The sequence below is a fragment of the Pan paniscus genome, chromosome 6, assembly GCF_029289425.2.
Source record: "Pan paniscus chromosome 6, NHGRI_mPanPan1-v2.0_pri, whole genome shotgun sequence".
In the NCBI taxonomy this organism is placed as follows: Eukaryota; Metazoa; Chordata; class Mammalia; order Primates; family Hominidae; genus Pan; species Pan paniscus.
Window position 1 is genome coordinate 93,335,771 of NC_073255.2, and position 71,032 is coordinate 93,406,802.

At 40.8% G+C, this 71,032-nt stretch overlaps 1 protein-coding gene and 1 pseudogene across 1 annotated transcript in view; one reads left to right on the forward strand and one right to left on the reverse strand.

The window, feature by feature from the left end:
* POMZP3 (POM121 and ZP3 fusion) overlaps window positions 1-1,803 on the forward strand; it is a 21,016-nt gene extending 19,213 nt beyond the window's left edge. Inside the window, 3 exon segments of the mRNA XM_034965394.3 lie at window positions 1-71; window positions 205-341; window positions 1,574-1,803. The exon segment at window positions 1-71 is cut by the window's left edge and continues 21 nt beyond it. Coding sequence (XP_034821285.2) covers window positions 1-71; window positions 205-341; window positions 1,574-1,788 — 423 coding nt within the window. The 3' untranslated portion in view covers window positions 1,789-1,803.
* A 30,015-nt stretch (window positions 1,804-31,818) lies between these two features.
* LOC134730701 (tigger transposable element-derived protein 1-like) lies at window positions 31,819-55,751 on the reverse strand (annotated as a pseudogene).
* Window positions 55,752-71,032: the final 15,281 nt, after the last annotated feature.

Here is a 71,032-nt window from a genome sequence, read left to right on the forward strand (position 1 = left end):
AAGGTCACCCTAGCTGAGCAGGACCCAGATGAACTCAACAAAGCCTGTTCCTTCAGCAAGCCTTCCAACAGGTGAGGAGGACAGGTGCTCCGTGACTGGAGTAGAAACTGAATCGGCGACCCCTTGTCTATTTCCCCCAATATATTATCAGCAAACTGCTTCCTGCAGGCAACAAAAATCTAAGCTGCTTCTCTTTCATCTCAGCTGGTTCCCAGTGGAAGGCCCGGCTGACATCTGTCAATGCTGTAACAAAGGTGACTGTGGCACTCCAAGCCATTCCAGGAGGCAGCCTCATGTCGTGAGCCAGTGGTCCAGGTCTGCTTCCCGTAACCGCAGGCATGGTATGTCACAGAATGGCCAAGAGGCTGTTCATTGTCCCTTACTCAGTTGAGGGTACCTGCTGTCATTTCAGGGTGATGGTATTTTCCCTTGTCCTCCATTAAAACTGTTTGTACCTAGGCCTGCAGCTACCTTTCCCTAACACAAATCTTGGGGTTAAGCAGGAGGGGCTCTCAGCCTTCCACCTCGGTGGCAGCCAGGGTAGATCTGCTGTCATCCTAGGCTTCTACTGAGACATAATTAGGCATGTAGGGGAAATATAGCAGTTGTTAAGATAATCTGGCTTGGCATAGTGGCTCAGGCCTGTAATCCCAACACTTCGGGAGGCCAAAGCGGGCAGGTCACCTGAGGTCAGGAGTTCGAGACCAGCCTGACCAACATGGAGAAACCCCATCTCTACTAAAAATAAAAAATTAGCTGGGCGTGGTGGTACATGCCTGTAATCCCAGCTACTTGGGAGGCTGAGGCAGGAGAATCACTTGAATCTGGGAGGCAGAGGTTGCAGTGAGCCGAGATTGCACCATTGTACTCCAGCCTGGGCAACAAGAGTAAAACTGTCTCTCAAAAAAAAAATAATAATAATCTGGCCAGAGCAGTGGGTTGTGCCTATAATCCTAGCACTTGGGGAGGCTGAGGCCAGGGAAATCGCTTGAGCCCATGAGTTCTCAACCAGCCTGGGCAACATAGCAAGACCCTGTCTCTACAAAAAAGACGATGTACTAGGGAATCCCTCTTGGGTGACCTGCTTTCTCCGTATGAGAAAGCTGTCTTTTTCTTTTTTCTTCCCCCTCCCCTGCACCAAGATGGTGTCTAGCTCTGTCCTCCAGGCTGGAGAGCAATGGCACGATCTCTGCTCACTGAAACCTCTGCCTCCCAGGTTCAAGCTATTCTCCTGCCTCAGCCTCCCAAGTAGCTGAGACTACAGGCATGTGCCACCATGCCCAGTTAACTTTTTTATTTTCAGTAGAGACGGGTCTTGCCGTGTTGGCCAGGCTGGTCTCAAACACCTGACCTCAGGTGATCTGCCTGCCTCAGCCTCCCAAAGTGCTGGGATTACAGGCATTAGCCATCACACCTGGCCGAGAAAGCTGTGTTTTTTTGTCTAGAAACTGTTTATTAGCCCACACAAAAAAGACAACATATTAGTTTAGCCCACTGAGGCAGAATAAAACCTCCAACCCAGTTCCCGGTTAGGGACTAAGATGACCCTTGGTTGTGTGTTCTCCTTTCACAGTGACAGAAGAAGCAGATGTCACTGTGGGGCCACTGATCTTCCTGGACAGGAGTGGTGACCATGAAGTAGAGCACTGGGCTTTGCCTTCTGACACCTCAGTGGTGCTGCTGGGCGTAGGCCTGGCTGTGGTGGTGTCCCTGACTCTGACTGCTGTTATCCTGGTTCTCACCAGGAGGTGTCGCACTGCCTCCCACCCTGTGTCTGCTTCCGAATAAAAGAAGAAAGCAATATCTGGTCGTGGTGTGGTGGTCAGATGGAAGGTCAGAATTAGTACTGACTGTGTCAGGTGGGGACGACTGTATACCACCCGCCCCGTGCACTCACATAGCATAGTCCAGCAAGCACTACTGTGTCTCTACTGTAAACAGGGCAGGGTTCATGTCCTTAGACAACTATAATCTATCACCTCCATGGGAACCAACATGGAAACTCTTAGATGAAGGTCAGTCTGGCTGGACCCACCTTACTTCTAGGCTAGCAAAGAATCTTATATCTCTGGCCCCCATGGATTTGACTCTAGACATGGGAGTGGGGAGGAGAGAGCTTCCAGGCCCACTTCTCCAAGGCAAGCAGGCAGGCAGCTCTGTCCAGATGCTAGAGGCCAGAAGGCCAGTCATGATTGGGCCCTCCCAGCAGGGCAGTGATCAGAGCACTGCTTCTGCCTGGTCTTAGCTGTCACCTTGGGCTTGAAGCTATTCTTGGGACATGTTGGTATGAACTTGTCAAAGCTGCAGCAAGGGGTGACTGGCACTCCAAGCCATTCCAGGAGGCAGCCTAGTGTCATAAGCCGGTGGTCCTGAGGTGGCTCTGAGGTGGGTACTTTTGCTTTGGGGGTAGGAAGCCTCAGGAGAGCTGAGAACCTGCTTTGGTTTTGGGTTTGTTTTGATTTGTCCCTTTTGAGAGAAAGGTCTGGCTGTGTTGCCCAGGCTGGAGTGCAGTAGTATAGTCACAGCTCACTGCAACCTGGAACTCCTGGTCTCCAGCCATCCTCCTGCCTGAGCTTCCTGAGTTGCTGGGACTACAGGCATGAGCCCCACTGTGCCCAATTTATTCTATTTTTGGTAGGAACTGGGTCTTGCTATGTTCCCCAAGCTGGCCTCGAACCCCTGGCCTCACGTGATCTCTCTCCTTGGCCTCCAAAAGCACTGGGATTATAGACATGAGGCCTCACTGTCACTGGGGGGAGCTGCTTCTCAACCTCCCCCTACCTTTATCGCACTCCCTAAATAGGCTGCTTCCCTCCCCCAGGTTTCAGCCATAGTTCCTAGGAGTGAGTAAGGGAATGGTGCCCCAAGGAGGGTACCCAGGGAACTTGTGCCCCCTTTGCTGGGGAAGGTGTTCATGGTACCTCTGTGGGAGGCTTCACATCCCTCAGTAGCTGGCTCCGGCCTTGCCCCAAACTCAAGCCATTCTCACTCGGGGAAGTTCACTTTTGCTGCAGCATCCCAGCCTGGCTGCCTACTTGCTGTGAGCCTGCCAGTCCTCGTGGGCAACATGGGGGTGGCACCTACTGAGCAGGATTAGGCATAAACTGATGAAAGCTGAAAGATGCTCAGGTGCAACTGGCATGGTTCTTATCTCTGGCCTGTCTGGCTGAGGGCAGGGGCTCCAGCGTGTTGACTCGGGTATAGACATGTCTATAGTGCATTCAGAGCAAGGTTTGGGTAGCTTTGGACCTACTGAGAGCAGGAAGGCCTTTGATACTCTAAGTGTGGTCTGTGAACGTTGGCATCACCTGAGAATTTGTTAGAAATGTATCATTTAAAGCCCCATCCCAGACCTAGAAATTTGCATCTTAAATCCCAGGGTGGGGTGGGCATGGTGGCTCACGCCTGTAATCCCAGCACTTTGGGAGGCCAAGGCAGGTGGATCACCTGAGGTCAGGAGTTCAAGACCAGCTTGGCTAATATGGTGAAACCCCGTCTCTACTAAAAATACAAAAAATTAGCTGGGCATCGTGGTGGGCGCCTGTAATCCCAGCTAGCTGGGAGGTTGAAGCAGGAGAATTGCCTGAACCCGGGAGAGGCAGAGGTTTCGGGGGGCTGACATCGCGCCACTGTACTCCAGCCTGGGCAACAGCAAGACTCCATCTCAAAAAAAAAAAAAAAAAAAAACCCAGGTGATTTGAGTGGTTAAGGGCACTGAGCCAGGGACTTGTGGCACGAAGGGATTGTTCCAGGTGAGCCGCTTGCGGTCTAAGCAGGTTGTAGTGTGATCTGTAGGGGAGTAACAGGCTGGGGTTCAAAAAACGCCAGATACAGTGGTTCAGGCCTGTAATGCCAGCACTTTGGGAGACCGAAGTGGGAAGATGGCTTGAGCCTAGGAGCTCAAGACCAGCCTGAGCAACGTGGTGAGACCCCATCTCTACAAAATATAAAAATTAGCCGGGCACAGTGGTACGTGCCTGTAGTCCCAACTGCTTGGGAAGCTGAGGCTGGAGGATCACTTGAGCCCAGGAATTCAAGGCTGCAGTGAGCTGCCCAGGTCCCAGCCTTGCTGCCTCCTGCTGCGCTCTAGCCAGAGTGACAGAGCAAGACCCTCTCAAAAAACAAAATTGCCTAGGGGTTGCAGAGGTAGGCTTCCTGGAGGTGGTGATCCAGAAGCAAATCCTCAACCATGGGGAGGTGGATGTGGTGGCTCACACCTGTAATCTTAGCATTTTGGGAGGCCGAGGCGAGTGGATCACTTGAGACCAGGAGTTCAAGACCAGCCTGGCCAACATAGCAAAACCCCATCTCTACTAAAAATATAAAAATTAGCCAGGTGTGTGGTGGGTGCCTGTAGTCCCAGCCACTGGGGAGGCTGAGGCAGGAGAATCACTTGAACCCAGGAGATGGAGGTTGCAGTGAGCCAAGATCGTGCCACTGCATTCCAGCCTGGGTGTTGGAGTGGGAATATCTCAAAAAAAAAAAAAGAGGGGAGAGAAATGGGAGAATCTGTGCCCTGGGGGCATGGAAGGCCTCAGTGCCTAGTAAAGAGTGGGGCTTGGCCTGGAGAGGGAGGCCTCATGGGCCAGATAAGGGAGATACTGGCCCATCTAAGCATGCGTGTGCCGGTAGACTTTCCCTGTCAAGATGATCAACTGGAATGGCAGAGAATGCGGCCTGCAGGCTGGGAGACATCCTTGAAGCCATATCCCCAGGCCCTAGTCCCATCTGCCACTCTTTTTTTTTTTTTTTGAAACGAGGTCTTGCTGTGTTGCCCAGGCTGGACTCCAACTCCTGGGCTCAAGCATTCCTCCTGCCTCAGCCTCCCAAGCAGCCACAAACCACACCTGGCTTCTTCCTGCCACTTCTAGCTTAGCAGGTAACTTCATCTGTAAAAAGGGGATGACGTGATTTCTTGGGGGAATGAGTAGAGCGCTTGGTAGAATCATGGCTCATGCAAGAGGTCTCTGAGCCGGGCGTGGTGGCTCATGTCTGTAATCCCAGCACTTTGGGAGGCTGAGGTGGGCAGATCACGAGGTCAGGAGTTCGAGACCAGCCTGGCCAACATAGTGAAACCCCATCTGTACTAAAAATACAAAAATTAGCCGGGCGTGGTGGCATGTGCCTGTAGTCCCAGCTACTTGGGAGGCTGAGGCAGGAGAATCGCTTGAACCCGGGAGGCGGAGGTTGCAGCGAACCAAGATTGCACCACCCCGGGCAACACTGCGAGACTCCGTTTCAAAAAAAAAAAAAAAAAAAGGTCTCTGGCAAAATGCTCCAGGCTTGGGGTCCGACGGGTACTTCTACCCCTGACAATCTGTTTACTTTATCACCATCCTCTTTTCAGATGGGGAAGTTCTTTCCATCAGGATTATAGCAAGGATTGGTCTTCATGGCACACTTGGCATCCAAGCACGTGTTGTTGGAGCTGTTCTGTGAGCCAGGAGACACCGGGGAACGGTTCTTGCAATAAACATCCGTCTCTTCCTTGTACTCAAGTTCTTAGGGGTTGCAACTTTCTGAGAGCTTGTCCTTCATTCAACTTCTTTTCTCAGCAGAAAGAGGAAGTGGCTGTGTCAGGGGAGGGGAGGAGTTATGACTAAGATGTGGCCGTGAATGTCAGCTCCCTGCCAGCTCCAGATGGGCCTCAGCAGGATAGTTTCCCTGGGCCTTTGCCAGGAGAGACAGCCTCCAGCAGCAATGTCAGAGGGCTCGGCCTGCCTGCCTCCTAGGGGAACTAGACTGGAAATGAAAGGCAGTGGCAAGCCACTGAGGGTTCTCTAGACTCCATTGCTTAATCCTCCTCTTTCCCTAAAGTTTCCAGAAGCTTCCTATTGCATTGGAAAGCCTCTGTAAACCAACACTTTGGGTGTGGGTTTATTTTTTGAGATGGGGTCTCACTCTGTTGCCCAGGCTGGATTGCAGTGGCACCACCATAACTCACTGCAACCTCGACTTCTCTGGTTCAAACCATCCTCCCACCTCAGCCTCCCAAGTAGCTGGGATTACAGGGGCATGCCACCATGCCCGGCTAATTTTATTTTATTTTTTTAGTACAGATGGGGTTTCACCATGTTGGCCAGGCTGGTCTTGAACTCCTGACCTCAAGTGCTCCTCCTGCCTCGGCCTACCAAAATGTTGGGATTACAGGCATGAGCCACCGTGCCCAGCCAGTTCTCATTCTTCACTGGAGACTGTAGCCAGACATTAGAGAAAACTGGAAGAATCTAGAATCTAATCCAGTCTACAGGTAGATAAATAACTCAAACAATGAACATTACTATAATAACAGGTAAACTATCGTTTTTCTATTGAAATATAATTTTTCTCCCTATAGTCACCTTGAACTCTTGACCTCGTGATTCGCCCCCCTCGGCCTCCCAAAGTGCTGCGATTACAGGTGTGAGCCACCGTGCCTGGCCCTCCTTTTTTTTGGAGACAGAATCTCACTGTCACCCAGGCTGGAGTGCAGTGGTGCAATCTCGGCCCACAGCAACTTCCACCTCCCGGGTTCAAGCGATTCTCCTGCCTCAGCCTCCCAAGTAGCTGGGATTCCAGGCACATGCCACCACGCCTGGCTAATTTTTGTATTTTTAGTAGAGACGGCGTTTTGCCATGTTGGCCAGGCTGGTCTCAAACTCCTGATCTCAAGTGATCCGCCTGCCTCGGCCTCCCGAAGTTCTGGGATTACAGGTGTGAGCCACTGTGCCTGGCCAGAGAACAGATTCTTTTTGAATCTATGCAAATAACCATGTTGCTGTAAACATAAGAATAATCGTTATGCAGCCAACAGACACATGAAAAAATGCTCACATCATCACTGGCCATCAGAGAAATGCCAATCAAAACCACAATGAGATACCATCTCACACCAGTTAGAATGGCGATCATTAAAAAGTCAGGAAACAACAGGTGCTGGAGAGGATGTGGAGAACTAGGAACACTTTTACACTGTTGGCGGGACTGTAAACTAGTTCAACCATTGTGGAAGTCAGTGTGGCAATTCCTCAGGGATCTAGAACTAGAATTACCATTTGACCCAGCCATCCCATTACTGGGCATAGACCCAAAGGATTATAAATCATTGCTGCTGTAAAGACACATGCACACGTATGTTTATTGTGGCACTATTCACAATAGCAAAGACTTGGAACCAACCCACATGTCCAACAATGATAGACTGGATTAAGAAAATGTGGCACATATACATCATGGAATACTATGCAGCCATAAAAAAATGATGAGTTCATGTCCTTTGTAGGGACGTGGATGAAACTGGAAACCATCGTTCTCGGCAAACTATCGCAAGGACAAAAAACCAAACACCGCATGTTCTCACTTACAGGTGGGAATTGAACAATGAGAACACTTGGACACAGGAAGGGGAACATCACACACCAGGGCCTGTTGTGGGGTGGGGGGAGGGGGGAGGGAAAGCATTAGGAGATATACCTAATGTAAATGATGAGTTAATGGGTGCAGCACACCAACATGGCACATGTATACATATGTAACAAACCTGCACGTTGTACACATGTACCCTAGAACTTAAAGTATAATAATAAAAAAAAAAATCATAAATTGCTTCTAAATTCTGGAGGGTTCAGGTAGAGAGGAAAAGCAAATGTTTTCATTTTTGTTTTCAAAAGTACTTTACCAAATTACTATAAATTATACAAAGCTTAAAAGAAAAAAGTTTCCTTAAATCTGGAAAACAATATTAAAAGAACCCACAATGTTTGACATAAAGCAGCCTTAAAAATCCATAATTCAGCTGGGTCTAGTGGCTTGCACCTGTAATCACAGCATTTTGGGAGGCTGAGGTGGGAGGATCGATTGAGCTCAGGAATTCAAGGCTGCTGTGAGCCATGATCACACCACTGCACTTCAGCCTGGGTGACGGAGCCAAGACCCTGCCATAAAAAAAAAAAAATCATTCAGGCCCGGTTTGGTGGCTCACACCTGTAATCCCAGCACTTTGAGAGGCCTAGGCAGGCGGATCACCTGAGGTCAGAGTTCGAGACCAGCCTGGCCAACACGGTGAAACCCCCATCTCTACTAAAAATACAAAAATGAGGCCGGGCGCAGTGGCTCACACCTGTAATCCCAGCATCCCAGCACTTTGGGAGGCCGAGGCAGGCAGATCACCTGAGGTCGGGAGTTCAAGACCAGCCTGACCAGCATGTAGAAACCCTGTCTCTACTGAAAATATAAAATTAGCCATGCGTGGTGGCACATGCCTGTAATCCCAGCTACTAGGGAGGCTGAGGCAGGAGAATTGCTTGAACCTGGGAGGCAGAGGTTGCAGTGAGCCAAGATCTCGCCATTGCACTCCAACCTGGGCAACAAGAATGAAACTCTGTCTCAAAAAAAAAAAAAAAAAAAAAAAAAACGAACCGGGCATGGTGGCGGGCGCCTGTAATCCCAGCTACTTGGGAGGCTGAGGCAAAGGAATCTCTCGAACCTGGCAGGCAGAGGTTGTAGTGAGCCGAGATCACGCCATTGCACTCCAGCCTGGGCGACAGAGTGAGGTTCTATCTCAAAAAAAAAAAAAAAAAAGATTAATAATTATTTTTCATCAGTTCATTCAGTCTTGTAATTAATTCTTGCTGTGATCTGTATTAGCAATTTCACAAACCCATCAGTTTCTTCATTCGAGTTTTGGAATTTTTTTTTTTTTTTTTTTTTTTTTGACAGAGTTTCACTCTTGTTGCCCAGGCTGGAGTGCAACGACAGAATCTCAGCTCACTGCAACCTCCGCCTCCCGGGTTTAAGCGATTCTCCTGCCTCAGACTCCTGAGTAGCTGGGATTACAGGCATATGCTACCACGCCCAGCTAATTTTTTTGTGTGTGTTTTTTTTTTTTTTTTTAGTAGAGACGGGTTTTCTCCATGTTGGTCAGGCTGGTCTCGAACTCCCGACCTCAGGTGATCCGCCCACCTCGGCCTCCCAGAGTGCTGGGATTACAGGCTTGAGCCACTGTGCCTGGCCGAGTTTTGGAAATTTAGTTCAATAGTGTGAACTCAAAGTTATTAGAAACCCGTACTTGTCAGACTTCATTCTTTCCATGAAGCTCCTTGAAGACATAACTCTCTGGGATTATAATTGCCTGCAAGAAGCTTTCAGAAAGACATTAGACTAAAGCAATTAAGTGTGGACATGAAGACTTCAAGTGACCATGGCCAAAACCTGGTCTGAGTGCATGGTAATGACGACATAATTGACAAGAATGTTATTTCTGAACCAAAATGGACTGATACCATTTATACCAAGACACATCAGATTTTTAAATACGTTATACAATTTTTCAGTATATTAATAACATATCCATATAAATATACCTCAAGGTGAAATATTTCTTATTTTGCCAATCCTTCTCTTATAATTTATTTTATGTATTTCTTTTTTTTTTTTTTTTTGAGATGGAGTCTCGCTCTGTCACCCAGGCTGGAGTACAGTGGCGCAATCTCGGCTCACTGCAAGCTCCGCCTCCCGTGTTCATGCCATTCTCCTGCCTCAGCCTCCAGAGTAGCTGGGACTACAGGTGCCTGCCACCACGCCCAGCTAATTTTTTGTATTTTTAGTAGAGATGGGGTTTTAATTTGAGTTAAATTAATAGAGCCAATGAAGGTAAATTACAGAAACAACCAAATGTCATTCAAAGTAGAAGTCATTTTTTCAAGAAACAAGAAAGGATGCTTTATTTTGCTCAATGGGTATAACAGAATGTTTCTAAAGGTAAGGTTGAACCAGAGCATTGAAAAGATCTGGCCCCTGCACACCTTTAATTCCCACTTTTATCCATTTCCACCAAGACACTTCTTACTCCAGCTTTTTTGGACTTGTTTCCATGTTTATTTATACTAACTCTCTCTTTACCACAGGGCTTCCTTTGCATAAAGTATTTAATCTGTCTAGGAGATTATTGCTCTTCTACCATTTACCTTAACCCATAGTCTTTGTGAAGACAAATGAGATTATACACCTAATGGACTTAGAACAGTGTTTGGCAAATAGGAAGAGCTCAGTAAATGTTCAATACTACTAAGTAATAATAATAAAATTGTAATAAATTTATTTTAATGTCAGGATCATATATACCCTCAATGGTTATATGTTTCGAAATGCCTAAGAAGAGTTGGTGGAGGAGGCAGCACTGGAAGCAGGCACATTGATAGAAAGAAACTACATTTTTAAAAGTAAGTTAAAAAGCATTTATAAATAAGAAAAGCATAGCTGTTACAATCTGTAGCATAGATTCCCTGTAACAGGCTTTAAAGGCATGGTTATATCACACCACAGTGTTATGACTGATAATTATTTCAGAAATTCAAATTATCTTAACTTCTAGTTCAGGAGGCCAGAATATGAATAACCCAATTAAGAAATGCTTTCCTCCCAATCATGAAAATAAAAACAAAAACTTTTTAGCAATAATGAATATTAATTTCAGTTGCCTGGGAAATTGTCTTTATGTGACTTTCATCATTACTCTAAAATGGAAAAATATACTTCCATTTTTTATTATCTAGCTTACTGACTAATATGCAGCCTAAAGCAATATCTACTCCAAGCCCATAAAGACCTCAGTTGAACAGATTGAATTAAAAAGAATTTGACCTGCTATCTAAAGTTTTCCAAACCTTGAAATTACATATATGTCATTAAAATAAATTAATATGGGAAAACTAATAACACTGATTTAAAATATAAAAAATAAAGAATATTAAAATTACTATTCATAATTTTTAGAGCATAGGAATGAAAACAGATTGTCACATAATGTCTTTAAGCAGCAACATTTTGCACTGCTTCAGCAAATACAAAATGTGGAAAACATCTCAGATAGGAAAATAAGTTATGCTTGATTAGAGTACTTCTCTAGCTTTGATTTTTCAGTTGAGTGATTGATTAATTGGATGTTTTACTTTAGTTTTGGAACTCTGGGAAGCAGGCAGGGTTGTGTTTGGAATGCAAAGGTACAACTTTTCAAGAATGAAACACATTGCCCTGCTAGTAGTTTGGTCAACACAGCATTCAAAAATTCAGTTCAACAAACATTTGAAATTAATGCAATATTTGTTCACTTCATTAGCAAATGTACAAGTCCTTGCGAGTACAAGATCTTGTGCTAGGTGTTGAGGGTTCAGTATTGATAAAACACTGTCTACTCTTACTGGAATTACAATTTTAGGCAAGCACCCCAAATTATGCCATAATGAAATCAATGGATAGGAAGGCGGTGGGAGGGCTTTAGGAACACAGTTCAGAAGGAGCTATTAATTTTTCCGGGTAGAACCAGGAGTGTTTTAAGAAGAGCTGAAATTTGCACAAGGTCTTTGGTAAAATTTTGCCAGGTAAGGTGCAGAAGTGTAATTCAGGCACAGAAGGTAACAAGAGAAAAACTTGGAAGCAAAAAAACCCCACAAAAATCCCCCCAACAAAATACAGTTGTTCGTGTGATTCAATATAATTTCTTAAAAATAGTTTAGTGTGACAAAATATACAGTGCTGGAGTAGAAAAAAGAAGGATAGTTGAGACCAGATTTTAAGGGCATTGTATGACTTGATGAATGTGGCAGACAGACTCTAAGATGACCTTGTGATATTCATGGCTGATGCAATCCCCTACCATTGAGTGTGGGCAGAGTCTGGGGCTTGTTCTAACCCACAGAATGTGGCAAAGGTGATGTGATTGCATTGCCTAAGATTGTAAACTCCATCTTATAAGGAGACTCTTTCCCTTGCTGGCTTTGACAAAGTAAGCGTCCACATTGGGAAGATTCATGGAACAAGGAATTGAGGCAGTCTTAGGTCAACAGCCAGCCAGGAACTCAGAACAGCTTCTGGCCAACAGCTCACAGGAGCTGAAAGATACTAACAGCCACATGAGCTTGGAAATGGATTTTTCCCCGGTTAAACTTCAGAGCTTGAAACAGCAGCACCAGCCTATACCTTGACTGTAAACCTTGTGAAACTCTGAATCAGAGTAGACAGCCAAACCATCCCTGGACTCCTGACCCACAGAAACTGACATCATAAATACTGACATCATAAAAAATAAGACAATAAATTTGTTACAATATTGTTATATAACCATAGCTAGCTAATACAATGGAGAATTTGGAGCTTATCTTAAAATCAATGGCAAGCCAGCTGCTAAATATTGTCAAGCAAGAAAGTGGCTTGACATCTTTCCTTTAGGAAAGAAAATCTAGGGCTGGGCGCGGTGGCTCACGCCTGTAATCCCAGCACTTTAGGAGGCCAAGGCGGGTGGATCACGAGGTCAGGAGATCGAGACAATCTTGGTTAACACGGTGAAACCCCGTCTCTACTAAAAATACAAAAAAATTAGCCAGGCTTGGCGGCAGGCACCTGTAGTCCTGGGGGAGGCTGAGGCAGGAGAATGGCATGAACCCAAGAGGCGGAGCTTGCAGTGAGCCAAGATCGCGCCGCTGCACTCCAGCCTGGGTGACAGCAAGACTCCATCTCAAAAAAAAAAAAAAAAGAAGAAAAGAAAAAAAAAGAAAATCTAGGAAGGAATGTGGAGAATAAATAGGATGGGGGAAAATGAAATGCATAAAATACAGCTTGGAGATTATTGCAACAGTCTGAGTGAGAGGTAAAGAAAACTAAACTGGTAATACAAAAAATGAAAAGAAAATATTTATTTTTATTTTTAAGTTATATTTTAGGTTCAGGGATACATGTGTAGGTTTGCTATATAGGTAAATTGCATGTCACAGGGGTTAGTTGTACAGATTATTTCATCACTCAGGAAATAAGCATAGGCCCTATTAGGTAGCTTGTCAATCCTCTCCCTCCCCTCTCCTTCAGCCTAGTAGTCCCTGGTATCTGTTGTTCCCCTCTTTGTACCCATGTAGTCTCATTGTTTAGCTTTCATTTGTGAGTGAGAACATGCAATATTTGCTATTATGAAAATAGTGTGTGATGAACATTTGCATTCATGTGTCTTTATGACAGAATGATTTATATTCCTTTGGGTATATACACAATAATGGGATTGCTGGGTCAAATGGTAATTCTGTTTTAAGTTATTTGAGAAGTCATCACACTGTGTTCCTCAGTGGCTGAACTAATTTACATTCCCACCAGCAGTGTATAAGCATTCCCCATTCTCTGCAACTCCACTAGCATCTGCTGTTTTTTGCCTTTTTAATAATAGCTATTCTGACTGGCATGAGATGGTATCTCATTGTGGTTTTGATTTCTCTAATTATTAGTGATGTTGAGCTTGTTTCCATATGCTTATTGGCCACATGTATGTCTTCTCTTGAAAAGTGTCTGTTCAGGTTTTTAGCCCACTTTTCAATGGGGTTGTTTTTTGCTTGTTAATTTAAGTTCCTTATAGATTCTGGATATTAGAATCTATGAAGAACCTATCTTCATCAAATCATAATTTGCAAATATTTTCTCCCCTTGTGGAAGTTGTCTGTTTACTCTGTTGATAGTTTCTTTTGCTGTGCGGAAGCTCTTTACTTTAATGGGGTCCCGTTTGTCAATTTTTGTTTTTGTTGCCATTGCTGTTGGCATCTTTGGGAAGAAAATTTTCCCAGGACCTATGTCCAGAATGGTAATTTGTAGGTTACCTTCTAAGGTCTTTAGTTTTAAGTTTTACATTTAGGTCTTTAATCCATCTTGAATTGATTTTTGTATATGGTGTCAGGGAGGGGTTTAGTTTCAGTCTTCTGCATATATCTAGCAGGTTATCCCAGCACCATTTATGGAATAGGGAGTCCTGCTCCCATTGCTTGTTTTTTGTTAACTTTGTCAAAAATTGGGTGGTTGTAGCTGTCTGGCATTATTTCTGGGCTCTCTATTCTGTTCAGTTGGTGTATGTGTCTGTTTTTGTACCAGTACCACGCTGTTTTGATTACTGTGGCCTTGTGGTATGGTTTGAAGTCAGGTAATGTGATGCCTCCAGCTTTTTTATTTTTGCTTAGGATCACCTTGGCTATTTGAGCTCTTTTATGTTTCCATATGAATTTTGAAACAGTTTTTTATAATTCTGTGAAGAATGTAATTGGTGGTTTAAGAGGAATAGCATTCAATCTAAATTGCTGTGGGTAGTATGGCCATTTTAACAATTTTGATTCTTCCTATTCATGAGCATGGAATGTTTTTACATTTGTTTGTGTCATCTCTGATTTCTTTGAGCAACGTTTTGTAGTTCTTGTAGAGATGTTTATGTTTCACCTCTGTCATTAACTGTATTCCTAGGTATTTTATTCCTTTTTTGGCTATTGTGAATAGGATTGTGTTCTTGATTTGGATCTTAGCTTGAACGTTATTGGTGTATAGAAATGCTACTAATTTTTGTACACTGATTTTGTATCTTCAAACTTTGATGAAGTTTTTTATTGGATCTAGGAGCTGCTAGGCAGAAACTATGGGGTTTTCTAAGTATAGAAACAGATTGCAGATAGAGATAGTGTGACTTCCTCTTTTCCTGTTTGGGTACCTTTTATTTCTTTTCTTTTTTTTTTTTTTTTTGAGATGGAGTCTCGCTCTGTCGCCCAGGCTGGATTGCAGTGGCGCGATCTCGGCTCACTGCAAGCTCCGCCTCCCGGGTTCACACCATTCTCCTGCCTCAGCCTCCCGAGTAGCTGGGACTACAGGCGCCCGCTACCACGCCCGGCTAATTTTTTGTATTTTTAGTAGAGACGGGGTTTCACCGTGTTAGCCAGGATGGTCTCGATCTCGTGACCTCGTGATCTGCCCGCCTCGGCCTCCCAAAGTGCTGGGATTACAGGCGTGAGCCACCACGCCCGGCCTTATTTCTTTCTCTTGCCTGACTGTTCTGGCTAGGATGTCCAGTACTATGTTGAATAGGAGTGCTGAGAGTGGTCACCCTTGTCTTGTTCTGTTTCTCAAGGGCAATGCTTCCAGCATTTGCCCATTCAGTATGATGTTGGCTGTGGGTTTGTCATAGATGGCTCTTGTTATTTTGATGTATGTTTCTTCAATGCCTTGCTTGTTGAGGATTTTTAACATGAAAGGATGCTGAATTTTATTGAAAGCCGTTTCTGCATCTGTTGAGATGTTCATGTGGTTTATTTTAGTTCTGTTTAGGAGATGAATCATATTTATTGGTTTTGTGTAGGTTGAACTAATCTTGCATCCCAGGAATAAAGCCTACCTGATTGCTGTGGATTAGCTTTTTGATGTTCTGCTGGATTTGATTTGCTAGTATTTTTGTTGAGGATTTTAGCATCTATGTTCATCAGGGATATTGGCCCAACATTTTATTTTTTTGTTGCATCTCAGCCAGATTTTAGTATTAGGATGATGCTGGCCTCATACAATGCGTTAGGGAGAGTCCCTCCTCCTCAACTTTTTGGAGTAGTTTTAGTAGAAGTGGTACTAGCTCTACTTTATGCATTTGGTAGAATTAGGCTGTGGATCCATCTGGTCCTTGTTTTTTTCTAATTGATAGGCTTTTCATAACTGATTCAATTTTGGAACTCATTATTGATCTGTTTAGGGATTCAGTTTCTTCCTTGTTCAGCCTTGGGAGCTTATGTTTCTAGGAATTTATCCATTTCTTCTAAGTTTTCTACTTTGTGTGCATAGGTATTTGTAGTTGTCTCTGAGGGTATTTTGTATTTTTGTGGGGTCAGTGGTAATGTCTTCGTTGTCTTTTCTAATTGTGCTTATTTGGGTCCTCCCTATTTTTTTCTTTATTAGTCTAGCTAAGAGTTTATCAATCTTTTTATTCTTTAAAAAAATTAAAATTTGGATTTATCTTTTTTGCTCTTCATCTCTCAATTTCCTTCAGTTCAGCTCTGATTTTGGTTATTTCTTGTCTTCTGCTAGCTTTGGAGTTGGTTTGCTCTTGTTTTTCTAATTTTTCCAGGTGTGACCTTAGGTTATGAATTAGAGATCCTTTTAACTTTTTGATGTGGGCATCACTATAAAATTCCCTCTTACCACTGCTTTCACTGTGTCCCAGAGATTCTGGTATCTCTGGGATACTAGAGTTTAGTTTCAAAGAATTACTTGATGTTTGCCTTAATTTCATGGTTCACCCAAAAGTCATTCAGGAGCAGGTTGTTTAATTCCAAGTAATTGCATAGTTGTAAGCAATTTTCTTAGTGTTGATTGTTTATTGCACTGTAGTCCAAGAGTATGTTTGGTATGATTTCAGTTTTTTTTGATTCGCTGAGGGTTGTTTTGTGGCCAATCATGTGGTTGACTTTAGAGTATGTGCTATGTGCAGATGAGAATAATTTATATTCTGTTGTTTTTGGATGCAGAGTTCTGTAGATATCTATTAGGCCCATTTAGTCAAGTGTTGAGTTCAAGTCCTGAATATTTTTGTTAGTTGTATGTCTCAATGATCTGCCTAATACTGTCAGTGTCATGTTGTAGTATCCCACTATTATTGTGTGGTTATCTACATCTTTTTGTAGGTGTTTCAGAACTTGCTTTATGCATCTGGGTACTCCTACATTGGGTGGGTATATATTTACAATAGTTAGGTCTTCTCATTGAATTGAACTCTTTATTATTATGTAATGCCCTTCTGTGTCTGTTTTGATGATCACTGGTTTAAAGTCTGTTTTGTTGGAAATAAGAATAGGAGTCCCTGCTTTTTTCTGTTTTGTGTTTGCTTGGTAGATTTTTCTTCATCCCTTTGAGTCTATGGGTGTCACTATTTGTGGGATGGGTTTCTTGAAGACAGCATACATTTGAGTCTTGCAGTCTAGCTTCTTTATCTAACTTGCCAATCTGTGCCTTTTGATTGGGGCACATAGCCCATTACTTTCAAGGTTAATATTCACGGGGGGGTGGGGGAAGGGAATTGGATCCTATCTTTGTGTTGTTAGCTGGTTATTATGCAGACTTTATTATGTGGTTGTTTTATAGTGTCCATAACCTATGTACTTAAGTTTGTTTTTGTGGTGGCTGGTAATGGTCTTTGCTTTCCATGTTTAGAACTCCCTCAAGTACCTTTTGTAAGGCAGGTCTGGTTGTAACAAGTTCCCTTAATATTTCCTTGTCTGAAAAGGGTCTTATTTCTCCTTTGCTTATAAAGCTTAGTTTGGCTGGGTAGGAAATTATTGGTTGGAGTTTCTTTTCTTTAAAAATGCAGAATATAGGCCCCCAATCTATTTCAGATTGGAGTGTTTCTGCTGAAACAGTCACTGTTAATCTGATGAGTTTCCCTTTGTAGGTGACCTGTCCTTTCTTTCTAGCTGCCTTTAATATATTTTCTTTCATGTCAACCTTGAAGAATCTGAAAACTATGAGTCTTTGGGATGGTCATCTGATATAGTATCTTGCAGGGGTTATTTGCATCTCTTGAATTTGAATGTCGGCTTCTCTTGTGAAGCTGAAAAAGTTTTGGTGAATGATATTCTCAAATATGATTTCCAAGTTGCCTTCTTTCCTCTTTCAGGGATGCCAATGAGTTGAAAATGTGTTCTCTTTATATAACCTCATATTTCTTGAATGTTTTGTTCATTTTTTAATTTTTTCTTTATTTTTGTCTAACTGTATTTTGGAGAACCAGTCTTTGAGCTCTGAGAGCCTTTCCTCAGCTTGGTTGATTCTGCTGTTAATACTTGATATGGTTTGGCTGTGTTCCCACCCAAATCTCATCCTAAATTGTAGTTCCTATAATCTCCATGTATGGTGGGAGTGACCTAGTGGGAAGTAATTGAATCACAGGGCAGTTTCCCCCATGCTATTCTCATGATAGTAGGTTCTCACAAGATCTGATGGTTTTATAAGGGGCTTCTCCCTTGTTTGGTTCTCATTCTTCTCCTTCCTGCCACCATGTGAAGAAGGGCATTTGCTTCCCCTTCCACCATAATTGTAGGTTTCCTGAGGCCTTGCGAACCCTGAAGAACTGTGGTCAATTAAACCTCCTTCCTTTATAATTTACCCAGTCTTGAGCAGTTCTTTATAGCAGCATGAGAATGGACTAATACAGTAAATTGGTACTGGTAGAGTGGGGTGCTGCTACAAGGATACCCGAAAATGTGGAAGTGACTTTGGAAATGGGTAACCGGCAGAGGTTGGAACACTGTGGAGGGCTTGGAAGAAAACAGGAAAATGTGGGAAAGTGTGGAGTTTCCTAGAGACTTGCTGAATGGCTTTGACCAAAATGCTGATAGTGATAGGGACAATAAAGTTCAGGCTGAGGTGGTCTCAGATAGAGATGAGGAACTTGTTGGGAACTGGAGCAAAGGTGACTCTTGTTATGATTTAATAAAGAGACTGGTGGCATTTTGCCCCTTCCCTAGAGATCTTTGGAACTTTGAACTTGAGAGAGATGACTTAAGGTATCTAGCAGAATAAATTTCTAAGTGGCAAAATGTTCAAGAGGGAGCAGGGCATAAAAGATTGGAAAATTTGCAGCCCAATAACTAAATAGGAAAGAAAAACCGTTTTCTGGGGAGAAATTCAAGCTGGTTGCAGAAATTTACACAAGTAATGAGGAGAGAAATATTAATCACCAAGATAATGTGGAAAATATCTCCAGGGCATGTCAGAGACCTTTGTGGCAGCCCCTCCCATGACAGATCCAGAAGTCTAGGAGGAAAAAAATGGCTTTACGGGCCCAGGGTCCCCCCGCTGTGTGCAGCCTAGCAACTTGGTGCCCTGCATTCCAGCTGCTGCAGCCATGGCTAAAAGGGGCCAAGGTATAGCTTGGGCCATGGCTTTAGAGGGTGCAAGCCCCAAGCTTTGGCAGCTTCTACTTGTTGTTGAGCCTTCTGGTACACAGAAGTCAAGAATTGAGATTTGGACCCCAAGACTATGGGAGCCCACCTCTTGCATCAGCATGACCTGAATGTGAGGCATGAAATCAAAGGAGATTATTTTGGGTCTTTAAGATTTAATAACTGCCTTGTTGGATTTCAGACTTGCATGAGGCCTGTAGCCCCTTTGTTTTGGCCACTTTTTCCCATTTGGAACAGGTGTATTTACCCAATGGCTGAACCTCCACTGTATCTAGGAAGTAACTAACTTGCTTTTGATTTTGCAGGCTTTTAGGTGGAAAAGACTTGCCCTTGTCTCAGATGAGACTTTGGACTTCAACTTTCAGGTTAATGCTGGAATGAGCTAAGACTTTTGGAGACTGTTGGAAAGGCATGAAATGTGAGGACATGAGATTTGGGTGTGGTGGAATGATATGGATTGGCTGGGTTCCCACCCAAACCTCATCTTGGATTATAGTTCCCATAATCCCATGTCTGGTGGGAGGGACCTGGTGGGAGGCAACTGAATCATGGGGGAAGTTGTCCCCATGCTGTTCTCGTGACAGTGGTAAGTTCTCGTAACATCTGATGGTTTTATAAGGAGCTTCCCCCTTCACTCAGTTCTCATTCTACTTCCTGCTACCATGTGAAGAAGGACATGTTTACTTCTCCTTCAACCATAATTATAACTTTCCTGAGACCTTGCCAGCCCTGTGGAACTCTGAGGCAATTAAACCTCTTTGCATTATAATATACCCAGTCATAGGCAGTTCTCTGTAGCAGTGTAAGAACAAACTAATACAATAATTGTGATTTTATTATGAAGTTTTTGTAGTGTGTTTTTCAGTTCTATCAGATCCATTTGGTTCTTCCTTATAATAGCCATTTCATCTTTCAGCTCCTGTATTGTTTTGCTGCAATCCTTAGATTCCTTGGATTAGAATAAAATTTTGACTTTCTCCTGAATCTTGATGCTTTTCATTTCTATCCATATCTGAATTCTGTGTCTGTCATTTCAGTACTTTCAGTCTGGTTAAGAACCTTTGCTATGGAACCAGCACAATCAATTGGAGGAAAGGAGATAATCTGGCTTTTTGAATTGCCAGAGTTCTTCTACGGGTCAGGTCCTTTCTCATTTGTGTAGGCTGATATTCCTTTAACTGTGGTATAATTTGAGTATCGACAGTTGACTTCTTTTCTGGATGTTTTCAGAAGGCCAAGACCTTTGTGCAGGGTCTTTATTCATAGCTGAATTCTAATTTTTGTCCTAGGTTTCACAGGTGGGTATATTAGCAAAATGTTTTTGGTGATGAAGTTTGGGCTATGACTCAGTAGATGGTGCTTAAGCATAATGGCCAGTAGGTAGGCTCTTGCTCAGCCATGTGGAACCTCTGTACTTCCTCCCAATTGTATCTGTGCTCCCTCTTAGTGATCTGAAAGTGTCGGCTCCTCCAGAATGCTGGCTGTAGGTCTTAGCTTGGCATGCCCAGGATCCACACTGCCGCCCTGGGGTAAGCTCAGGCTTTATGTTCCCTCCCCAGCTTGGAGGAAGCAAGAGATGGGACCTTGGCAATGGTTGTGGCAGCAGGACTTTCACTTGTTTCTTGGGGCTCCACTGCAGAGATATGCAGAGCCACTACCAGTTGGTACAATCAGCCCTGGGTGGGGCAGCTGTGTTGTGGATTCAAGCCAGGAGTCCCTGCCCAATGACAAGCAGTGGGGACCAGGGGACCTGGGGAGACAGACTGGCCTCTTCTCTTTAGGGCAGCCATGGTTTATTGGAGGTGTGGTTAAAGCACTCATGGTCTTTGTTCCTTTCCCAGTCTGAGGGCAGCAAAGGAAGTACCACTGCAGTTACAGTGGCAGAGGAGTTTTCAGTTGCCTCTTGGAGCTTCACCTCAAAGAAATACAAGGATCCTGCTAACGGGAATGTTCAGCTGGGTGTGGCTGAATATTCATCCAGGGACCCTGCTTGGTGAAAAGCTGGGGGTCAAGGCTCACAGGAAGGGGTGACTATACTCCTATCTGTATGGTGACTGTGGCATGCTGGAAATGTGAGTAAAGCCCTCAAACTCTTTGCTCCTTTCCCAGTCCTGGGGCAGCAAGGGCAGAACCACTGCAGGAGCCATAGCGGAGAGAGGCTGTTGGTTTCTTCTGAGAGCTCCATCCCTGGGAAACCCAGAGCAACTACCAGTAAGAATGCTTAGCCTGGGGTGGGGCAGCTGTTCTGTGGTCCTGAGCCAGGGGCCCTGCCTGGTGAAGAGTTGGGGGTGAGGACTCACAGGGAAGAAAGACTGAGCTCCTTTTCATAGGGTGGCTGTGGCATGCTGGAGGTGCCGGCATATCAACCAGGCCCTTTGTTCCTTCCCCAGCCTGAAGGCAGTAAGGGCAGTACTACTGCAGCTGCAATGACAGAGGGGCTGTGGATGTCTCTGTGATTTTTTTCTTCAGAGAAACGCAGAGCTGCCACTGACTGAAGTATTCAGGTGCGGGCAGTGTAGTTATGCTGCAGGCACACCTCAAAAAGCCCCCTGCCCAGTGAGGAGTAGTAGGGCCAGGGACCCATGCAGAAAACCATCTGACTGTTGGTAAGGCAGCTGTGCTGTGCTGGGGGCCCATGATAGTCCCTAATCCCTGCACTACCCTCCCAATCCTGAGAGCAACAGGAATGAGGACTGTGGAGCTGCAAAATTTGCAGGCCTGCCTGTTACCCCTGGGAGCTCTGTTCCAAGAAAACGCAGAGCTGCAACAGGCCGAAAGCCCAGATTGGGTGTTTCTGAGATCCTAGGTCAGGAGGCCTTGCCCTGTGAGGAGTAGCAGGGGTGGGGACCCTCATGGAAAACAGTCTGGCCACTTTTCTGTAAGGCAGCTCTGCTATGCTGGGGGTCTTCATTAGTCCACAGTCAAGGTGCTCTCTCCCATGGGTGGAGGGGTCCTAGGGTATTTCCTGTGCCCAGGATTGCAAAGGGGTCCATGGCAGAAGTGTGGTCCCCAGGGACCCTCACTCACTGACCATTTTCCCGAGGTGGGGGCCTCCCCTGGCTCTGTACCACTCCGGGTGGGCAATTGTCATATCTCACGCTTCTCCATTCTCCATGGGTTGTGTTGTTTTCTTCATGAATTCCGAAGTTTACTCTTGGATGATCTAGTTGAAGAGCTAGTGTTTACTGATCACACTGTCTTCTCTCCTTGAAATTGGTGCATATTAGCTGCTTCTAGTCAGCCCTCTTGCCCAGAATCCCCAAAAAGAAAATTGTTAGTTCAGGGATTGTAGCTTTTTTTTGTTTTAACATGAGATATGTGATTATAATAAACTTCAAGTATTCAGGACCATTTTATGGATAAAAGGAGAATCTAACTTTTAAAAGTTGGGAAAATGATTTAATATTGGAAACTCAAGAGTTACAAATTCTTACAGTTATTTCAAAACTAAAGGTTTCTTTAGAGCTCCAAATTTAGAGCTATAAATCCTATATCCGTAATCAAATCCAGTACTGATAACAATGAACAATTGCTGAAGAGTAATATTCTCTCTCTCTTTACCAATGTAAGCCTTAGCATTGGTACTTTCTTGTATTATCTTTTTGCATGCCATTATGATCAGAAAAAATAAAAAGCTACCCAGAAAGGGCAGCCACATTCTAAATGATAGCTTTTACCTCCCTGAGGAGCTGCTAGTACCTACCTGATTAGAATTCATTTGTAAACAACAGAGGCCTTTTAAATCTAAATTACATTTCCTAATGAATTGTTTCTGTTTATTCAGTTTACATTAAGAAACTCTTCATTCATTGAGCAAATACCTACTGAAACCTATATTATGCCAGGCATTCTGATAAATACTAGGTATGTATCAATAAATAAAAATTACTCCATTTTCAGAAATATTTTGAATAACTCCTATGTATTAAGCAGGAATTTTTTAAATATACTAAAAACAGACAAAAATCCTGATCCTCATAGGGCTGCAGTCTGATGGAGGAAAGGGGAAATCATGCAAACAAATACGTATATCTCTAAAATCTCTAAAATAATGTCAATAAAGGATTAGAATTATAAGGAGAAATAAAGCAGAGAGAAATGGAGAAATCCTGGGTGTGATGTTTAAGTCACAGTGGTCAGGACACACAGTGGTTTAAGTCATCTCTGGAAGTGATTTTGGGGACACAGATTTGAATAAAAGAGAGATTGAACTATAGAATATTTATGGGAAGAGAGCCAGGTGCAGTGGTTCACCCCTGTAATCCCAGCACTTTGGGAGGCCTAGACGGGCAGATCACGGGGTCAAGAGATCAAGACCATCCTGGCCAACATGGTAAAACCCTGTCTTTACTAAAGTTACAAAAATTAGCTTGGTTTGGTGGCACATGCCTGTAGTCTCAGCTACTTGGGAGGCTGAGGCAGGAGAATCGCTTGAATCCGGGAGGTGGAGGTTGCAGTGAGCTGAGATCACACCACTACACTCCAGCCTGGGTGGTGACAGAGCAAGACTCCATAAAAAAAAAAAAAAAAAAAAAGAATATTTGTGGAAAGAAATTCATGAGAAGGTTGAGAAAACTGTGCCCGGCAGAAAGGAACTATTGCAAAGCCCTTGAGGTAGGAAAGTGCTTGACTTATTCAAACAGAAGCTAGAAAGCTAGTGGAGTGAGCAACAGGAAGAAGGGAAGGAAGTGAGATTGAGGAGGAGGATGCAATGCTAGATTACATAGAACAATATTGTTTAGAGTTTAAAAATATGAACTTTGTTCTGTGTGTAATGAGAAGCCAATAAAAGTTTTGAACATGAAAATGACTACTGTGGTTAGTTTGCAGATGATGGAATACAATGTGTAATAATGTAAACAGGAAGACCAATTAGAGAACTATTGCAAGGGCTAAAGTTAAATTAGAAACAAAAAACAATGATGACTGGGCAAGGATATCAGACGATGCTAGATGGTAAATTTAGGATGCTAAATTTCAGATTTACTGGGTTTTAACAAAGTTTAAAGTTATTCAAATTTTTAGTGTGAGCAACAGTGAGAAATAGTATTTTCATTTCCTAAGATGAGAAAGAATAGAAGGACATGTTTGATGGGAGGGTCGGCAGGAATCAGAAAAAAGGCTTTGTTTTGGATTTCTTTAGTTAGAAATATAGATTTTGCAGTTGAACATATGAATTTGGAATTCAGGAAACAAATTGGCATCAATAATATAATGTTTGGAAACTTTAATGTTGAGGTGATGTTTAAAGACTTAGGACCCGATAAGATTATTACTGAGGGAGTATGCAAAAGAAGAAATCTGAAGACTCAGCTAGGATGCTTCAACTTTCAGAAGTTCAGAAGAAGGTATAATCGAATAATCAGTGTTACAGGCTGAATGTTGTCCTCCCAAAATATATGTTGAAATCTGAAGCTTCAGTACCTGTGCATGTGATCTTCTTTAGAAATAAGATCTTTTAAATGTAATCAAATTCAAAGGAGGTCATTAGACTAGGGATCCAATATGACTGGTGACCTTATAAGAAGAAGGGATAGAAACACACAGAAGAGAATGCCATGTGAAGACATGGATGCATGAGGTGAGAATGACATGATATTGGAGGCAGAGATTGAAGTGCTGCTGCTACAAGTAGAGGAATGACAAAGATTGCTGGCAAACCACCAGAAGCCAGGAAGAGACAAGAAAGAATTCTTCCTTTATGAGTTTCAGAGGGGAGCATAGTCCTGTCAACATGTTGATTTTGGACTTCAATTCTCCAGAACAGGGAGAAAATAAATTTCTGTTTATTGTAAACTCCCCATTTGTGGCACTTAAAAAAGGCCACCCTAGAAAACCTAAGTCAGCAAGGGAGGAGAGAAATAAGTAACTATGTGGGAATTGACAGTAGTAGATAAAATAAGACGAGGATTGAGAATTGACCTTTGAAGATCACACGTGAACAAAACAGTAGGAGCATCTATGATGACTGCGGATGGAAAGTTGTGGGGTTGCAGATTCGAGAGATAAAGGGATTTTCACTTCCTGCCAAGAGGGAGTAACAGAGACTGGACTTACTCTCCCACATGAAGCAACTAAAAAAGTGGACAAAATATTTAAAATAAAAGTTCTCAATACATTGACCATTAAAAAATGAAAGACAATGATCCATTGACAAAAAGCATGAGCCTTTTGATTGCTCTATTTACTGCCTGGAGAAAGCTTCCAGGTCATAGCACAAGGAGGACCTGGGTGTTTTCTAACACCAACAACCAATTTTCCAATTCTCTGATTTTTTACACCAACCAGAGGTCCTACAATTAAATTCCATTATGACACTAACTACCGAGAGTTTGCATGAGACTCTATAGGTTTGAAAGCTCAGTCCCACAAGACTGACCACACTTCAGACTCCAGTTGCTAATGGGGTGCCTAGACTACCTACCTTTATGCTTGGCCAACTACAAAGTAAGGGGTTCCCAGGACATCCCCCCATGGTTAAGAATTTGCTGTAGCAATTTACAGACACTGGAAACAGCTTTACAGACTATTAAAAGATAAAATTTGGCAAATTAAAATCTTAATGAATTTATTTGAGCATGCAGCAATATATGGATTGGCCAGCACCAGAAAACAAGCAGTTAGTGCTCCATTAAGGGGGCATGAGGCAAACACTTTTATAGGGGACGCATGGAAACATGACAAAGAAAATATTTGACTAGTTAAAGTGGAAGTCCTTAGAGGTTGATTGGCAGTAGCTGATTAGCTAAGCTTAAGTTTCATGTTACTGTTGACACTGAGTTGGGTTTTTGTTTGCTTCTGTAAGAACCCAAGGTGCTAGTTGTCTCAGCCTATTGGTCTCCCGATTAATTATTTTAATGTTACTATTGCCAGTTTATTATAAAGCTCAGGAACAGCCAAATGGAAGAGACGCAAAGGTCAAAGTATGGATGAAAGGGTGCAGAGCTTCCATGACCTCTCCAGTTGCACCACCCTTCCAGCATTTCAATGTGTTCACCAACCTGGAAGCTCTCAAACCCCATGGGTTAGGGTTTTTTATGGAGACTCCATCACATAGGCATGGTTTGTTAAATCAGTGGTCACTTGTGAGTGAAATCAATCTCCAACCCCTCTTCTCTCCCTGGAGGTTAAGGGACTGAAAGTTCCAACCTTCTAATGAGAAGGCTGGTTCTTCTGACAACCAACCCCCACCCTGAAGCTATCTCACGGCCATAAGAGGGTCACCTCATTAGCATAAATTCAAATGTGGTTGAAAGAAGTTTGTTATTATTAACAAGACACTCCTATCACTCAGGAAATTACAAGGCTTTTAGGCTCTGCTTTGTACCAGAAATGGAACAAACAGTAAATATGCATTTATTCTTATACCACAGAATGGGAACACAAGTGGAACACAGAACTTTGAGTTGAGGAGCTGGAATTGCAGGGAGATCAAGGTGGCTGGCATGTATACAGCACAGTACTGAAGTAGAGAGAGCTATACAAAGAAATAACCCCAGAAATCTCCAGAGTCCCCCTTGTACATACAGCTGAGTACTGCTCAGTGCATGTGAGAAAACTACTTGAGTTTGGGAAAAGAACCACCTGAAAGGGTATGAGGGAAAAGTCTTCAGTGCTCACAAAGGGATAGGAATAGTGTTGTTCTCAACAGCCAGAATGGAAAACCTCATGATTCACAGGACATCAGGTAGATTGCTCAGAAGGTTTATGTTTAAACAGAGGGGTGAACTTAGTCCTAAATGAAATGCTACTATCTTCTCATGCAACAAAGTTTATAATAAGACTCATATAACTTAACTATATCTCAAGAGGAAGCTCAAGAATATTTATAGAAATAAAAAAAAACCAGCACCAACAAAGTAATATTCACACAAATTTTGCATTCTCCACAAAATTACCATAAATGCCAAAATACAGAAAACTACAATCCATAATAATGAAAGGAAGTAGGAATAACAAGGAACCATGAGGAAATTTTCATGGGTGAGTTTGGTTCATAACTGTAGTAACGGTTAAGTGGGTGCATGCACAGATCAAAACTTAACAATGATGTGTATATATTATATGTCAATTATGCTGCAATAAAGCTGATTGAAAAAAAATGAGACTGGAAGGTGAAGAAGTGGAAAGAGCAACTCTGGAGACTTTTCTTTAAAAGAAAAGTTAATAGAAGAATGACGTAGTGGTTGGAAGAAGAGATAGGATAAACAAATTTTCATGTTTTTTTCTGTTTTGAGGAAATAAATAGTATTTAAAAGTAGAATTTGTAGTAGATAGTAACTAAGTGGACACAAAAGATAGGATGAAATGGATTACTGGAACACATATAGTATAGCATCAGAAATAGAGAAACCTGGGTTGCAATCACTGCCGTGGCACTTCATTGTTGTGATCCCATGCAAACCACTTATACCAAATGGCCCTCAATTTCTTCATTTGTAAACTGAAGATAATAGCAATATGTACTTGCATTGTATTTACAATTTTAAAAATCATAAATACGTAATAGAATCCAGCAGCAAGCATAAAACATAATTAACATTTTGCCTTTGCTTTCTCTGCTCTGTGTAGATAATAAAATGATACACTTTGCAGTGTTTTAGGAAGCTTGTCTGATGTAAACACAGAATAACAGTTTACCAATTTTGTAATATTTTTATTCCTTCCAGTCTGTTTTACTTTGCTAATTGCATACGGATCAACTGTCTTAGAAAAGTACTTTTATGATACTTACTATTTTGGGGAAAGTTAGAGAATAAAATAATATTTTTTGATCCTTCAGAAGAACATATAGAATAATGTATTAACTCCATTTAAGATTCTGTCTCCAGCCTCACCCAAGCCGCTTTTTACCTTCGACCATATATTTTATTCCTCTGTGTAACTCAGTGTCTCCTAAACCCAAACATACTCAGGTCTCTGTACATTGAAATATTGCAGCCCTTTATTTCTCCTGGGACACATTCTTTTCTCTCCACTCCCTCCACTCCTTCCATGCTGTTCTCACCTATGGCCAACACTCAACTCACTTTTATGGAGTTTATCAAACTACCAATTCTTCCAAGTGTTTCCCATTTTATGAAATATTTCCCAAAAGACAGCCTCTCCTAGCACCGTTGCCTGACATACCAAGCTCTCCACTACAACTCTTTTTCCACACTAGTGACACACACACACAAAATCTGTATTTTATTGGCCTCACCAGCCAAACTCATGTGCCATATTTATAAAATAAACAAAATATCAAAATTCTGATGCCTGCTGCTCCTTTTCTCCTTTTAATATCTTGGAGTTTTGTCCTTTCTAAGGATCTCCTACTTGAGACCACGGAAAGCAGCACTGTTAGTAATAGAATTCTGATGTTGATGCCAAGACATTAACCATGTTTCCAACAGGACACTGACAAGGCCAACAGAAACAAAGTGTATTTCTAACAGGATGTGGCCAAGATCACACTGAAGCTACTTCTGTGTTACTGCTGCTTTCTTGCGTAGCTGATCTGGCCTCCTGAACAAAGATTACTGAAATGTCCGGTAACTAAACTGCCCCCTCTTCTTGACAGTGTATCCAGATCGGCTTCCACATCCCTAAGCCCTTCTTCAATAATTCAGCACAAGCAGAAACTCTGTTAAAGCCTGCCACTCCTCTCACCAAGAGGCTCTACGCTTATCTTCCATTGTGTTTCCTTTACTGCAACAAGATTAAAGACCCTATCTTTTTTTTTTCTTTCCTGTATATAAGTGGTTGGTGGATTTTAACACACCAGTTATTCCTCCTGTGAATGCCTCAGAGATGGTGGAAACTGAGGCTGATGGGGGAACAACTTTAGCTAGGGAAGGAGGGTATTGGTTCTCACATTTGACCCACACTCCTCCTGCCCGGGGTTGTTCCTCTCTGCCTCCCTTCCCTACACTGCTGCTGTCCTCTTTTTGACATTTCTATTTATTTATTTTTCTGCCCTCTCAGATCAGCAGGAGAGCACCTAGGTCTCAGCCAGCTCTCTATGGCAGGCTTCTGCAGCAGCACTTGTGAAGTGCTAGTGATTCACTTCCTTCTCTATTGCTCACCCTTCTCTTTCTTGGCAGGCAGTCCAGGGAGTGGAGGAGGGTGGAGTATAGCAGGGAAAGCCAGGCACTGCCTCACATTTTCACTGAAAGCACTGCTCCCTCTTATTGGCAGGCCAAGTTTTTTAGTCTGAGCCATCAGACTAGATTTTGCCTTCACTTGCAGTGATCTCCCTCAGTGGCCCTCTTGCCCTTCCATCCAATCTGGCCCCTGTGTGGAATACCAAAACAGCAGTTATATTTGTGCATGTGGGAAAGTTAACTTACCAAATTCTTTTTCTGCCCTTTGGCAAATTAAAGGATGTAACTGGGAATATCTTACAAGGCACAAACATGCTAGGATGGCTAGGAAAGTTCTGGCTTATTCTGTTAGGATGCTTGTCTGCTCAGCACACACAGAAAACCTTTGAAGTTTATAGGACTAAACCTCTTGCTAAAGCCAACTGGAGTTTTATGATTGCTTATGTAATCCAAACACTACTCTTTAAAAATATAGCAGTTGATTTTATATTAATATTGATTTTGTGTTTAGCTGCCTCCCGCTGTGAGATTGTGAGTGGCCTGCCAGGAGGAATTGGTCTTAGGGGAGTAGCCCCTATCACGTCTCTGGGTGAGTAGCCCTAGCACAGCAGTCAGCATGGAATGGATTCTTATTGGAACTATCCATGAAGCGTTTATAAAGATGCACAAATGCTAGGACATTCAGCAAATCTCCTAATTGGTGTATTGCTTATACCAGGCAATTAAAATATTATTTCATATTGCATGTTTAAAGAAGCTAATACTGGTTAAATTCTTAGTAATCAAATTGGACAAATTAATAAAGTGGGTCTCTTGCTATGATTTGATTTTGGTTGTACAATGTCTTCAAAGATGAGCCCATTTCCCTACAAAAGATAGTTCCCCACAAAAGAAGTCGAATTCTGTCCAGCAGACATTCACATATCCTAAGTGATTTGTGTGGAACATTGACAATAGTAACAATTTATACCTCTGGCCTCCTAAGTAGCACCAATAATTTTAGGGAGTTGATCTTAACTATTTCAGAGCTCAAATATGCTTGTTCAATAAATTAAAAACTACATTTGGTGGACCTCAAAGCACTAAATTATAAAACTGATACAATATTTTGCCAACACAACATTATGCTTGTTATAATGCCATGTCACAATCCATGTGATATTTTGTGGACAGACACCGTAGTTCTTTATGTATATTAATACTCACTGCAATCTTTGCAATGGGTATTATTATCTGCATTGAAAGATGAGGAAACTAAGGCACAGAAAAATCAAATGATTTTTCTCATGTCAGATGGCTGGTAAATTTAGCAGTTTGGCTCCAGTAAGCACATATTTCAAAACAACCCTGTCACAACTCTTTCTATGCTCTACACAAGATTTCTATGAAATAATGTGAAGAAGTTCCTAGCAGTGAGACCATAACAGAGGATCTACCCTAAAATAAAAAAAAGGGGAAAGAAGGTTGTCCTAGATATTCTCAATGATTGTTGCATTTTTAGAGTACAACTTGTATCAGTTTAGCAACATTGAACCTATTTTAGCTTCCTTGCAAGCTACTGATTTTTTTCCTCATTATAAAACCTTCAACTATGTAAAGATTTTTCTCAATTCTTGCAGAAAACTAGGATGAATAAAGCAATGAATATGGTACCCTTTTAAATAACACACCACATTAGGTAGGAATTTTAACTTTTTTCTCGCTGTTGTTGTTTTTGGAAGATTTATAGCAATTAAATAACATGGTCTCCGGTAGTTCTGGGACTGTATTAACCATGGAATCATTTTATTTGTACATTAATGAAATTTAGGACTATCATGAAATTTATAAAAAATGACATCTAACATATTCTTAGTTGTAAAACCTACATTCACAAGAATCCAAAGTCCTTGTAAAAAATAACCATCTTCCACTAAACATATAAATCACCCCTTCAAAGAGTATCTGTATCCTTGATCTTTCATGAAATTGTGAGTTTCACAACTTTGGGGAAGAATGAAGTAGTCTGTATAGCATTAGTATGCTAGGTCATCAAAGGAAAAATGGATAAATATCAGAATTTATTTCCAACAAGAAAACTGTTGTGCACAACTATTCATAGTTCAGTTTTGAAAATAATATTTAATATGCTTTTAAAATGCTAGTCAAGATATTCCAAGTTTTCTCATGCATCATTTACCTTCAGGAAACATGAAGAACTCAAATGTAAAAAAATATTAAAAGAGAAAAAGCCACCCTACCTCAAAAAAGAATGGAATTTTGGGGGGTTTTGTTCTTATAGTGTCTTAGTAGATAATATGCTGAAATACATAGAATGATATGTCAACATAAGTCTTCATTAGATTCTAAACTAATGGAGTTTCATGTATGCCTATGACTCTGCATAGTTAAAATATCATCCTGGCATTTAAACTCATCATTGAGATCAGAGCTAACTTGGGAAATCCAGGCTTGCATTGTGAAGTTGCAAATTATGGCAATTTCTCAGGTAATTTGAAGCAATTTCAATGACTTTCTCCTGTCTGCTTCAGGAAAGTACTAAACAAAAAGTAAATGTTATGTTTCATGTTGGGTCACTGATAAAATGTAAATGAACCCAGGACTCACAATAAATTCCAGAGAGAACAGTATTTCTGTATTCAACATGATGGTAAAGGCCAATGTATGAGGTTGAAACATCTTTATAATGTAGGTTTGCAAAACTATGTTTACTAAACCCTATTAGCAATATAGTCTTAGAATGGAGTCAAAAGCTACAAAAATAATTGCATAAATAGGTAATGTATGTTAATAAACATCTTATTTATATAACTTATCGATGATACTCCAGACCTACCACCTCTTTTGTTTTGCTTGAGGTTCTGACCTTTTAAACTAATCATTTTTGCTTCCTACATCTTCATCAACACATCATTAACTCTGGAATTTAACCTGAGATCCATTCTTAATTCTTCTCTCTCAAACTCATAAGGGCTTTATGATAGCTATGTAGTAAAAATGAAGTCTCCCTCTCTCTCTCTCTCTCTCTCTCTCTCTCTCTCTCTAAGGAAACACTCAAAACCCTCTACATAGCTTACTGTTGCTTGAATCACCACCAAACACTTTCTCTCCCCTCTCCTGGTGGAACATGCTAGGACATCCTATGAATATGTGCTGGGAGTGTTTTATGAGTGTGATTTTACCTAACCAGGAAGTCAGGAAGGAGGAGAATGACCTAATCTGCCATGTTTTCTTTATGAGAACATCTTCTTGGCAATGTATGGTTTCATGAAGTAGCTATAGAGTTTTAAAGTTGCCCTTACATCCTGAGTCAAGAAATGCTACCTTTCCTGCCATTCATTTCAATGAACCTGTAGTTTATTAAGCCAGTATCATTACTTTGAATTTGATTTGTGAGCATTACACAAAAAGCTGTATATGCCTGTATTTGATAAACAGAAGCATCTGACTTTGATTTGCATTATTATATTTGGATTCTTCAGTGATTGCTTGAAATGACTCCTGTTGATCCTTATATATCTTTCTTTTCTTCCTTCCTTCCTTCATTCCCTTCCTCCTTCCTTCCTTCTTTCTTTTTTTTCTTTCCTATTTTTAAAAATTATTACTTTCAGATGATGAAAAGAAGAAAAACAATGAGAGTGACTAGTTAGGAATCATCTAGAAGCTTTAATATAGAAACAAAAACAAAAATAAATACTCCCATCCATACACCCATTTTTTGCTTGAGAATGTCAGGGGAACTAGTTAAAACAGTTGCTAAGCAGCCTATTCCTCATCTCACAATGGGTTAGAACTTTAATCATGTTTACAGAGATACCATGTAAAACTCTAAATGAACAGTCTTATTTTATAGCTCCAATTTAATTAATAGCTAATATTTTTGGCATGTTTATACTAATTGATTACATAGAAATATACTCTATGATATATACATATTTCAGAAATTCTATGATATTTTTGGAAACTTGGTTTTTTTAAACTTTCGTATTTTACTGCCTTGGAGTTTACTTGGAAATTGCATACACCAATCTGCTCACACATATCTAGTCTATTTTTTTCATTCTACAGAGAAAGCTATATTTTATACTACATCCCTTGAGAGATAGTACCTGAATCTACTAGTAATGATATTGTCAAAGGAATTATATAGAGAGCTAGGAAGATAGATAAATGGTATATCTCTTACATACACACATATGCACACACACGTGTTTGTGTGTGAGAGAGAGTACATATATTCATTCCTATAAAAATAAATACACATACATAGCTTTCTCTGTTTCTAGTTATAACTCCATTAACCATGATAAAAAAATATGTCTTTCTTCTCTGTATAATTTAGATATCTCTACAGACAGTTTTCTTTATTCATGTTGGGAAAATCTAAAGTACTTTTAATTTTTCTTCATTTATTTCTCTATTGTGTTATGTACTTTTACTGCTTTTCCCTTGAATTTTTATTTAAGATGTTCAGGCAAATAAAATAGTCCAGGTATAGTCTCCCCAAAAATTGGGGAGTCCAGGGATACAGATCCTTATCTAAGTCATGCTACTGAAGGACTAGCATATTTCAGGCACAGGTTCTTCTATATCCTTGCCATTGGTCTCCTATTCCTTCATGGCTCATTGTGAATTCATCTGTAACATTCTGTCATCTATTAGTCTTTCAGTTCTTACTATGTTCCAAAGCTGGTACACTGATTCAATCTCACATTCCCAGACCAGGGTTTCTTAACCTACAGGTAATGAACAATCCCATGTGTATCTGTTTTACCTTTTTGTTTCTTGGTCTTTTCAGTTTTGCTTTGTTTTTGTTTTATTTTATGAGAACGAGGACCATATATTTCGTTTGATTTTTAAAGAGACCCCTCAAATGCTAAAAAGGGTCATCCTAGATAACAGTCAAGATCTTTGTGACAACCCAGAGTAATTGTGGACACACTTCCATGCTGTCCTGATGTCTTCTTCACCTATTAGGATTGAAGAGGAGTCATGGTCTGCCTAATGTTATAAGGGGCAAGTCTGACAAGGATAAACTCAGATGAAGGTGCTCTTATTTAGAAAAGGTTAATATGATCTATAACATTAAAATTTCAATTAGCCCTCTAATGACAATACAGCTGATTTTTTTTGTAATTTTTAATTGAGCTTAATCTCTCCTTTAATAATAGCAAAGAAGATCTTGAACATTCAGAATCCCTAGACAGTAAAATCCTTAACACAGAGAGTGTGCAGGGGACATAGCTACCTATAATTCAGCAGTGCTGACAAACTGAATGACACTGGATAAATCATTTAATTTTGATGTCCCTTAGTTACCTTGCCTTGAAATGGGAATGCTAAAAGTTTCACTACTTCCTTTGCAAGGTTACTGTGAATGTAAAATAGAATAACTAGAAAGCTAAAATATATATGTAATTTATGTATCTGTAAGTAATGTGTGGAACTTTTAAGCCTTGTATGGGAATAAAACAAATATACACTGTACTATTCTATGAACAAATCTGTTGGCCAACATTCTGATATTGAATATTTATACACGATATAATGTCTCCATTTATTTTCTGGACAGAATATATGAGATTTCTCAACAGAGGATTTCCCGTTCTCTTATTTAAGTATTCTCCTCAGTGTTTGGGAGGCTGTATATTAAACTAGAGAAAAGGTATTTGTTTGTAGTCAAACATAAGCTTTTATATCTACTCTGCCCTTTTACTAGATCTGGGTCTCTGGGAAGTTAGTAGGTCCTTTATGAATGACAGTGTTCTTGTGTTTTGGCAATACCAACTATAGGTTTTCCTAACATCAGTTTTGTGCTTTGTCAAGTCTCTTGTTTGCTTGGTTTAAATCCCACTTCCAACTTCTTAAAGTCTAATTATAGAATTGTCTTGAGTTTATTGATGTTTAACTTCTAGGGCGGTCTGTGAATGTCATCGAAATGTCGATAACTTATTCTTCTAGCAGAAAGAAATCCTCTAGGATATGCTGAACCTTCTGAAAATGATTTTCTTCCCTCTATTTACAAGTATCTCAATTTTAAAATCACATTTCTCAAAGTAAAGCAAAAATAGCCAATGAAGAATATTTCTAAAACTCAAGTGAGTAAAAGCTGCTTTATTACAATTTTACTCTATTCACGTTTTGGCATGCACTTTCTCTTTTTATTTAGCTAATAATTACTCTTTGGGAAAAATGCATCATTTAAACATTTATAAAATTTAATTTTAAGACTTTTGATTTATGATAGCTTCTTAAGTGATTATGAAATGAAATCTATTTTTGTAGAATATTCAGAAATAACATTCATGTAAATGACTTCAGTTTATCTTGTTAGAAGTATCTATGAAACAAAACTTTCCCAAGTAATTTTACTTAAGTTATCCTTGGAATGATAATTAAACACAAAGACATGGTAAATTGAAAAGTAAAGAAATTAAAAGGATAACAGACAGGTGTGTCTTTGTTTGTTTCTTCCTTCCTTCTTTTCTGAATTATTTAGGAAGTGTCATAACATTTGCAACTTACTCTCAGTAGATTCAGGATGAAAAGAGAAAAAGAAAAATATGCAAATACAAATATAGCAAAAGTTTTAGCAAACATGTATAATTATTGTACTACTGTTTCAGATTTTCCCTAGGTTTGAAAGTTTTTAAAACATAAATTTAAAATACCTGTGTTTATCTAGCTCCTAATATATATCAGGCACTTTGATATATGAAGTGAATTCAATATTGAACAAAAAAGACCAAGTCCCTGGCCTCATAGAGCTTAAGATATTTAGGTAACAGGCATTAAACTAATACTTACATAATTTTAAAAACCAGGGTCGATAAGTGTAATAAATGAGTCTGGTGCTTGTGTAGGATTCATGTGGACTCCTGCTTCTGCTGGTACAGTCCAGCACTGGCAAATCTGTGGCAAGACGTTCAGTTCCAGAGCCTCCATGTCAAGGCCAGTCTACTGGCTTCAAGCCAAGGTAAAGAAACAGCCTCACTTGGGTCTTCTCTCCTCCTCCCATTCATTTGGCTCCTACTTATCCTCACATTCATGGGATCTATAACCCACTTTCTATAACCTACTTCTCTATATTACCCAAATTAATTTCAAATACCACTCACAGTGTAAGTACAAAATGTTGAGAAAAAACCTCTGGGCTCTGAACAAGCAAGTTTTAGACTCTGAATCAAAAATTCTCTTGGAGTCTTACAATGAATGGAATGTGAATGCATGCAGTGCATACAATTCTAGGGTCACTTTTCTAAAAGGAAGTTTCTTGCTTTTGACTTCCTCATTCCCCTTTCTAAAGACCAGAATGAGAGTGGTTGAGAGACAATTTTCCTCTTTCAATAGCACCATGCATGATCTTATGAGGCAGAGTAATTTCTCCACCCTGGCCATGCCCCTACCTCTGGTCTATTATATAAGAAAAAAATAAAATTATCTCTTGTTTGACTTGCTCTAGTTTTAGGTCTCCTTGTTATAGCCAGCTCAGTCTATATTCTAACTAACATTCATCTTAAGTAAAAATCCAGAAATCATAATTGGCTACCTTTCTTTGTTTTGTAACTTTTCTCCTACCATAGTTTATTTCTTCATTAACCCTTGACTGAACTGAAGTAGTCACAGCCTTGGTTTCCAAACCTTTTGATTTCCTCCTCTCTTATTCATCCTTCACAGTTCCATCAGCATAATCTTTCTAAAGCCCAAATTGCATTTGCATTACGTGTTCTCCTCAAGGACATTCAAATGGCTCCTCTATTACTTAGAAAATAAAACATGAACTCTTAGCTTGGCATTCAAAGTACTGTAACTTGTGGCTTCACAAGCAATAGAGTTATGAAGTTACTATGTTATGCCCAAGTGGTTTTGTTGAGAGAGCGACACCCTCCTCCAACTACTTCACTCATTGAAATTCTAATAATCCTTGAAATTCTAATAAGGCTGCCTTGAATTCCATATATTTTATGAAAATCCTTCCTTAGTTCCTCAAATTGAATTCATAATTCTTCTTGCACTATTCAGATAAAATTTTGCTTTTACCTCTTTTGGATATTTTATTCAGTCAAATATTATAATTTATTTAATATGTATCTATCTCTACCTCTAGAATATAAACTCCTTGAGGATATGCACTGTATATTATTTTTCTGTATCATTTTTATTGCTATCACCCATGGAAACGTGCATATTTCTCCATACATCAGAGGTAACAAAAAATGTTTACTGAATTGAACTGACTTGAAAAAGGCTAAACTATCCAATTCTTTCCTGAACAAGAATGGTCATTTCTGTAAGCCAAGATACTACCAGAAATTAAGAGAGAGAGAATATGATTTGATACAGTCCTCCAAAATTGGGTGTTTGAGTTTATTTACTTTAAGCAAGACATGATTTCCATTTTCCAAAGGAAAAAAACCTTGAATATATTATAAGAAAATGATAAGGCTTTCTGGACATCAAAGAATTCTTACAAAATAACTTTTGAATTAGTTAACTATAAAAGAATCAGAAACATACAAATTAAGTTCTCCTTGAGATACACTGGGCTTAAAAATAAAGAAGAAACATGTTTAAGATTATGTAAAGCCTACAACTTCGAGGAAAGATTTCAGAAAACAAAACACTGAAGTCTAATAATATGGTAAAAATTTAACTATAATGGCAAATTATTCAAACATTTTAACTCCCTACTAACCTTCTCCAAATGTGAACCATTGAACCATTTACTAAATGACAGATTTTTTTTTTAGGATTATGGCTTAACTTACTGGTCTCAGTTATATATCTTCTCATTTTGCCACAAAATGCTAGTAAAAACTTTCATTTAGCAAGTGCTTACAATATGATAGGTATATTTCCAAATATTATCTTTACTCTAAACAACAGCTCATGTTTCCAAAATGGCAGTTCCAGATGTCAGAGATTTTTTTGACTAGTCCATGCTGTCTCAGCATGTTTTCGCATATCTTGAAACTCCTTCTAACTTCATATATTATGAGAAATCATGAAAGGAACCTCTTATCTGCCCACAAAATCTCACCATATCTTTGGGAAAAAGAAATAATATCTACCTCATTCGTAAATGTTGTGATTAATTGGCGAATGTGTAATATTAATAATAGCAAACATCTATGGAGCATGCTTTATTATGTCAGATGTTGTATTAAGTGTTTTAAACATCTAATTTTAGTTTTCACAACTACATATTTTGTTATCCTCACTTTACAGATGGAGAAATGGAAACTCCAAAAGATTAAGCAAGAAGCCCATAGGAACACAATTAGTAGAGGTAGGATTTGAATTTATATCTGTCTAGTTCCAAATCTTATACTATTTACTATGATTTCACATTGTTTTTGCTTCAAAAATTATAAATGATTCATAATAAAGTATACTACCATAAAAATTGTTTCATGCATTTCAAGTTTGGATAGCATATAAATTTACATTATCAAGATAATTTTTTTACTTTGGAAAACTTTTTGTTCATTTAGGTGAATAATTTTCTAACATTAATGTCATATCGAATTACGGCCAAAAAATCCCCTTTAAGTTCTTATATTAGCACTGAGAGTGGATGAAGAGAAAATCTACCGATTCCTTACTTAGTTTTATATCTCCTCTTGACAAATGGAAACCTCATCTGTAGACAGGCAATATTTAGCTACTTTATCTTGATTAATCCGTGGGATAGAGTGAGGTTTAAGTAAGCAATAACACATGACATGATGCATGTTACACTGTAATGAAGCCATGCTTGAGCTGTTTGGTGATACATGAACATCCTCCTCCATCGGATGCTGTCATTCTGTAATAGCAGGAGCTTTGGAATTAGCCACTGATATTTTAATGCCCTCCATTACTGAGAATGTTCATATAAAAATCAAAATAATATGAGACCATATACTATGAAAAGTTTTGCTCTCACTCTCTCATCTTTCCCATCCAAGAGGCCCATCACCATCACTACTCACTTTTAAGCTTATCCTCTGGAGATTTTCTATCCAAATGCAAACAAATACAAACATAAATTCTCATTTTCCTTCTTTCTTACATGAGTGGCAGCAGACTATCCACACTACTTTGTACTTTTTTTAAATAGACTTTTATGCCTTAGCAATCTTTACAAACCTATGACAGCTTCATAGTATTCCATTATTTAGACAAGTCTATGCTTATTTAACCAAAAGTTTCTGGTTGAGCTATGAAAATATCTGTGTAAGGAGAAAGCTTATGTGAAAGAGAATATATAATGTCTACCAAATACACTCTTTTCTATTTTCTATCCCATTTGCAGTTAGGGGCCAAGTGCCAGGTGATAAGATCTGGCCAATAATATAAAATTCAAAGGAATGCATGCCACTTCCAGTCAGAGGCAGTGAAAACTCCCTATGTGGTTTTTGGTTCTCTCTCTCACTATGCAATGAAGAAAGAGGCTGAATATTCCTGATGTTGCAGCTACGAGATGAGGGTCTTCATCAGTTCACATACGTGGGCAAACTTGCAGCAAAACTCTGCCACACTGCAATGGTCACATATGGTCTTGTTAGATCACTATAATTTGGGACTTATTTTGATATTGTATAGAATCAAACACTTCGAACTGGAGTAATCCTTGATAATATTCAAGCCAAGAAGTTCTTAAGTCTCTGTGTTGCCTGGGAATTTTAAACATATGTTCAATTTCATTTTCTGGAGAATCGTTAGTAATGATTAGATTCTTAAAAGGAGTTCAGAGCCTAAAATTAGCTAAATTTTATCAACGTGACCTAACCCCTCATTTTACAGACAATGAAAATGAGATTGGGGTGTTGGTTTAGAAGGTGTGGCTGAGTTGCAGATCCCCTTCTTCTCAGTTCTATACCGTGCCTCATCACGGCCCAGTCTGAGGAGTCCAACTGCATTAAACTCACAGCCCTGATGGAGCCAGCTGTTGTTTTCTACTTCATAAACATACACACCCTTTTAGTAACTAGGGCCAGCATCACAACCTACTTATGTTCATACCCTTCTTCATCTCATCTGTTCAAGTACTCAAGCCAAAAATTTAGGATTTTGCTTTGATCTCTCACTTCACCCTTTCTCCCTCTGAGTAAACCTCTCCTACATATCATGAACTACCAAAAAATCCTGTTCTTCCTGTTTCCATTCATGACCTCTTTTGGACTTGTGTAAAATAATTTTTAAATTTTGTTATTCATTTCTAAGGGTCCATATTCCACTTATAGCATAGATTCTGTAAGACTAAGATGGTGTCTCTTGCTCAATGCCAAATCGCAGTACCTAGAACACTAGCTGGTGCTTATGAGTGCTTAATACTTATTAAATCAGTCAACAAATGTTAATTTTCTAATCGTTATCCAAGGTGTTGCCTTGCTCAGAATTTCTTTCACTTTTTTCTTGTATTAGTTAAGCATTACCCATCTTTCAAGGTTTAGGACCATGATGATGGAGCTCCTCCGCCTGCCCTCCTGATATAGTCCCTCTTCTGATACCTACGATAGTTTCAGTTATAAGGTAGACCTGTACTCTTGACAGTTGAGACAGTATTACTTGTGAGAAAACACTTTGCCCTAGAATTCAGAAGACTCAGCCACATCTACTTTTGATTCTAATAGTATTGAGATATAGCCTTGGATAAGTCATATAACTTCACTAAATCTCAGTTTTCTGACCTTGGAAATGAGAAAGACAAAAATGATAAATAATGATGATACTTCCTTTGAAGCTGCCCACTCCATCTGTGTTTTATGTAATATACTCAAGTTCAAGGGCATACTTCATGTTTATGTACACTGTAAAACATAATGCCAATGCAAAGTACTATGATTATTACTGTTGTTATGTATTGTGTGAAGGTATAGTTTATCTCCCTGATTCAGTTTTCTGGGTGCTTTCTATTAGCACTAGTAATAGTGCCAATAGGAACACCTAGGAATGAATCCTTTCAGCTTTTACAGCATTTGTTCCAAGAACATTATAAGGGTGTTTTGAGGGCTGTTGTTAAGTTAAAATACCATTGCTTTTGCTATACCCGCATTTTATGTAAATCAGAGAACTTTTTTCCTACCATGAGAATATTATATCATTTAGCAAAAATGGAATCCCATAGAGCCAAAAATTTAAAACCTTTCATCAATTTTCTGCTAATATCCATTGATATCAACTAATAACTTTACTCCACTAGTTGTAGAAACTATGCTTTTCTCCCTTTAATTGGCCAATGTCTACAAAGAAATTAGCTGATTTTATTATACATTTTTTTTCACTTGACGTAATTCTGTAACAACCCTTAATTTAATCCTATCTATGTATGCTATATAAGTGTGTGTATCATGGTTACACAACAGGCTGCAAAAGAACTGCTTCAGAAACATATTGAACAAACTAAGCAATGAAAACTTGCTAATGCACTGTGAGTCACATACTGTGCAAGAGCAGTAAATTGCTTCCTTGGTGGTTTTGACAACATTGCCTCTGAACATAATTGAATGTCATTCGTTTATATGTTTGCAAATAAGGTCCCAGTGACATTACACCTGGGAGTGTGCACACTTGGTCGTCTGTTTATGACGGAGGAGCCAGACATATGGCCTGTGGACTCGGTTTGGCCTAGAGCTGTTGCAAAGTCCTCCTACCAGTTTTCAGCCAGTCAGCCCCGTCACTGTGAATCAGCTCTGTCAAAGGCAGTGCTTCCCATCAATTAAGGAGGGGAAATGCAGCTTACCCAACTGCCAGTTTGCCAGGGCCTCTCAGTCCTGAGATGGCAAAAATACTTGAAACATGCAAGAGAATGTCACATGCTATGTAAATAAAAGAAAGGAGATAAGACAAGGAGAAAGAGAAATGTTACCATTAAACTTGCAAAAGGGAGAGTCTAGAAAAGAGAAAACCTACTGCATGGAAGTGATTAAGTATGAGTTTTAATACTTACTGTGCTCTAAAGGGTTTGTGTGATATTAGGCAAGTCTCTTTTACCACATTAGCCTTAGTTTTCCTCTCTGTAAAGGAGCTGAATACATTTTTCAACATTTTTTTCTCAATCAGAAGTATTTTCATTTTTTCTAACTACAAATTCAAAAAAAATTATTAAACAAACTATGTCTATTAATTTGTTTTCCAACTACTATAAAGACATCTACAACTACCAAACCACAGTTACTGATCAGCATGATTATTAACATGTTGGGTTGGTATAATTTCAGCAACAAAGATGTCATTTAACTTTCTGCATAGCCTTGGAATATTTAAAATACCTTAGAACTATCTGTAATGCTCCATGGATTTATAATCTTCCTGTGAAAATGCTATGTTTAGTTTTTCTTTCAAAAATAGTTAATAAATACTGAGCTAGGCACTGGCATTATTAGGTACTGAGGTAACAAAAACTGTTCTTGATGCATTTCCAAAGTGGTAGAGAAATTGGTAAAGAAAAATCAAATTCAGCAAAAATAGGAAATACAATAATAGACCTACAAATAAAATCTGGGATCATGAGAAGACCTATCAATATCCTCATTGAAAGAAAAGAGCCACAATAAGAAAACCCTATTTGTAGAGACTCACCTAAAAGGAGGAGCCATCTGGCCATACTGCTTACCAGACGTGTGCTCTATGGAATCAAAGCCCTGGAGACACTCATTGAAAAATAGGCTCCCAGACTTAATTTTGCTTGACAAACACAATATTTTCTGTCTCACTCTTAAAGATTTACAATGCATATTTGCATATTAAAGGCTCTAAGAAGTCCCAAAGGCAAAGAAACACATCTAACTTGGCTTGATATAAATTTTCTGAAATATTTGACCAAAGAATCTACTTTTGCAGAATAAAAAATAGTAGCTTAGTTTAGGACACTCTAAATATGGCTTTTGGAATAAACAAGACCATAGCAGAGCCATGTTTTATGATCACATTGTTTTGTGGCCCATTGCCAGTTCCTACCTAGAAAACTTCAAGACCTACAAGACAGGTATTATCAAGCTGCACTTTGGCAGTCTACATGAACATTTACAAAGAAAAACCTCAATGAAATGCATTGAGTTGCTATAAAGATAGCATTAAAGTTGCTGCTCAAACATCACTCAATAGAGACACAGAATAGATTTTTTTATTTAGGTACTCATGCCAGGAATAATGTGTACCTCCTGAATAATTTGTTTCTTTTCTATCATGTTAACACCATGATTTAACTGGTCATTGTTGGCAGAAAAGATCAGAGTCCATTTTATGACTCACAGTTAGAAAATGTGGAGAATTCTATATGCATGTCTTGTGTATTAATGTTACTCTTGATTTCATTGTACTTTTTCTATTTTATTTTTCCTTTGCCCTAATTTTCTTATTTTTGAAATGTATCAACACTATAAATGAATATCATTTTAAGAATTCAAACAATTTAAAATCAATTAAAAATTCCACTTTTACCCTTCTCTACTGTCAAACCTCTCCTGCCTAACCGTATGCACTATTACAAATAGTTTTGATGTTTCTTACAGTGTCTGTTTATAAAGAGAAAAATATATTATATATATAATTTTGAATAGACTTTATTTTTTAGAGAAGTTTTAGTTTTATAGGAAAATTGAACAGAAAATACCAAGAGTTCCCTTGTAGCCCCTGCTGCCCGACATGCTCAGCCTCCCCCATTATCAACAGTCCTCACCAGAGTGATACTTTTGTTACAGTTGATAAACCTATATTGAGACATCATCATTACCCACATTTCCTACTTTATGCTGGGGTTCACTCTCAGTGATGTACATTCTGTGGGTTTGGACACATGTATAATGACATGTACCAGCATTGTAATATCACAGAGTAGTTTCACCTCCACAAATATCCTTTGTGCTCTGCCTATTGATCCCTCTCTCCCCCTAACCCTGGCAACTACCAATCAATTATTTTACTGTCTCCATCTTTTGTCTTTTCCAGCATGTCTAATAGTTGTAGTCACATAGTATATATCCTTTCAGATTGGCTTCTTTTACTTAGTAATGTGCATTTAAGTTTCCTCTAGATGTTTTCATGGCTTGATGGCTTCTTTCTTTCTTTTTTAAGCACTGAATAATATTTCACTGTCCTGATGTACCAAGTTTATCCATTCACCTACTGAAGGACATCTTGGTTGTTCTATGTTTTGGCAAGTATGAATAAAGCTGCTATAAATGTTTATGTGCCAGTTTTTGTGTGGACATAAATTTTCAGTTTATTAGGGTAAACACCAAAGAGTGTGATTGCTGGAGAGTATGGTCAAAGTATGCTTAGTTTGGTAAGTGGCTGTACCATTTTGCATCCCCATGAGCAAGGATAAAATTTCTTGGTGCTCCACATTTTCCACAGCATGTTCTGGATTTTGACCACTCTAATTGGTAGGTAGTGCTATCTCATTGTTTTAACTCACATTTCCCTGGTGACATATGATGTAGAAGAGAATCTTTCTGGTAGTTTATTTCACATCTGTTATATATATATATATATAAAATGTTAATTTGTTAATGAGATCCTAGTCTATGTTTTATTTTTTAAGTTTCTTTGTCAGTCTGGGAATTTTTTTTATGGATGGGGTCTTGCTATGTTGTCCAGGCTGGTCTTGAACTCCTTGCCTCAAGCCATCTTCCCACCTCAGCCACCCGAGTAGCTGAGACTACAGTCATGCACCACCACACCTGGCTAAATAAGTCATTTTCTAATGAATGTATAATATCAATATAATGAGTAAAACAGTATTTAACCATTCCAATATTGATATTATACAGTTTTCTTCTATTAAAACAAGGATACGGTGGAGCCAAGATGGCCGAATAGGAGCAGCTCCAGTCTACAGCTCCCAGCGTGAGCGACACAGAAGATGGGTGATTTCTGCATTTCCATCTGAGGTACCGGGTTCATCTCACTAGGGAATGCCAGACAGTGGGTGCAGGACAGTGGGTGCAGTGCACCGTGCGTGAGCTGAAGCAGGGCGAGGCATTGCCTCATTCAGGAAGCACAAGGGGTCAGGGAGTTCCCTTTCCTAGTCAAAGAAAGGGGTGACAGACGGCAACTGGAAAATCGGGTCACTCCCACCCTAATACTGCCCTTTTCCAATGGGATTAAAAAATGGCACACCAGGAGATTATATCCCACATCTGGCTCAGAGGGTCCTACACCCACAGTCTTGCTGATTGCTAGCACAGCAGTCTGAGATCAAACTGCAAGGGGGCAGCAAGGCTGGGGGAGGGGTGCCCGCCATTGCCCAGGCTTGATTAGGTAAACAAAGCAGCCGGGAAGCTCAAACTGGGTGGAGCCCACCACAGCTCAAGGAGGCCTGCCTGCCTCTGTAGGCTCCACCTCTGGGGGCAGGGCACAGACAAACAAAAAGACAGCAGTAACCTCTGCAGACTTAAATGTCCCTGTCTGACAGCTTTGAAGAGAGTAGTGTTTCTCCCAGCACGCAGCTGGAGATCTGAGAACAGGCAGACTGCCTCCTCAAGTGGGTCCCTGACCCCTGAGCAGCCTAAATGGGAGGCACCCCCCAGTAGGGGCAGACTGACACCTCACACAGCCGGGTACTCCTCTGAGACAAAACCTCCAGAGGAACGATCAGGCAGCAGCATTTGCGGATCACCAATGTCCGCTGTTCTACAGCCACTGCTGTTCTGCAGTCACTGCTGCAGATACCCAGGCAAACAGGGTCTGGAGTGACCTCTAGCAAACTCCAACAGACCTGCAGCTGAGGGTCCTGTCTGTTAGAAGGAAAACTAACAAACAGAAAGGACATCCACGCCAAAAACCCATCTGTACGTCACCATCATCAAAGACCAAAAGTAGATAAAACCACAAAGATGGGGAAAAAACAGAGCAGAAAAACTGGAAACTCTAAAAAGCAGAGCACCTCTCCTCCTCCCAAGGAAGGCAGCTCCTCACCAGCAACAGAACAAAGCTGGATGGAGAATGACTTTGACGAGTTGAGAGGAGAAGGCTTCAGATGATCAAACTACTCCAAGCTACAGGAGGAAATTCAAACCAATGGCAAAGAAGTTAAAAACTTTGAAAAAAAATTAGACGAATGGATAACTAGAATAACCAATGCAGAGAAGTCCTTAAAGGACTTGATGGAGCTAAAAGCCAAGGCTCGAGAACTATGTGAATAATGCAGAAGTCTCAGGAGCCAATGCGATCAACTGGAAGAATGGGTATCAGCGATGGAAGATGAAATGAATGAAATAAAGCAAGAAGGGAAGTTTAGAGAAATAAGAATAAAAAGAAACGGACAAAGCCTCCAAGAAATATGGGACTATGTGAAAAGACCAAATCTACGTCTGATTGGTGTACCTGAAAGTGATGGGGAGAATGGAACCAAGTTGGAAAACACTCTGCAGGATATTATCCAGGAGAACTTTCCCAATCTGGCAAGGCAGGCCAACATTCAGATTCAGGAAATACAGAGAACACCACAAAGATACTCCTCGAGAAGAGCAACTCCAAGACACGTAATTATCAGATTCACCAAAGTTGAAATGAAGGAAAAAATGTTAAGGGCAGCCAGAGAGAAAGGTCGGGTTACCCACAAAGGGAAGCACATCAGACTAACAGCGGATCTCTTGGCAGAAACTCTACAAGCCAGAAGAGAGTGGGGATCAATATTCAACATTCTTAAAGAAAAGAATTTTCAACCCAGAATCTCATATCCAGCCAAACTAAGCTTCATAAGTGAAGGAGAAATAAAATACTTTACAGACAAGCAAAGGCTGAGAGATTTTGTCACCACCAGGCCTGCCCTAAAAGAGCTCCTGAAGGAAGCACTAAATATGGAAAGGAACAAACGGTACCAGCCACTGCAAAAACATGCCAAAATGTAAAGACCATCAAGGCTAGGAAGAAACTGCATCAACTAATGAGCAAAATAACCAGCTAATATCATGACAGGATCAAATTCACACATAACAATATTAACTTTAAATGTAAATGGGCTAAATGCTCCAATTAAAAGATACAGACTGGCAAATTGGATAAAGAGTCAAGACCCATCAGTGTGCTGTATTCAGGAAACCCATCTCACGTGCAGAGACACACATAGGCTCAAAATAAAAGGATGGAGGAAGATCTACCAAGCAAATGGACAACAAAAAAAGGCAGGGGTTGCAATCCTAGTCTCTGATAAAACAGACTTTAAACCAACAAAGATCAAAAGAGACAAAGAAGGCCATTACATAATGGTAAAGGAATCAATTCAACAAGAAGAGCTAACTATCCTAAATATATATGCACCCAATACAGGAGCACCCAGATTCATAAAGCAAGTCCTGAGTGACCTACAAAGAGACTTAGACTCCCACACAATAATAATGGGAGACTTTAACACCCCACTGTCAACATTAGACAGATCAACGAGACTGAAAGTCAACAAGGATACCCAGGAATTGAACTCAGCTCTGCACCAAGCGGACCTAATAAACATCTACAGAACTCTCCACCCCAAATAAAGAGGATATACATTTTTTTCAGCACCACACCACACCTATTCCAAAATTGACCACATACTTGGAATTAAAGCACTCCTCAGCAAATGTAAAAGAACAGAAATTATAACAAACTGTCTCTCAGACCACAGTGCAATCAAACTAGAACTCAGGATTAAGAAACTCACTCAAAACCGCTCAACTACATGGAAACTGAACAACCTGCTCCTAAGTGACTACTGGGTACATAACAAAATGAAGGCAGAAATAAAGATGTTCTTTGAAACCAACGAGAACAAAAACAAAACATACCAGAATCTCTGGGACACATTCAAAGCAGCGTGTAGAGGGAAATTTATAGCACTAAATGCCCACAAGAGAAAGCAGGAAAGATCCAAAATTGACACCCTAACATCACAATTAAAAGAAATAGAAAAGCAAGAGCAAACACATTCGAAAGCTAGCAGAAGGCAAGAAATAACTAAAATCAGAGCAGAACTGAAGGAAATAGAGACACAAAAAAACACTTCAAAAATTAATTAATCTAGGAGCTGGTTTTTTGAAAAGATCAACAAAATTGATAGACCGCTAGCAAGAGTAATAAAGAAGAAAAGAGAGAAGAATCAAATAGATGCAATAAAAAATAATAAAGAGGATATCACCACCAATCCCACAGAAATACAAACTATCATCAGAGAATACTACAAATACCTCTATGCAAATAAATTAGAAAATCTAGAAGAAATGGATAAACTCCTCAACACATACACCTTCCCAAGACTAAACCAGGAAGAAGTTGAATCTCTGAATAGACCAATAACAGGCTCTGAAATTGTGGCAATAATCAATATCTTACCAACCAAAAAAAGTCCAGGACCAGATGGATTCACAGTCGAATTCTACCAGAGGTACAAGGAGGAGCTGGTACCATTCCTTCTGAAACTATTCCAATCAATAGAAAAAGAGGGAATCCTCCCTAATTCATTTTATGAGGCCAGCATCATCCTGATACCAAAGCCTGGCAGGGACACAACCAAAAAAGAGAATTTTAGACCAATATCCTTGATGAACATTGATGCAAAAATCCTCAATAAAATACTGGCAAACCAAATCCAGCAGCACATCAAAAAGCTTATCCACCATGAACAAGTGGGCTTCATCCCTGGGATGCAAGGCTGATTCAACATACGCAAATCAATAAATGTAATCCAGCATATAAACAGAACCAAAGACAAAAACCACATGATTTTCTCAATAGATGCAGAAAAGGCCTTTGACAAAATTCAACAACCCTTCATGCTAAAAACTCTCAATAAATTAGGTATTGATGGGACATATCTCAAAATAATAAGAGCTATCTATGATAAACCCACAGCCAATATCATACTGAATGGGCAAAAACTGGAAGCATTCCCTTTGAAAACTGGCACAAGACAGGGATGCCCTCTGTCACCACTCCTATTCAACATAGTGTTGGAAGTTCTGGCCAGGGCAATTAGGCAGGAGAAGGAAATAAAGCGTATTCAGTTAGGAAAAGAGGAAGTCAAATTGTCCCTGTTTGCAGATGACATGATTGTATATCTAGCAGACCCCATCATCTCAGCCCAAAATCTCCTTAAGCTGATAAGCAACTTCAGCAAAGTCTCAGGATACAAAATCAATGTGCAAAAATCACAAGCATTCTTATACACCAATAACAGACAAACAGAGAGTCAAATCATGAGTGAACTCCCATTCACAATTGCTTCAAAAAGAATAAAATACCTAGGAATCCAACTTACAAGGGATGTGAAGGACCTCTTCAAGGAGAACTACAAACCACTGCTCAAGGAAATAAAAGAGGATACAAACAAATGGAAGACAATTCCATGCTCATGGGTAGGAAGAATTAATATCATGAAAATGGCCATACTGCCCAAGGTAATTTATAGATTCAATGCCATCCCCATCAAGCTACCAATGACTTTCTTCACAGAATTGGAAAAAACTATTTTAAAGTTCATATGGAACCAAAAGAGCCCGCATCACCAAGTCAATCCTAAGCCAAAAGAACAAAGCCGGAGGCATCACGCTACCTGACTTCAAACTATACTACAAGGCTACAGTAACCAAAAGAGCATGGTACTGGTACCAAAACAGAGATATTGATCAATGGAACAGAACAGAGCCCTCAGAAATAATGCTGCATATCTACAACCATCTGATCTTTGAAAAACCTGAGAAAAACAAGCAATGGGGAAAGGATTCCCTATTTAATAAATGGTGCTGGGAAAACTGGCTAGCCATATGTAGAAAGCTGAAACTGGATCCTTTCCTAACACCTTATACAAAAATCAATTCAAGATGGATTAAAGACTTACATGTTAGACCTAAAACCATAAAAACCCTAGAAGGTAACCTAGGCAATACCATTCAGGACATAGGCATGGGCAAGGACTTCATGTCTAAAACACCAAAAGCAATGGTAACAAAAGCCAAAATCAACAAATGGGATCTAATTAAACTAAAGAGCTTCTGCACAGCAAAAGAAACTACCATCAGGGTGAACAGGCAACCTATAAACTGGGAGAAAATTTTTGCAACCTACTCATCTGACAAAGGGCTAATATCCAGAATCTACAATGAACTCAAACAAATTTACAAGAAAAAGACAAACCACCCCATCAAACAGTGGGAGAAGGACATGAACAGACACTTCTCAAAAGAAGACATTTATGAAACCAAAAGACACATGAAAAAATGCTCATCATCACTGGCCATCAGAGAAATGCAAATCAAAACCACAATGAGATACCATCTCACACCAGTTAGAATGGCGATCATTAAAAAGTCAGTAAAAAACAGGTGCTGGAGAGGATGTGGAGAAATAGGAACACTTTTACACTGTTGGTGGGACTGTAAACTAGTTCAACCATTGTAGAAGTCAGTGTGGTGATTCCTCAGGGATCTAGAACTAGAAATACCATTTGACCCAGCCATCCCATTACTGGGTATATACCCAAAGGATTATAAATCATGCTGCTATAAAGACACATGCACAGGTGTTTATTGCGGCACTATTCACAATAGCAAAGACTTGGAACCAACCCAAATGTCCAACAACAATAGACTGGATTAAGAAAATGTGGCACATATACACCATGGAATACTATGCAGCCATAAAAAATGATGAGTTCATGTCCTTTGTAGGGACATGGATGAAACTGGAAACCACCATTCTCAGCAAACTACTGCAAGGACAAAAAACCAAACACCGCATGTTCTCACTCATAGATGGGAATTGAACAATGAGAACACATGGACACAGGAAGGGGAACATCACACGTCGGGGACTGTTGTGGGGTAGGGGAAGGGGGGAGGGATAGCATTAGGAGATATACCTAATGCTAAATGATGAGTTAATGGGTGCAGCACACCAACATAGCACATCTATACATATGTAACAAGCCTGCACATTGTGCACATGTACCCTAAAACTTAAAGTATAATAATAATAAAATAAAAAAATAATAAAAATAAAATTAAAAAAAAAGAAAGAAAGAAAGAAAAAGAAAAATCATGTTCTTCCATCCAGGAATTCCACTTCTAAGAATCTGTCCTAAGGAAATCATCACATGTATCATCAAAGACTTACAAAGATATTCATCACACTTATTTATAATAGTGTAGAAAATGGAAAAGCATATAAATGTATAAATGTTTGTTAATAATAGTTAAAATTGAAAAAAATTAAAAAATAAAAAATAATAAAACAAGGATACACCAGACATGCTTCTGTATGTATATTTTGCACAAATACATTAATTCACTTAGCAAGTATTAATTGATGCCAATTTTCTTGCTGATAGGTTATAGGTTTTTTTGTGATCATATGTTTTTCTATAGGTTATTTTATAGTTTGTAGGTTTTTTATAGGTTATAGTTTATGGGGTTTTTTTGTGTGTGATTTCATCAGTGAACAAAAGAGTCAAAGATTTTTGTACTCCTGAATCTCAAAATGTAATGACCGGGATAGGTAATAAAATGATAAATAGTAAAAAGTAAACTATATAGTATTATAATGTGACACATTCTATGAAAAAAGAAAAAGCAGAGCAAAGTAAATGGGTGCAGAAGTGTAGGGAGTGGGAGTGTAGGTTCCAGTTTTAAATAAGATGATTAGGGCCTGTCTTACTGAAAAAGACTTGAGCAAATACTTGAATGAGATAAGGGAAAGTTAACCACATTATAGAAGTTCATTTTCAGGATAGAAACAACAAGCACAAAAGCCTTCAGCTGGGAAGGTGGAGGGAGAGCAGCAGACAGTTGTAGCTGGAGCAGAGTGATCAATGAGGACAACAATGGTCCAGAAGATCAGAGAGGTCTGGGCTGTGGGGGCATGTAGGTTATGTAAGACCCTGTCAGGCACATGCGAACTTAGGGTTTACTCTGAGTGACATGAGGGGTGGGGTGGGGGAAAACCAGTGAGGATTTCAGAATAGGAGGCGCAAGACCTGGCTTCTGTTTTAAAAGGTTGTTTCTGACTGCCATGCTGGGAATAGATTGTGTAGGGTGAGAGGACACATGCAGGAAGATCAGGTAAAAGGCCATCATAGAAATTCAGGAAGTAAATAGTGGGGCACAGATCAGATTTATGGAGATGGAAGATGAAAAATGTGGTCAGGTTGGGAAACAAGTAATAACTTGTTTACATGCTGATGAGAATGATCCAGTAGGAAAAGGGGAGAAAATGGTGTTAAAGGAGAGATAAGGAAATTGCTGGAAAATGTTCTTTGCTAAGTAAAAGCTGCTGGAATGTAGTGCACGTGGGAAGAAACTGACTTTAGATAGTAGTTCAGATAGTTCACCTGGGGCAACAAGATGGGCAGCAGGGAGTGTGGGTTTGTAAACGGTGTAGGGGCAGACGTGGTGATGGGAATCTGTGATGTTTTCTTTTAATCACTTGAATATTCTTCATGAAATCAGATGTACAGTGATCACTTGAGAGTAAGGACAGGGAGGAGGTGTTTTACATATAAGAAAGCAGAAAAAGGTGTGAAATTGAAACAGGATAGTGAAGGAATTAAAGGAATGGGAAACAGTGTAATTGCCTGACTAGCATTAACAGATCTCTATGAGGTTTGTGGTTATGAATTTAAGATGAGAAATGATGGTTGTGTATTGATCTCTACCTATGTTTAGCTGCAGAATTATAGACATAGAGAATGGTGATCTGGATTTAACCAAGTTGTGGTTTTTCCAAACAAGTAAAAGCAATAAGAGGGAGGCAGGCAGTTAAGGATGTATATGTGGAAGTGATTGTTAAGGATTTCCCATGGAATTTAACTTGAGTTATGAGAAGTTAGATTAGAAGATCAAAGGGTTGAGGCATAATGAAAAGTTGATTGAATCAATTGATTGGAGATCCCAGTGGGATTAAAGAATTTTTGTTGTCTGGAACTAGAGAAAGTAAACTGGAAAGACAGATGGTGGAAATCAGAGAGAGGGACAAATGTACAAAAAGGGAGAGAGAGGAGGTGTAATAGGAAATTAGATGAGGTTGAAGCAGCAGCCAGGATCCCAATCCAAATGTCTGAAATGTGTTTGCCTAAGTGTATATTATGTATATGTGTGTATAAGACACACAAAAGAGGAACTGCTGTATCAATCAAATCAATCAGAAGATATATCCACTTCCAAAAATTTTAATGGATTCCATGTATCTTTTAATAATATTGCAATTTATACCATCATAAACAATGTGTAATATTTATCATTTCTTCAAATACATGCCAAAATTAAATTAGTGCTGATCTATATAAATTTACCCTATTTAAGGGGCAAAGTTATTGCAGGTTATTTAAATAAGTATTTTTAAAGGTTTATAGGACATTTTTATACATTTATGTTGAATATTTAGAGTTTTGCTTATTATTTTATGTGTTTGCATTTTAAATTATATTGACTTCTAGAGGTTCTGTATTTGATGTGTGTATTAAACATTTATTTAACACATATGTTAAAAGTACACTCTTTTGCTCTGTGCTCTGTCACTTCTATTGTAGTTTAGTTTGTGCTGCCTTTCCCTACACAGGCATACCTTGCAGAAGCTGCAAATTTGGATCCAGATCACTGCAATAGAGCAAATATCACAATAAACCAGGTCACATGATTCTTTTGGTTTTCCAGTGCATATAAAAGTTATGTTTATGCTATACTATAGTCTATTAATTATGTAATAGTATTATTTCTAAAAAATAACATGCATACCTTAATGAAAATGTTTTATTAAGAAATGTTAATGATCACTTTCGCTTTCAAGCCAGTCTTAATCTGTTTGCTGATGGAGGACCTTGCCTTGACAATGATAGCTACTGACTGATCAGGGTGGTGGTTGCTGAAGGATGGGGTGGCTGTGGCAATTTCTAAAATAAGACAACAATGAAGTCTGCCACATCTACTGACTCTTCCTTTCATGAAAGATTTCTCCATAGCATGTGATGCTGTTTGATAGCATTTTACCTACAGTAGAACCTCTTTCAAAATTCGAGTCAAATTTTTCAAATTCTGATGCTGCTGATAAAGTTTATCAAACATTCTAGAATTTTGTTATCATTTCAATAATGTTCACAGCATCTTCACCAGGAATAGATTCCATTTCAATAAACTTATTTCTTTGCTCATCCATAAGAAGCAACTCCTTATTTGCTAAAGTTTTATCATGAGACTGTAGTGATTCAGTCACATCTTCAGGCTTTACTTTTTTTTTTGTTTTAATTTTACTTTAAGTTCCTGGATACATGCGCAGAAAGTGCGGGATTGTTTACATAAGTATACATGTGCCATGATGGTTTCCTGCACCTATTAACCTGTCATCTAGGTTTTAAGCCCCGCATGCATTAGGTATTGGTCCTAATACTCTCCCTCCTATTACTTCCCATCCCCTAACAGGCTCCGGTGCGTGTCCTTCCCCTCCCAGGCAGGCTTTACTTCTAATTCTAGTTCTCCTGCTATTTCCACAACATCTGCAGGGACTTTCTCCACTGAAATCTAAAACCCCTCAAAGTAATCTATGAGGGTTGGAATTAACTTCTTCCAGATTTCTGTTAATGTTGATTTTTGACCTGTTCTCATGAATCACAAATGTTCTTAATGACTTCTAGAATGGTAAACCCTTTCCAGAAGGCTTTCAATGTACCTTGCCCAGATCCATTGGGGAAATCACTATCTATGGCAAATATAGCATTATGAAATATATTTCTTAAATAATAAGACTTGAAAGTAAAAATTACTCTTTGATCCATGGGCTGCACAATTGATGTTTTATTAGCAGGCATGAAAACATTAATCTCCCTGTACCTCTCCGTCAGAGCTCCTGGGTGATTAAGTTATTGTCAATGTGCAATAATATTTTGAAAGAAATCTTTTTTCTGAGCAGTAGGTCTTAACACTGGGCTTAAAATATTTGTATACCGTGCTATCATCTAGGCTTTGTCATTCCATTTATAAAGCATAGGCAGAGTAGATTTTGCACAATTCTTAAGGGTCCTAGGGATTTTGGAATGGCAAATAAGTATTGGCTTCAATTAGAAGTTACTAGCTGCCTTAGCCCCTAAGAATCACATCAGCCTGTCCTCTGAAGCTTTGAAACCAGACATTGACTTCTCTCTTACTATGAAAGTCCTAGATGATATCTTCTTTCAACATAGGTTGTTTTGTCTACATTGAAAATCTGTTGCTTAATGTAGCCATCTTCATCAGTTATCTTAGCTAGATCTTCTGGATAACTCACTCCTGCTTCTACACTAGCACTTGCTGTTTCACCTTGCACTTTTATATTACAGATACAGCTTCTTTTCTTAAACCTTATGAGCCAACCCCTGCTAGCTTCAAACTTTTCTTCCGAAGCTTCCTCACCTCTCTCAACCTTCACAGAATTGAAGACAGTTAGGGCTTTGCCCTGGATTAGGCTTTGGCTTAGGAGAATGTTGTGGCTGGCTTGGTATTCTATCCGGATCACTAAAACTTTCTCCATATCATGAATAAGTCTGTTTTGCTTCCTTATCATTGATGTGTTCATTGGAGTAGCACTTTTAATTTCCTTCAAGAATTTTTTCTCTGCATTCATATCTTTGCTAAATGTTTGGCACAAGAGGCCTAGCTTTTAGCCTATCTCAACTTTCAACATACCTTCTTCATTAGTCTTTTCACTTGAACATTTAGAGGGCCAAGTAGGATTATTAATCGACCTAGTTTCCATATTGTTGTGTCTTAGGGAGTAGGGTGGCCTGAGGAGGGGAAGGAAGATGGGGAATGGCCAGTCTTTGGAGTAGTCAGAACATACACATTTATCAATTAAGTTTGCCATCTTATATGGGCATGAGTTGTGATGCCTCAAAGCAATTACCATAGTAACATGGAAAATCACTGACCACAGAACACCATAACAGATATAATAATAATTTAAAAGTTTGAAATACTGTGAGAATTACCAAATGTGACACAGAGACAGAAAGTGAGCACAGGCTTTTGGGAAAATGGTGCTGATGGACTTGCTTGATGCAAGCTTGCCACAAAACTTCAATTTCTAAAAAAATTCTGTGAAGTGCAATAAAGCAAAGCATAAAACAAAGTATGCCTGTATTAGCAATTAAAGTTTGTGTATAGTCAACTATGTTAATCTTGTTTCATAGTTTCTTAATTTTCTATATGCTTAAGAGCTTTCCTCCTAAGATATATATGTATTATTCTACATTTTCTTCAAATTTGTTTATAATTTTTCTTTAACACATTTTCCCATTTTTTTTCTAATTATACTGGCAATTTTATAACACCTTTTATTTTAGGAATGAGATGTGGAAATGAATAAATGATAGCAATGAACCTTTAGACATTTCTTACAATGTGTCAGGTGCTGTTCTAAGGCCTTTACTTGTACTAACTGATTTAAGGTTTATAACAACCCGAAGAGGTAGGTGCTATAATTTGCCTCATTTCACGGATGAGGAAACTGGTGTATAGGAAGGTTTAGTAACTTTCCCAAGGTCAAAAGACTGGTGAATTTTCATCCCGTATTCAAACCCAGGAAGTCTGGTTCCCAAGTCACTACATTATATGCTACTGTCTGGTAAGCTATTAAATTATGCCCCTAAAGTATGGGAAGTTATGCTGAAATTGATATTTCAACTGATCTTCAACTGTGTATTGAGAAATAAATAGAACTGTGATGAAAGGAAGTGGAAATAAGAGCCTATACCATAACATGGCACTGTAAGTTGGTGATATTTTCTAGATATGAGAAAAGATCATTGTCACAGGTGTATCAGATACATGGGGTGGAGACTGGGAGCTGAGATAAAAAAGGAAGGTTTTCAGTAATGGGTTTGGTCAGGATTTTACCCTGAATGAGAAAGTAACAGTTTGACTGTTGTTGGAGTACAGTGTAGAAGTTAAGAACAGATTTTAATTCTGACTCTATTATGATCTAGCTCTCCAAAATCAGAATCTAACCTTTGGTAGAGTCATCTCATAAATCAAAATAAAAATCAAGGTTGGTTTAAAGATTTAAATATTATAATGAATGTTCAGCATTTAGCTAAAGTCTGGTCAAGTGATAGGCAGTACTCTCAACTGCCATTATTACTAGTCAAAGCAAGATTTGGTGGGACAGTGGACAATCTAGTCAGACAGATGAAAAAAAACCCTTTAAGTGGTAGTAGGCACAGGTTTTGACTATCAGGCAAATTCAGAGAAGGAGAAAAAAAAACAAATAAGGATAACACTGATACTTTGAGGTTTCGAGACTATGTACTTAATGATGTAAACTGGGGGTCAAAATGAAGAAGAAGGAAGAAATTGAAGGACAAAGCGGGCTGGGCATAGTGGCTCATGCCTGTAATCCCAGCACTTTGGGAGGCCAAGGTGGGCAGATCACCTGAGGTCAGGAGTTCGAGACCAGACTGGGCAACATGGTGAAACCCTGTCTCTACTAAAAATACACACACAAAATAAAATTAACCAGGCGTGGTGGCAGTAGCCTGTAATCCCAGCTACTCAGGAGGCTGAGGCAGGAGAATCGCTTGAACCAGGAAGGCAGAGTTTGCAGTGAGCCGAGATTACACCACTGCATTCCAGCCTGGTTGACAGAGCAAGACTGTGTCTCAAAAATAAATAAATAAATACATAAATAAATAAAATATTAGAAAGAACAAAGTGCTCACTTTATTTTTAGAAACATCAAAGTGAGATACTTCAAGTCTAGCTATGAAGATATAGAATATATGTGTATGTATAGAAGTCTCTCTATATTCTGATTATCCCAATATTAACAAGACATAATAAAATCAGTTTATAAAATATTATATCTACTAAAATCTCTGTTAATCAATATCACCATGTTTTACCAGTAGAATAAAAAATTATAAAGTACATAACATTGACTCTGAGAAAATGTAATAGCTTAAAGTGCCTTCTGGATCCCCAGAGATTAAATTATATAGAGTATTATTTTACTGTTTAATGTATTTTATTGCATTCTAATTATATAAATGTATGTAAACCACAAAAGCTATGAGTATGAAGAAAATGCATTCTGGTTTCTGGAACAGTCTCAATTTTAAGATTATTTATCTGTTTAGTAAGCTGTGTATTTAAAAATAATAACATTTATTGAGTTCATCCACTGACTGTCAAGTATCTCCGTGTGTCCACAGCATAGGCAATGTTACACAGAGCTGGTGATAGCAGGAGACGGATCTGCAGAGACAAGCAAGGGTAGCTTCATCAAGGCAATACCCATTTCTTGAAACAATGGCTGTCTCCAAACAAAGTCTCCACTGCTCTGTGTTTGCCTCTGAAAACTATCTAGCTGATTATGCAAAAATGCCCTACTCTTTTGCTATGCTAGGTTAAATTAAATTTATTATGTTGTTATGTTTCCATTTTTATTATTTCTGAATACTGATACAGTGTTTTTAGAAGCCAGATTAGAGTTTTTCAAATTAGAGTTTCAAAACATTCTCCTAACCCGAGGAAATTAATTTTATGAGCGACTTAAGCATCTACACTCTAAAAAGACACCTGCTTTCTCATGGTAAATATATGACTTTAGGATAATTTAAAGAGCCTTTGAAAAGTTAAAAAAGATCAGCAAAATCTACTAATAAAAACAGACAAGATGCTCAGGGGATTCAAAGTAGGTTAAGCTATCAAAATATAAATGCCATTTGAGAGGGATTCTGGCACTAAATTTAGGATTTTAGCATTTTGACACTGATAAATCTTGCTGCAGGGTTCCTAAATATGATGAGAACACCTGGTAGTGATGCCCAAATGCCTGAATTAAAATATAGTTTGATATTTCAGTTATTAGATTAAAATCAGAAACCTTTAAACACACCGTAATTTATGTAGGATCCTTTTTGTGGGAGACTTCTAAAGCAGAGATTGACTCAGTTTGACTCTGGAAAGCTTCTAAATTGAAGACTTTAAGTGTATATGCCTTGGCCATATGATGCAATTTTATTCCATATCAAATGGAGAAGTCAAAAAGTAGAGTATGATATCATGCTGTTAAGACATAATGAGAAGATTTAAAAATTCTTTTAAATAAACTCTTTAATGGAAATATTCAGAGAGGATAAAAATATTCAGGTGGTATGGTTTGACCTTTAGAGTCACATAAGAAAGATGAGTTAAATTTCAATTTGACTTCCTCTTTTCCTAATTGAATACCCTTTATTTCCTTCTCCTGCCTAATTGCCCTGGCCAGAACGTCCAACACTATGTTGAATAGGAGTGGTGAGAGAGGGCATCCCTGTCTTGTGCCAGTTTTCAAAGGGAATGCTTCCAGTTTTTGCCCATTCAGTATGATATTGGCTGTGGGTTTGTCATAGATAGCTCTTATTATTTTGAAATACGTCCCATCAATACCTAATTTATTGAGGACAAAACGAAAACACTGAGAAGTGAAATGAGAAACAGAAATGAGGAAATCTTCACAAGAGAGTAACTGTTTGTATTGTTTGCTGTGCAACCCGAACAAAAAGACGAACAAATATTTGGCAGATGATCACGTCATTCATTCCCCCCATGATCTAGGACTCAACAGTAAAAACAGAATTCTGTTTACTTCGATCATGATATTTCCGTCCCTGGAAAAATTATATGCACCAAGTTCTCCTTGGGCAGCAGGCCCTCTGCTTACATAAGCACCAAGAATAAGCCATAAGTTACAGTAATTTAATGGTTGTTATTAGGAAAGCTATCCACAATTATATCAACTTGAATGAAGAAATTTTTCCAAGTCCCAGAAAATCTTTTAAATCCACAAGTAACAAAACTGGTTTCTCCTTATAATCAATGCAAACGATGTCATGGATGGTGATATGGTTTCGGTGTGTGTCGCCTCCCAAATCTCATGTTCAATTGTAATCCCCAATGTTCCCTCTTCCTCCTGCTCTGGTGATGGAAGATGCACCCACTTTCCCTTCACCTTTCACCTGACTGTAAGTTTCCTGAGGCCTCCTCAGCCACGCTTCCTATGATAGAGCCTGCAGACGTGAGCCAATTAAACCTCTTTTCTTTATAAATTACCCAGTCTTGGTTATTTCTCTATAGCAGTGTGAGAATGGACTAATACAGATGGCATTTTCCTTTTGTGATGACTGCCAAGAATATCAGTCCTAGGTGCAGCTCAATTTCAACAGCCTTAAAATATACTACCCATACATACAAGCTTCACAAATCATTTTTGGTGCTGATCTGCCACACTAACTATATTTTACAGGATAATGTCTATTTCCACATTCCCATTTTAAAGTATGAATCCTGGCTGGGCTCAGTGGCTCATGCCTGTAATCCCAGCACTTTGGGAGGCTGAGGCGGGAAGATCACCTGAGGTCAGGAGTTTGAGACCAGCCTGGCCAACATAGTGAAACCCAATCTCTTCTAAAAATACAAAAAATTAGCTGGGCATGGTGGTGCATGCCTGTAATCCCTGCTACTCAGGAGGCTGAGGCAGGAGAATCACTTGAACCCAGGAGGTGGAGGTTGCAGTGAAGCGAGATCATGCCGCTGCACTGCAGCCTGGGCAACAGAGCAAGACTCCATCTCAAAAAAAAGAAAAAAAAAGTATGAATCCTTACAAACCTCTTAAAATGCATCATAAAATAAAATTGAGGAACATATACACAAGCAGGAAAACTCACCTGCAATGTGTTCATTTTCTGCTGCTCTTGGAAACATGCAGAGACTGTGGCTGATAGACCTAGAGGGGCAGAAACAGGTCACTGAAGTCATGAGGGCTCCGGCCTGCAAAGGCAGAAATCACCTGCATAAGAACCACAAAAGAAAGCTCAATAGGCTAACACCCTGTGAACACTCAACCTGCAAACACTCAGAAGGGTCTAAAAGAGTGATACGGGGTTTCGCCATGTTGGCCAGGCTGGTCTCAAATTCTGGCCTCAAGTGATCCGCCTGCCTGGGCCAACATGGCAAAACCCCGTCTCTACTTAAAAATAATTTAAAAAATTTGACAGGCATAGTGTCACATGCCTGTAGTCCCAGCTACTCAGGAGGCTGAGGCACGAGAATCCTTTGAACCTGGGAGGTGGAAGTTGCAGTGAGCCGAGACCACGCTGTTGCATTCCAGAGTGGGTGAGAGACACTGTCTCAAAAAAAAAAAAAAAAAAAAAGAGTGATAGGGGAAGCATGGGCCTGTAACTCTAAGATAATCAGGTAGTAATTAGATGAGTTAGACTCTCATGGGTAACATGACTTCTTTTACAAATAGTCTGCCATCATCAAATACAAGGTGCAAAAAGAAAAAAAATTCCCATTATACGGCTCATGTTTTTTGTGGTTTGTTGGTTGAGACAGGGTCTCAATCTGCCACCCAGGCTGGAGTGCGGTGGTGCATTCACGGCTCTCTGCAGCCTCGACCTCCTGGGCTCCATCCATCCTCCCACTTCAGCCTCCTGAGTAGCTGGGACCACAGATGCATCCCAGCATGCCTGGCGACTTTTGTATTTTTTGTAGTCAGGGTCTCCCCATGTTGTCTAGGCTGGTCTCTAACTCCTGGTCTCAAGGGATACTCTTGCCCTAGCCCCGCAAAGTGCTCTGATTACAGGTGTGAGCCACTGCATCCCGCCCGCATTTTCTTATTGTCTCTTTAAACTGCTTAAAATAAAATAAGCCATAGGAATTGAGTATGTGAGCTCTCAGAAATGAAATGAATGTGTATAAAATATGGTTTTGTTTCTAAATTATCTAACTGAACTTGGTTATTGCTGCACCTAATAATCTTCTATTAAGAAAACTAGGATACGGGAGAAAGAACACTGGCCTGGGAGATAAGACTCCTGAGTTCTACTATGAGCAGCTCTACCCACAAAGCCGGTGACCTGGTCAAGTCACCCACCTGCTAAGGCCCAGTCTCTTCCCCTAGCAACTGAGGCAGCAGGAGAGAATCCCTGCAGACTGTTCCTGCATTACTACGATTCTCCTCTAAGGGGGGGATCAGCAGACACTTAAGTGAGAGAATAGAAGTGCTGACGGACGTTTAGAGGCGGTCGAAATCTGGAGCACGGAGAGGAGGAGGAAGGACTGTTAGGGGTTAGCGGCGAGTGGAGACGACGTCCGCAGCTGAGGCTGGTGACACCCTCCACGCCCCCGTAAGCCTCGTCCTCCCAGATCTTCCCATGCAGCGCCTGTTCGGTGCAGCCAGACCCTGCCCTCAAACCCAACACCTGTCTCTCCGGCAAGCAATCGGGACCCTCCCTCTGCCCCACACTCTAAGGTCCCCAAAACACGGTGACTTCACCCAGGCCCTTCTCGCTCCGGGCCCAAAAACCCAAGACTTACCCTCCTGGGGCTCCGCAGCCTCTGCCCCAGGGCTCCTGAGAGGCCGGGGCGGGCTGCTGTCGCTGGCGCGCACGTCTGCTCGCGAGGTCCCCTCCTGTCCACCTCACCAAGGCTGTTCTGCTCCCGAGGGGCCCGGGCCGGGCCTACGGGGCAAATCCAGGCGGGTGTCCTTCTCGGGGCCCAGATCCGCCTCCCTGGGGCTCACCGTACAGCGACGGCCGGCGCCAGGCCTCCGAGGACACACACGGGCCAGGCCCAGGTCCCGCCACCCCCTCGCCTCCACCGCCACCTCCGCCACCTCCCGCCCAGCCCCTCTGGCCCGAGCGCCGCCGGCTCCGGGGTTCACGCTCGGGGGTGCCGGCTCGAGCCTCTACCCGGCCCGCGCGAACCCTGGGCCGCACAGCTCCCGCCCGCCTAGGTGCTGGCCCGGGCGGTCAGCGTCCAGCCCCGCAGACTCGGTGATTCTCGTCCACTAGAGGCCAAAGCCTGGGAACGAGAGCAAGCGATGACCTGAACAGGCGCAGGAAGCGAGGGCAGTGTGGAGGTGGCGCGCATGTGCGAGCATGCACGCGCGAACACGCACGCAGGGAGAGGTGCACACGCGCAGGAGTGCACCGGAAGTCCGCCTCCCGGGACACCCACCGCCGGTCCCAGGACAAGTAACGGACTCTATTTCCCATGAGCCTACGAGCTCCCCAAGTTTAGGGGCCATCTTAAATGTCTCTACCCCGCCTGAAGGTTAAGAAACTCCAGGCTATGAGCTTTGGCAGCCCTGAACCCCGAACTGAACTTCACCTTTGTCTTTACTCCCTTTTAGGGTCAAGTCCAGGGCTGCGTTACTGGGTCCTGGAGCCCAAGTCCTCTGGGTTAGAACCGAGTTTCCCATAAGGAGAAGGAAAGGAAAGGGTGTATCATGGTCGCTGCTCTGAAATGCTGAGAAGTTTCACTCAAATACTGGGACAGGATAAATGCCCAGCGATGCTTTCCAAGGAACAAAAAGAAAATAGAATTTGTAGCTGGGCGCGGTGGCTCAAGCCTGTAATCCCAGCACTTTGGGAGGCCAAGGCGGGCAGATCGCGAGGTCAAGAGATAGAGATCATCGTGGCCAACATGATGAAACCCTGTCTCTACTAAAAATACAAAAATTAGCTGGGTGTGGTGTCGCGTGCCTGTAATCCCAGCTACTCGGGAGGCTAAGGCAGGAGAATCACTTGAACCTGGGAGGTGGAGGTTGCAGTGAGCCGAGATCATGCCACTGCACTCCATCCTGGCGACAAAGCGAGACTCCATAGCTTTTCTAGATCACACAGCGAATGCCTAAAAACTGTAGAGAAATAAGGACATCCACATACAAACTGAACGAAGAAGAGATACCTGTGATCTTACCTTCCCCAGGAGGATTATGTTTAGGGTTAGGTTATGTTGACCAAAAAGAGTCAAAGTCTGTAAAGAGTTTTATTCTGGGCCTCCTATTTGAGTGACCATGGCTGGTGACACAGCCTCAGGGGGTCCTGAGAACGTGAGCCCAAAGTGGTTGGGTTACAGCTTGGTTTTATGCATCTTAGGGAGACAGTAGTTACAGGCAAAGACATAAATCAATACATGGGAAGTATATGTTGGGTCAGCCAGGAAAGGCTTTCAGGTCACTAGTAGATTGAAAGATTGGCAGTTGGTTCAGAGTTAAGTGTTGGCTGAACAGCTGGAAGACTACATAAAGAAATGGGCCATTGCGGTGGCTCATGCCTGTAATCCCAGCATTTTGGGAGGGTGAGCTGGGAGGATCCCTTGAGGCCAGGAGTTCAAGGACAGCCTGGGCAACACAGCGAGACCCCCACTTCTACGAAAAAAAAAATAATTATCCAGGTGTGGTGGTGCATGCCTGTAGACTCAGCTACTCAGGAGGCTGAGATGGGAGGATCGCTTGAGCCTGGGAAGTTGAGGCTACAGTGAGCCATGATGGCACCACTGCATTCCAGCTAGGGCAACAGAGAAGAAAAGAAAGAGAGAGAGAGAGAAAGAGAGAGAGGAAGGAAGGAAAAAGAGGGAGGGAAAAAAAAGAAAGAAAAGTTTGAGTTAAGATAAGGGGGATTGTGGAAACCAAGGTTCTTGTTATGCAGGTGAAGCTTCAGAACAGGCTTCAGAGAGAATAGATGATAAATATCTCTTATTGGATCTTAAAAGGTGTCAGACTCTCCAGAAGAGACCTGGAGTCTTTTCTGTAAGGGAAAGAGATTCTCTACAGAATGCAAATTTCCCCCAAAGAGATGGCTTTGCAGGACTATTTTAAAGTTTGTCAAAGAAAATATGTTATAGGGTAAAATACTGTGATTTACTTCAGGGACTGCTATCTGTCATGTGATGCTATATCAGAGTCTGGTTGGAGATGGGTATCTTACTGATAAAAAGAGCCTGTTTTGTCAGTCCTATGATCTGTATTCTAATATCTCTATTCTAATAGAGATCATAATGTTGGTCAGCTGTGCCTAAACTCTGACGGGAGGAGAATTATGACAAGGCATGTCCAACCCCCTCCTTCCCATCATGACCTAAATTAGTTTTCCATGTTTATTTTGGATCCTGTTGGCCAACAGGGGAGTCCACTGAGTCAGTTGTGGGGGCTTAGAATTTTATTTTTGGTTTACAATTAAAATGTCAATTTTCAAAAATGGGATCATAAAGACAATGATTCATCACAATTTTTTGGTGAAATCTAACAGTGTTCTTGCCCAGTTGTTTCATAAAAACTGGTAAGGAAAAGACTAAAAATAAATTCTTCTGAGGCCAGGTGCAGTGGCTCACGCCTGTAATCCCAGCACTTTGGGAGGCCGAGGCCGGCGGATCATGAGGTCAGGAAATCAAGACCATCCTGGCCAACATGGTGAAACCCCGTCTCTACTAAAACACAAAAAATTAGCTGGGTGCGGTGGTGCGTGCCTGTAGTCCCAGATACTTGGGAGGCTGAGGCAGGGGAATCACTTGAACCTGGGAGGCAGAGATTGCAGTGAGCCGAGATCAGGCCACTGCTCTCCAGCCTGGGAGACAGAGCAAGACTCCATCTCAAGATAAATAAGTAAATAAATAGATTATTCTGTTAACCTAGAATATTCTCTCCACAAATTCAGAAAATAAAGAAAACAATTTTATTATTGAATAAGCATTAAACCAGACTGTGATGCCCATCACAGGTGATCCATTAATGAGATGCAAAGAGAAATAAACCCTCCTTTTTTTTTTTTTTTTTTTTTTGAGACAAAATCTTGCTCTGTCGCCCAGGCTGGAGTGCAGTGGTGCGATCTTGGCTCACTGCAACCTCTGCCTCCCCAGTTTAAGCAATTCTCCTGCCTCAGCCTCCCAAGTAACTGAGACTACAGGCACGAGCCACCACACCTGGCTAATTTTTTGTATTTTTAGTAGAGATGGGGTTTCATTATGTTAGCTAGGATGGTCTCGAAATCCTGACCTCGTAATTCACCCGCCTAGGCCTCCCAAAGTGCTGGGATTATAGGCGTGAGCTATGGCACCCGGCCAAAGCATCCTTTTTATATAGCCTGGCAGATACAATCCATTGCATACACGCTCTCAAGATAAATAGTAACTCATCCTCATGCAAAAGGACTTGCTATGCAGTTTTTTTTGTTTTGTTTTGTTTTGAGACAGGGTCTCATTCTGTCATCCAGGCTGGAGTGTAGTGGTGTGATCTTCTTGGCTCACTGTAACCTCCACCTCCTGGGTTCAAGTGATTCTCGTGCCTAAGCCTCCCAAGTAGCTGGAATTACAGACATGTGCCATCATGCCCAGCTAATATTTGTATTTTAGTAGAGACAGAGTTTCGCCATACTGGCCAGGCTGGACTCAAACTCCTTCTTTCGATTTCTGTGTGGCTTCAAGTGATCCGCCCGTCTCGGCCTCCCCCAGAGTGCTGGGATTACAGGTGTGAGCCACCGCGCCTGGCCTGCTATGCATTCTTAAACACTCATCCTAAATTCACCTGGAAATCAACGTGGCCATCCATGCTAGTTAATCACCTGTATCCAATGAAAAAATAAAACTTCTCACATCTCCTTGACAAGCAGGTAGTAACAGCTCAAGGTGCCTAGGCTAAACTCCCTAGGCAACAGGAAGATAGGGACACTATTTTCCTCCAGGTTTACATTTCAAAGACAAGACTCTTAGGCTCTTAAGAAAAAAATTCCTGGATTGTGACCAGGCACAGTGGCTCATGCCCATAATCCCAGCACATTGGGAGGCCGAGGCTGGTGGATCACCTGAGGTCAGGAGTTCAAGACCAGCCAGACCAACAAGGTGAAACCCTGTCTCTACTAAAAATACAAAAATTAGCCAGGCGTGGTGGCAGACGCCTGTAGTCTCAGCTACTCAGGAGGTTGAGATGGGAGAATTGCTTGAACCTGGGAAGTGGAGGTTGCAGTGAGCCGAGATTATACCCCTGCACTCCAGCCTGGGTGACAGTGAGATTCTGTCTCAAAAAAAAAAAAAAAAAAAAAAAAAAAATTCCTGGGTTGTAATGTTGGCAAGAAGTTCATTTACCTTTTTAAAAGATTTAGGTACATATCTAAGGCACAAAAGAAGTTATTTATATTACAAGGTTTATCAAGGAAATACTCTTTAAAAAGGAGAGGAGATAAGGTTAATTTCCCTTTTGGCAAGTAAGACAAATGTAATTTTTTTTTTTTTTTTTTTTAGAAAATCCATACAGTGAGGGCTGGGCACGGTGGCCCACATCTGTAGTCCCAGCACTTTGGGAGGCCAAGGCAGGTGGATTACTTGAGGCCAGGAGTTCGAGACCAGCCTGGGCAACATGGCGAAACCCCATCTCTACTACAAATACAAAAATTAGCTGGGTGTGGTGGTGTGTGCCTATTGTCCCAGCTACTCTGGAGGCAGAGGCATGAGAAGTGCTTGAGCATGGGAGGCAGAGGTTGCAGTGAGCCGAGATTGAGCCATTACAATCCAGTCTGGGCAACAAGAGTGAAGCTCTGTCTCAAAAAATAAAAAAATAAAAAAATAAAAAATAAAAAACAAAAACAAAGAGCCTCTTTTCCCTCTCCCTGCCACAGAGTTGTCTTCAGTAATTTCATTCCCTTTTTTCCTGAGGGTTCACTGGGTTTCTGGGTCCCAGAAGGGGAAGTTCTCTTCAAGGTACAGAAACCACAACTCCACAGAGAACCGCAGAGACGGCAGCATGACTAGACCCTGGCCAGGTTTGGGGAGGCTGCTGGGCTGAGACTTGGGCTGAACTTCTGCTGCAGGTTGACTTATTCCCATCAGCACCAAAGCTGCTGGAAGGGGTCATCCAAAAGCAAAGGAAGCAGGGGCGCAGCTTGGAGGCTGTTTCAGAAGGTCCCACTGAGCCAAGGACTCAAGGCCTGGCCACAGCCCTCCCAAGTGAGGCCCAGATCATATTTCACCATGCTCAGAAAACCTTGTCGACTCATTTCAGTCCATAGTGATTTTGCTTTCTTTAGGATCTCTCTTGAACTGTCCAACCCAGAGAGTTTCAAATCGGAATGGATTCCAATGATGGAGCTAAATCAGGCCCCACCTCAGTTTTTGAATTACAATCAATAGGGCTGGGTCCCAGCATCTGTATCTTAACGTTCCTCCATGTGATCCTCATGCTGAAAGGCTGGTATTTGCAAATCCCTTTTTTTGGGGAGTGAAGGGTTTTTTTTTTAGAGAGAGGCCTCACTCATGCCTAGCCTGGAATGCAGTGGTGGATCACAGCTCACTGCAGCCTTGAATCCCTGGCCGCGAGAAATCCTCCCACCTTAGCCAACCAAAGTGTTGGGATTGCAGGAGTGACCACTGTGTCTGGCCAGGAAAGCCCTTCTGTTTCACTTGAATGATATTTCTGCAGCATACCTACAGCCATTGTTGTATTCAACTGCATCACTGTGGGAAAAGAAAAGGTGAGAGGTGACTGTTTTGCTTTTTTCTGAACATATCAGACCAAACCTGGGCTGTTCAGCCTTTTTTTTTTTTTTTTTTTTTTTTTTGTGATGGTGTCTCGCTCTGTCACCCAGGCTGGAGTGCAGTGATGCAATCTCGGCTCACTGCAACCTCTGCCTTCCAGGTTCAAGTGATTCTCCTGCCTCAGCCTCCCAAGTAGCTGGGATTACAGATGTGCACCCCCATGCCCAGCTCATTTTTTCTGTATTTTTAGTAGAGACGGATTTAAACATGTTGGACAGGCTGGTCTCAAACTTCTGACCTCTGGTGATCTGTCTGCCTCTGCTTCTTAAAGTGGTAGGATTACAGGCATGAGCCACCGCGCCTGGTTTGCCAATTTTTTGACAACATATCAACATCATTTACGATGGGCACGGCCTCAGTGTAGTGTGTCTAGACAAGGTGGCCGGAAGAGAGAGGAATATGCAAACCAGGCTTGAAGATGGGTTAAATCAGAGCTTTTCATTCCACAAAAGAGAAATTTTAATGGGGTCAGAACATTGATCTTCTAATATTTGAAAGCCTGCTAACTAGGAGAGAGAGAGCAAACTATTTTGTTGTAGGAGGACCCACCCAGCTCTGACGGTTTAAAGCGTCATGAATGCAAATTTGAACTCCAGAAAAGCAGAGCTTCCTAACAATGGGACTTCCACAGCAATGGGATCTGCTTCCTCTTTCACTTTGTGCCTTTTCTATGAGTGAGAGACTCCTAGGAAAGCAGCAGCCCATTAGGAAAACGTGTGGGAACTCACTCGCGGGTTCTTTATTTTTTTTGAGATGGAGTTTTGCTCTTGTTGCCCAGGCTGGAGCACAATGGTGCGATCTTGGCTCCCTGCAACCTGCGCACCATGAGTTCAAGTGATTCTGCAGCACCCTGTCCTGAGTAGCTGCGATTACAGGCATCCACCACCATGCCTGGCTAATTTTTTGTATTTTTAGTAGAGATGGGGTTTCACCATGTTGTCCAGGCTGGTCTCAAACTTCTGACCTCAAGTGATCCACCCACTTTGGCCTCCCAAAGTGCTGGGATTACAGGCATGAGCCACTGAGCCCAGCCGGGAACCCACAGGTTTTTTGGATGGTCTCTGAATGTCATGTAACTCTTTTATTTTTTATTAAAAAAATTTCTTTTGACACAATATCTTGCTGTGTTGCCCAGACTGGAGTGCAGTGGCAAGATCATGGCTCACTGCAGCTTCTAACTCCTGGGCTCAAGTGATCTTCCTGTCACATGAGTCTCCCAAGTAGTTGGAACACAGGTGCCAGCCACCACACCTGGCTAATTTGGTTTGGTTTTGTTTTTTTAGAGATGGGCTCTTGCTATGTTGCCTATACTGGTCTTGAACTGCTGGCCTCAGGCAATCTTCCTCCCTTGGCCACCCAAAGTGCTGGGATTACAAGCATAAGCCACTGTGCACAGCTGAAATTTTCAACTTAGTCTTTTTGTACATGTGATATTTTATTCATAGAATCCATAAATGGAAGGGAAATTTCTGAGTTCAGAGCAATACATATGATACAAAACTTGATATACAGACTAGAGTTTCTTAGCCAAACTGGAGGGGCTGGCTTAGGTAATCCATGGACTCCCTGAAATTGGGGACACCATTGGAAATATGTGTGAGCTCAGGGGCAGTTTCCTATGATTTTTAGGCCTCAAAATGTCTCTTGGACTCAAAATTGCCTTAGGGCAGAGGACGTGTGTACCCCCAGTATAGAATCTCGGACAGTGAATGTGAGTAAACATTCGGCAGAAAAGCTCTGCCAAACTGAGTGCTCTCATGTGACTTTTTCATCAAGTCAGTATTCCTGGGATCTCTTGTACATGATAATCTCACTCTTGTACATGATAATCTCACTCTTGTACATGATAATCTCACTCTTATAAGGTTTCATCATTTCTGCTTACCCTAGTTTTCTTTCCCACTCTGTTCCCTCTCCCACCAGACTGGACTCTGAAATGGGCATGTACAGAGACGAAGAGACCCCAACATGCTTCAGGCTTTGAGTGGAGAGGACACAGCCTCTGCTGGGACAGGGAACAGAGGGATGTGGAGTCCCTGAAGATGCTTTTGGACAATGGTCTGAGGTTGGGACAGTGGCAGGAGATACCATTCACCCAGGATCTCCAGGACAAGAGATCAGACTGGCAGTTACATGTGTTTTTTTTCAAACTGGTTGCCAGGTTGGCATGAGCCATGACATCAGAGATTCCGACCTTCCTGATTGGAGGGACCGGACTCCGTGGTGCCTGGAGATCAGTTGGACAACAGTATCTTCTCAGAGCTGTTCTCCACTCCTGACTTCTCCTAGGCTTGAGAATTGATAACATACTCTTCGGATCCTAGCAGTGTCCAGAAGAAGGCCATGGACAGAACGGAGACTAGGTTCTATAAGAGGGGACAGATTACTGGAAAGATCATGACCAGCCATCATCCGCACCCCCAGAATGAGCAGAGTCCCCAGCGGAGCACCTCAGGATACCCCCTCGAGGAGGTGGTAGATGATGAAGTGTTGGAACCATCAGGTGAGGGGACTGGTGGAAGAAGAGGTGGGATAGGATTGACTAAGAAGAAGGAAGGGGGCCGGGTGCGGTGGCTCACGCCTGTAACCCCAGCACTTTGGGAGGCCGAGGCGGGTGGATCACCTGAGGTCAGGAGTTCAAGGCCAGCCTGGCCAATATGGTGAAACCCCATCTCTACTAAAAGTATAAAAATTAGCCAAGTGGTAGTGGTGCACACCTGTAATCCCAGCTACTCAGGAGGCTGAGACAGGAGAATCACTTGAGACTGGGAGGAAGAGGTTGCAGTGAGCTGAGATCACGCTACTGCACTCCAAAAAAAAAATAAAAAAAAAAGAAAGAAAAGAAGGGTCAGCGGTCAGGAAGGAGAACCTGAGGAGGGTGTGTGGGAAGAATGGAGAAATTCAGGCTGGGTGCGGTGGCTCACACCTGTAATCCCAGAACTTTGGGAGGCCAAGGCAGGCGGAT